We start from the raw sequence: 72089 nt of genomic DNA on the forward strand, positions 1-72089 counted from the left end.
AGACAATATATAGATCACTTTTTCAGTACAAGTTTGCAAAAGATTACAGTTGATCACATCCATAGAGCTTGACCCACTGCTGAATTTGTAACATGAGTGTTAAAGTTAAATAGGTACCGGAACTTAACTTATTTTTAGACTAATCTAATTAATAATATATGTTTAGATGGGGAAAGCCATGGTTTGGCTGCTCACAAGACACTTTTCTCCTTCCTTGCCTTCAGTACAATCTACCTGTCTGGTAACTAGGGATATGCTGACTAACAATCATAGTCTTTTCAAAGAAGAACATGTCCTTAGCAACTGTCTAACATTACACAGGTTTTTGCCTCAAGAGCAATTAACTCACTGAACTGAGGGCAGACAAGAAATAAGGAAGTTGTCAGGTCCTAAACCAAACCATCCCCATTAACAATATTTAATAAAAGAATAACAGAATACAATTAGGTGAGAAACAGTCTACAGTGACCACAGTGCTATAAACTTGGCACATTTCTGTTCTAAATTAAATATTTGTGATGGCACCATTAGGTTACACTCTAGCAAGGTGTAGAGCAAAACTGTGATTTGATATTTTTACAGGTTGCGTACAATTGTTACCATACAGAACCGTTTTAGGTGGAGTACCAAAATGATTTTAACAACAGTATTGGCCAGATATTTATAGGAAGGTAACTCCACAGTGTTACTTGCCACGTTTCTATTCTAAATGATATATTTGTGATGGTACCTTGCTGATACACATGACCACCTTTAACAGTTGTCTCAATTCCATCTTTATCCTTTAGCAAAAAAGCCTAGTATTTTCCTGTCATTTTCTCAAAGCACTTATTCTCACAGTATGTATTTTCTTTATGATCAGTAAGGCATGCACCGGTTTTGTTAGCTTTACAACTCAAAAATAATAGCTAACAATGTGACTGATTGCATTCACTGCAAGAGAAACATCATGGGAACTGAATTATAGCTTTTATTTCCTCTGTTATCTGGAAACCTTTCAGGAATTCGGGATGCAAAATTGTGAGTAGAATGTTTTCTTTTCTGCTTTGAGCGGTGAATGTAGAATTAGAGATAAGCAAATAATCTTGGCATTAAAACAAAGTACTTGCAAATTACTGAAATATCATTTCAACAAGGAATACATTTACGTAGCTATTCAAATTGTTAATTAAAATTTCTCTAAACATGTTTTGGAGTGGGTGAAGGCATGTTGGATGACATTGAGAGAGATTACTTCATTTTTATACACCTTTCATCTTCGAGTTTAACATGTGGGACCATTAGCCCACTATTGACATTCCATGTTTAATAAAAGGAACTAAAAACAATAGATAAATATAAAGTGTGCAGAATCACCTTTATTAAAGTACAGTAAGACATGTATATATTTGATACTTTTAATTTATTTTATTAGAGGAAAGTGGCATCTTCTTCACATTACAGCAGCTTATAATTCTCTGATCCCTCCTTGCAGGCTTAAAAAGATTCAGAAACCTCCTCATTCATTGAACATATGTGTGGTGTAAAACAATTAATAGATGCTAGGGAAGAGGGGGATGCAGCTGCAGCATTTTATGTTCCAAAACTGACTTTCTTATGCTCCTTAAGGTGCATTAAATGTTAGATTTTTGGCACAGTGTCTGAAGTTTTTAGGATACACTGTGCTGAGACCTCATTCTAAAGCCCCTTCAATGTAGAAATGAAAGAAGGCCTGCAGTGTATAATGATTTTGATCTTTCATTTACCCATGTAGCAATGTTTCAGCTCATATGTTGGAACCTCTTTCAAACATTAAAAAGTATAGTCTATGATATTTCATCTCCTATGATCAACATACAACATACAATACTATTAGGATATGCACATCAGTGAGTAATTTCAAGCTTCTGAAAATTAGGTTATTTATGCTTCTTGGTACTCACTTGCAGGCAGCCCACTCAATTTCAATATGAGTAAGAGCCCCTTACTTTTTCGCTGCTGATGTCAGAAAAGTAGAGCTTGAACACTCACAAAACTATTATTGCAAAATTATAAATACATATACACGCTTTATTACCGAAACAAGGAATTGCAAGTAGTATGCATGTCCAGAGGCATAACTTGCAGCTACTGGGTCCCAATGGAAAGCCTGTAACAGGGTCCACATCTACCCTATGCCATTTACAATACTGATGTCTTCAAATGTGGCAAAGGGGTTTTTGGGTTTGCCTGCTCTCCCAGTACCCCTTTTAGCTACCCACATCTGTAAAAGAACCTGCATTCGTAGCTGACCTGTTGTAACTAAAGATGAGAAAATCCATTGTAAACTAATCAAATTTGATACAAATTTCTTAAAACTTTTGGATTCGGCAAAATCTTAAACTTTTGGGATTCGCGCACTAATCGGTATAATTGTAAATACCTATACTTTCCATTACAGTCTGCAGCGGTCACATGGGACAAAACATCGTCACCTCAGGAGGCCGCCAGGGAGGCGCTGCATAAGCTGTCACATGGGACCAAACAACGTCATCTCAGGAAGCTGGCAGCGACGTGTCACTACGTGAAACATGGAGAGGCGAGCATGGTATTTTTTGCCCTGATTTCCCTGTTTGACTTTCTAAAGACTTCTAGGACTATATCCAACTTGGATATAGTCCTTGAAGACATCAGAGAGTCAGCCAGGACAATCGGGGGACTTGCGATTTGCAGTAAATTTATTTTGACTGAATAAAATTGGACAGCAAAATGAATTTCAGAAAATTTACTCATCTCATTCACAATAAAAGCACTTGAAGTTGCCTGGTAAGATCTAGCAGATCAGTAATGTTAAAAATGGATTTGTGGCAAAGGTGGCATCCTATGAGAGTGCCACATTGTCTCTACAACAGCAGGATAATATTAAAAAACACTGCCATGCTTCAGAATCACCAATAAAATCATTAAAGATTAACTTCAGGCAAACGCTAAAAAAGCAGTTGGCCCAGAATAAGTTTCCTCTATTACTTTTCTTGCCCTTACTGTTGAGGTGCCCATTGTCCTATCTCCGTGTGGCTTCCAGCATGGTCATGAGGCCTGAATTCTGCACAAGAAATTATCTTTGAAATATAGAGCAAGGAGTATGCAGATGCCCATGGAGCTCATGACCTCAACACTTGGTAGTTATATTCTGGAGCAATGGGGAGACAATATTTCCACAGTATGGAAATGCAGAAACATAAGACACTTGAGGTGGTGGAAACTGAATTATGTATGTGTGCCAAGAAATACATTTTAAATCTGAAATGCTATATGCAAATATATGCAAATAAATAAATAAACATATGAAATAGACATTTTCTGTATTTTTGCTTTTACTTTTATATTCAGCTTCTATAAACATGTTTCCTGAAAATGAATATATCAGTAGAATTTTGTGGGGGTGGTGTGACTTTTTTTTCATCCTTTACTGCAACTGGAAGAATAAATAAGTTACTGTAAAGGGTTGTGCAGTTTGTAAGATCTGTTATAAAGTTATTAATAATTGTAATAAATCAGTGTCATTCTAATAAAATCCACTGTGATTTAATTGTGTAAAATAATAAAAACCTGAAAATGTCAGCTGAATGTTTTTTAGAGGTTCTCTATTTGAATAGTTGTGTAAAGATATTACTATTATATTACATAAAACAAATTAAAAAACATAGTATTGCCGTTTTTCTCTATTCAAGTGAATGAACGAGATGCAATAACAGAAACAGCCCATGGACAGGAGTGGCGCTGTTTCTATAATTAAATCAGATCATTTTTCCTCATTATGGAGACAGGCTGTTTAATATATTTCTAGAACTGTATTATCTATTTATCAACTGATTTTTCCTTGTTAATACTAATCCATCACAATTTAATAATCCATTTAACTTTATTATCTTGTGTTAAAGAATATATACTAAATGCTTCAGGCACTTAATACATCTTAACTATCAGCTATTGGTAATATATGATGATTAAGCTACAACTTATGATACTTATAGACCATTTTTGTGTTGGATATCTGAAGTGTCATAGCTCTGGAAATATTTTAAATGAACTTCAGAAAATATTTTGGGGCTCAGGTGGAGAAAAATAATAATGATAACCATCTTTTAACCCTTTTAGGACACAGCCTGTTTTGGCCTTGTGGACACAGATGATTTTTTCAAATCTGACATGTGTCACTTTATGTGGTAATAACTCCAAAATGCTTTTACCTATCCAAGCGATTCTGAGATTGTTTTCTCGTGACGTATTGTACTTTATGTTAGTGAAAAAATTTGGTCGATAAATTCAATATTTATTTGTGAAAAATTTAAATTTTTAGCAAAAATTTGCAAAAACTAGCATTTTTCTAAATTTAACTGTATTTGCTTCTAAAACAGATAGTAATACCACCCAAAATAGTTACTAGTTAACATCCCCCATATGTCTGCTTTATGTTTGCATCATTTTTTTCACATACTTTTATTTTTCTAGGACGTTACGAGGCTTAGAACTTTAGCAGCAATTTCTCATATTTTCAAGAAAATTTCAATAGGCCATTTTTTCAGGGACCAGTTCAGTTCTGAAGTGGCTTTGAGGGCCTTCTATATTAGAAAGTCCCCATAAATCACCCCATTTTGAAAACTGCACCCCTCAAGGTATTTAAACCACATTCAGAAAGTATTTTAACCCTTTAGGCGTTTCAAAGGAATTAAGGCAAAGTAGAGGTGAAATTTACAAATTTCATTTTTTTTACCGAAATTCATTTGTAATAAAAAAAATCTGTAACACAGAAGGTTTTACCAGAGAAACGCAACTCAATATTTATTGCCCAGATTCTGCAGATTTTAGAAATATCCAACATGTGGCCCTAGTGTCCTAATGGACTGAAACACAGGCCTCAGAAGCAAAGTAGCACCTAGTGTATTTTGGGGCCTCCTTTTTTTAGGAATATATTTTAGGCACCATGTCAGGTTTGAAGAGGTCTTGTGGTACCTAAACAGTAGAAACCCCCAAAAAGTAACCCCATTTTGGAAACTACACCCCTCAAGGCATTTTTCTAGGGGTATAGCTAGCATTTTAACCCCACAGTTTTTTTTGCAGAATTTAGTGGAATTAGTCTGTGAAGATGAAAATCACCTATTTTTCTGTGGAAACCTAGAATTTTTTCATTTTTACAAGGAATAAAGGAGAAAAAGCACCCCAAAATTTGTAAAGCAATTTCTCCCGATTACGGCAATACCCAATATGTGGTCATAAACTGATGTTTGGACCCACAGCAAGGCTCAGGAGGGAAGGAGCGCCTTTTGGATTTTGGAGCGCGGATTTTGCTGGATTGGTTTTCAGTGTCATGTCGGGTTTGCAATGCCCCGGAGGGACCAAAACAGTGGAAATCCACCAAAAGTGACCCTATTTTGGAATCTACACCCCTCAAGGAATTTTTCTAGGGGTATAGTGAGCATTTTGACCCCACAGGATCTTTTTTAGAGCTAAGGTGACCAAAAAACAGCGATTTTGGCGCTTTAAATTCTTTATTTATTACAGCGTTCACGATGCAATAAATAAAGTTTTACGTTATTCTGCCGGTCGGTACGATTACGCTGATACCATATGTGTATAGTTTTTTTTAAGTTTTGCAGCATTTGCACAATAAAATTACGTTTCTATAAAATAATTTATTTTCTGAGACACGCTATTCTGAGCCGTAACTTTTTAATTTTTTCGTCAAAAAAGCTGTGGGAGGTCTTGTTTTTTGCGGGATGGGTTGTAGTTTTTATTGGTACCATTTTGGGGTAAATGCGACTTTTTGATCACTTTTTATTTTATATCTTGAGAGGGGTGGTGACTAAAAAATAGCGATGCTCACAGTTTTTCGTTTATTTTGTTTGCGGCGTTCACCGTGCGGAAAAATTAACATTATAGTTTCATAGTTTGGGTCGTTACAAACACGGTGATACCAAATATGTGCACTTTTTTTTAACGTTTTCATTTTTTGCCTATAATAAATGACTTATTATAGGAAAACAAAACCTTTTATTTTTACACTTTTATAAAACATTTTTATGAACTTTATTTTACTTTTTACACTTTATTTTTTTGTTTATTAACTTTTTTTTAACTTTTTAAACTTTATTTTTTTCACCTGCAGCTCTGATCGCTGCTAGAATACATTACACTACCTAGGTAGTGTAATGTATTCCAACTGTCAGTGTGACATCACAGTCACTCTGACAGTTAGTCTACGAGGATCAGCAGAGGCTGATCCTCATAGGCTTCCATACGTGGCATTCCCGGAGGCCGTTGCCTGGCCTCCGGATGCCATCACAAGCATCAGCAGCTCCCACAATTGCATGGGGGCTGCTGATGTGCTACAAACCCTGTACATGCGGAGATCGCAATCGAGCCCCGCATGTAACGGGTTAATTGCCAAAATCAGCGGCGATGACCCACTGATCGGCAATACTGGAGTGTCAGCTGTCGGGGACAGCTGATCTCCCAGTTCCTGATGCACACCTTGTCGTCGACAGTGTGCATCGGGAACGACACAGTGACTTCCTGTCACTCTGACAGGAAGCCTATCAGGACCAGCTGAAGGTTGGCAGACACGGAAGCCATTGTTTGGCTTCTGTTTGACAAACTAACTATCGGCAAACCCCGCGATTTCTAACCAGGGTCTGCCGATATGTTAGAAACCCCCAATATTCGGCGATTGCAACCGATCGCTGAATTTAAGGGGTTAATTCACCGAAATCAGCGGCAAAGGACCGCTGGTCGGCAAGAGTGGAGTGTCAGCTGTCGGCGACAGCTGACCTCCCGGTTCCCGGTGCACACTGTCGCCGACAGTGTGCACCGGGAAAAACTCAGTAACTGTACGTTGTCGTGCAGGAAGTAACCTCCCGAGACGAGGTACAGTTACTTACTCGTGCTGATAGGGGTTAAATACACTTCTGGTAAGAAGAAAACCTTGGCACATGAAATTTGTCTTCATTGGTATTAATTACTGTACTTTTAGTCCTCATGCACACGGGCATAGCCATGTGCACGGGCCATGATTACAGGCACGGACGGCCGCGTAGTGTGATCCGTGGGCCGTTCACAATCACTGACCATGCACACAAAAGATGTGCATTCATTTCAATGATGCCGGACCCCAGTTGCGGACCGTAAAATTACTTGTCCTGAGTTTTTGCGGGCCACAATTGCGCCCCCCCCCCCCACGGTCCGTGTAAACCACAGTCGTGTGTATGGGCCCATAGAAATTAATAGGTCTGCAATTCATCGGCACAATTGCGGAAGCAAAAACACGTTCGTGTGAATGAGGCCTTAGGCTACATTCACATGAGCTTGTCCGACTTGCATGCGCAAGAGAAATGCAGTATATTTCCAGCAGTTGATGTCCGTGTGCCATCAGTGTGCTTTGCGTATGGCATGCGTTTTAAACGTCGGTGCAAGCACTTTTTTTTATTGATTTTTTTCTCTGAATTTCTTTGTAACTGATGTGTGAAACACGGATAGCCATGAATGTCGTCTGTGTGCTGTCCGTGTTTTTCACGCACCCATAGAATTCAATGTGCGACAAGGTGTGCAAAAACGCACGTCTGAATAGCCCCATTGAAATGAATGGGTCCGTGTGCTGTTAGTTATTTCAACGGACAGCACATGGGTGAGTATTATGTCTGAATGAGCCCTAAATTCCGCCGCAAATGTTGGTGCAGATTTGGGGCAATTACGCAACAAATCTGCACCAACATTTGCATATTTGACAGGTAATTCAGACGTTGCAGATATCACAGCGGACTTGCCACAAATTTCAGCTTTTTGCATTGCAAAGGCTGAAATATGTGTTGAAATTCCGCTTCTTCTCCACAATGGAAAGTGCATGCTGCGGAGGGGAAAATCTGCACCTCAGCCTGATTTCCACAAAGTAATTTTCTGCAATGTCTAAACTAACTTTTCTAAAAATGTAAAGAAAGAAATTAAAAAAACGGCCGCTGCAGAATTCCACAGCAATTCTAATAGCATCTTCTCTACAAAAAAAGACACAGTCCAAGATATTTTGCTAATTAGCAGTTTGAAAAATTTCAGAAAGTGCATTTGTTTTCATTTTTCTCTGGTTAAAAAAACCCACTTTTTTTAAAACTAAAAGACAAAAAACACATTTGTCTCTAACATAGGCATTGGGAGAATACAATAGGCCTCTTCTGAACATGGTGCCTGACATTGGATCAGAACACTAATCACCTTAACATTTCTGTAACAGAGACCTTCCTTATCTGCACCTCAATTGTATCGATCTGGCTGAAGCTCTCCTCTCTCCCCCCAGTATTTTCTGCTCTTCTCCGTTTTTCTTCATCTCTCTTTTTTTTTTTCACTTCCTTATTCCCTCTATCTATTTATTCTCCGGTGCGTTTGTCCTGAACAGCAAGTGATGGGATCCAAATCAGTTGCAAATAGGGCTGCCTTGTGTTGGAACTTTGGGGCCTATTATTGTATCAGGACCTGGATCCACTGAAGTTTTTTCTGCTGCTCATCTATCTCTGAAAAGCGCTGTTTCTGGCCCTTTAACCAATTAGATACTGCTATCAATCATGATTTCAGCATCTAAGACGGTAAATAGAGGGGGCACCCCCCTCTGACAGCTCATCGACCCGCACGTGCAATTGGGGGTGTCGATGATAGTCATGGCAGCCCAGGGGCCTAATGAAGACCCCCAGGGCTGCCTTTCTTCATCTCCTGTTAAGCCCTGCCTCTGGGCTTAACAGGAGCCTGTAAAAATGACAATATACTGCAATACATAAGATCCAGCGATCGCTGGTTCAAGTCCCCAAGGGGAACTAATAAAACGTGTAAAAAAAAAAGTTTAATAAAGTTTTTAGTAATGTAAAAAAAAAATATTAAAAGTTCAAAATAAAAACATTTTCCCAATGAAAAAAATAAACAAAATTGGTATCGCCACATCCGTAAAAGTCAGAACTATTACAATATATCATTATTTAATCCACAGGGTGAACGCCATAAAAAATGTAAAGTTACAATGCCAAAATAGCTGTTTTTTGGTCACTTCACATCCGACAAAAATTAAATAAAAAAGTGATAAAAAAGTCTAAAAATGGTACCAATATAAACTACAGCTCACCCTGCAAAAAGTAAGCCCTCATACTGCTCAATCGCCAGAAAAATAAAAAAGTTATGGCTCTCAGAATGTGGTGACAGAACACAAATTTTATTTTTAACAATTAGCTTCTTCCTTGTAAAAATAGTAAAACATAAAAAATAAATAAATTTGGTATCGCACAGCTGAAAAAATTCTTCATGGCTGAGTGGGAAAAAGTTTCTCGCAGTTCATGTTAAAAGGGGGCAATACTAGGTATTATAGCCAACGACATTCTTACTTTTTCCATGCAAGGTATTTGCATATATCCAAATTTTTTATTTCAGACATTTTTGCACTTTACACTTCTGCAATTACACTTTACACTTTTGCAGTTAGCTTGTTACTGTTTTTTGCTCATTTACATAACCCTTATCTTTATATATGGTTTAGACTTTAGATAAAGGAGAAATACTGATATGTACTGAATATATATATATATATATATATATATATATATATATATATATATATATATATTTATTTATTTACATATTATTATATGTTTATCAAATTAAAAAAATCATTACCTTGAGTGTGTTTACTCTTTTCACATGACTGTAGATTCATCATGACATTGTGTTTATATTTTTCATGTTTGAATGAAATGTATATCAGTTGACTTGAAAACAAAGATTTATTAAAGTATGACGTGTATTCACTGTAAATGATACAGGATGAAGAATTCCTGGGAACATTGATTTCTGAGAGCCATTTAAATTTTATTACCTTTGCTGTTGTGATTTTTGTCATAATATGTATTTCCTGGTAACCCAGCTGCCTGAACCAAATGCTGCACACCACATTACTCTGCAATAATAAAGGTCATTGCTACCACACTGTAATTCAAGCTCCATCAATAAGTTAAATTCTGCATTTTCTCCACTGCATACCCCTTAGGCAGCACAAAATTGAAATACAGTTCTAATTTTAAACACACCACTAGCGTACATGGTTTCCTGACTTTACATACTGTCTTCCTCTGTCTATTTATTGCCCCCTCCTCCGTTCTTTCTATTAAAGTGAAAAAGCGTAGAGTAATCGGGAGAAACTAAAATGGAAAATCAGTCATTTTTTAGAAACAAACTATTTGTCAAGAAGGTCTGTAGAACAATGTTTGATTGAACTGGCTGCTTCTAGTGATCATAAATAAATGCCATCTTTGGGTAACATGAGCGTCCATCTTTTTACTTTAACCATATCCTCTTTTCAAACACTATTTCCTTTTTCATCTTACAAGCAGCACAAAGTTATGTGAGCAGCAGATATCTGTGTCACAGCCTTTTTATAAAGGATAAAAGCAATACATCTTCCTTTCTACACCTATATTGACAGGATACTTTTAGATCTTTTACTTTCAACCACACTGGCCCCTTTAATTCACTGTTTCCATGACAACGACCGCTGGACAGTATAGTCCATTCCTTTGATGTGATCAGTAGACATTTGATGAGCAAAGGTGCATTTTATTGAGCTTTAAAATATAGGATTTGATGAGAGAATTGACATTTTTTACTATTCATACCGTTTGTTTGTAGGTGAACATTTAAAAAATCACCATATATTATGGTGTCCGTATAAATTCCTGATTTGAAACAGAAGTATGTACTTTGTATACCGCTAGATCTCATAACATGAAAACTAGTTATTCATAAGCTATATATTAATAAAAGAAAATATTCTTAAACATTTATAGGCATTTCTTATCGGCTGTGCCCTCCCTTCAGATGATTGGCAACCCTACCTCCCAGGTTACATGTGGGCTGTAGGCCATACTCGCCTACTTTCACAAATCGTTTTTAGAGAGGCTCGAAAAGTGTTTTTCTTTTTATGTAAACCCCTCTAGCAAGGCTTACACCCTGATAACAGCATTGAATGTGCTTACATTTCATGGCATTAGAGTCACCCAATTAACTACCAGCAGAATGTCCCCAATAAAGAGCAGACCACCCCCATAAGCAGTAATATCAGTAGACGGCCCCAGATAAATAGTGCCAGCAGGCTGCCCCACATAAACAATGTCCCGAGCAGAGTGCCCCCAATAAACATCTCTTTCTGATAGTCACTGAGAGATGAGAGCTGAGAAGGACAGAGGAACAGGGAGAAGGGGAGCATTTTGTATGTTTGTTTGCTGGCTAGGCAAAAGGGTGACTAAAGACATTTCTCTTTAGCTCCATAAATGGCAGACTATGGTTGAAGCCTTCTATCCCCAGTTTGAAAAAGAATAGCAGCAATAAGTAAAATACTGTGGGGACTAAAAGAACAGGACAAATCATGAGCACATGTTAATTGTTTTTATTAAAAATGTTATTTTATTACTATTTTTGTTTTGTTCTCAGCAGAGACATGCTTCAAATCTTAAATTGAATAGATATCTCAGTTTCTATGGGTGAGCCAGTCAATCTTCCATTCCACACTAAAATTTGAAGCTTGCCTGACCTTAAATAAATTTTCTATTTTATAAAGCTACGTCGGTGACCGGTCTATATACAAAAGCTAACCTGTCACCATTGCAGCACCCCCCCCCCCCCCTGCGCCCTCACGTACCTGATCATCAAGGTGGCGTCACTGACTGTCCCGTCACAATGACAGAACACATTACACTATGTAGGTAGTCTAATGTGTTCTAGCAGCGATCAGAGCTGCAAGTCTAAATGTCCCCTAGTGGGACAAGTAAAAAAATAGATTAAAAAAATGTTTTATTTAAAAATGCTTTTTTCCCTATAAGTCTTTTATTATAGGAAAACAATGAACACATCAAAAAAAGTACACATATTTGGTATCACCGTGTTCGTAATGACCCCAACTATAAAACTGTAATATTATTTTTCCCGCATTACGAACACCGCAAAAAAAATAAGTAAAAAGACAATGCTAGAATCACTATTTTTTGGACACCACCCCCTCAAAGCATACAATAAAAAGTGATCAAAAAGTTGCATGTACGCCAAAATAGTACCAATAAAAACTGCAACCCGTCCCTCAAAAAACAAGCCCTTAAACAGCTTTTTTGACTGAAAAATTAAAAATGTATGGCTCTCAGAATATGGGGACACAAAAACGAAATAGTTATATAAACATTTTATTGCGAAAACGCTGCAAAACATAAGAAAACTATATACATATGGTATCGCTGTAATCGTACCGACCCGCCAAATAAAGTAAAATGGTCTTTTATAGCCTAGGGTGAACGTCGTAAAAAAAAAAGAATAAAAAACATTGTCGGAATTGATGGTTTTTGGTCACCCTGCTTGCCAAAAAATGGAATAAAAAGTGATCAAAAAAATCGCATGTACCCCAAAATGATACCAATGAAAACTACAGATTGTCCTGCACGCAAAAAATAAGCCCTGACACAGCTCCGCTGGAGAAAAAATAAAGAAGTTCTGGCTCTCAGAATATGGCCATGCAAAATCTGTAGTGTTCCAAAAGCAGATAAGATCTGCCACCATTTATCAGTGTGACACCGGCCACATATCTATGAATTATTATTTATTTACCCCATTATTATACCCTCTTATTATGCCCTGATATTCTCTGCCCAGATTACATATGCCCCCACATTATAAACTGAAACACCAGCAATACGCCAAACAGAGCTACTACCAAGCTAAATCTACGCTCCAAAAGCCAGATGCTGCCCCCTCCTTCTGAGCCCTACAGCGTGCCCAAACAGGAGAACCCGGTTAATATTTTATGAGGTATTTGTCTTCAGTGGCACAAACTGGGCATACCATATAGTGCACTAAAATGGCATATCAGTGGAAAATTTACATTTTCACTCTGCACCAAACGCTGCACATTAACCACTTCGCGCACCGCAACTTAATAGCATGTAGTGGTGTGGGGGGTGATGTATGGAGTGGGCTCATGCTCCATGCATCACCTGGCTAACAGACAGGAACAGCAATCGCCTGTAAAAATTACAATATACTGCGATACATTAGTATTGCAGTGTATTGCACCAGCTATCTACTGATTGCTGCTTCAAGTCCCCTAGCGGGACTAATAAAATGTGTAAAAACAAAAGTAAATTATTATTAGTGAAAAAATTGTAATAAATAAAGTTACAAAAAAAAAACTTTTCACATTTTTTCTCTAAAGTAATGTCAACATTTTTTTTAAAAATCCACAAAACTGGTATAGCTGTGTCTGTAAAAGTCCAACCTATTACAATTTACCATTATTTAACTCGCACGGTGAACGCCGTGAAAAATATAGAATTTAAAGCAACAAAATCGCTGTTTTGTGGTCACCTTGGCTCTACCAAAAAATGTAATAAAAAGTGCTCAAAAAATGGTAACAATAAAAACGACAGCTCGTTCCGCAAAATATAAGCCCTCACACCACTCTATTAACGGAAAATTAAAAAGTTATGGCTCTTGGAAAGCGGGGAGGGAAAAACTAAAAAGGAAAAGCAAAAATGGATCAGTCCGGAAAGGGTTAATTACTTTCTAATGAAAAAAACCTTTATGACCACATGTGGGGTATTGCCATACTCAGGAGAAATTGCTTTACAAATGTAGGGGTGCTTTTTCCTCCTTTATCCTTTGTGAAATTGAAAAAATTCAACATTTTAGTGGAAATAATGTTCATATTCATTTTCACGGCCTAATTCTAATAGATTCTGCAAAAGACCTGTGGGGTCTAAATGCTGACTATACCCCTAGATAGATTTCTTAAGTGGTGTAGTTTCCAAAATGGGGTCACTTTTGTGTGGTTTCCACTGTTTTGATCTCTCAGGGGCTTTGCAAATTCTACATGGCACCCGTAGACCATTTCAGCCAAATTTGAGCACCAAAAGCCAAATAGCACTCCTTCTCTTTTAAGCCCCGTTGTGGATCCAAACAGCAGTTTATTACCACATATGGCATATTTACGTAATCGGGAGAAGTTGTTTTACAATTATTGGGGTGCTTTTTCTCCTTTATTCCTTGTGAAAAAAAAAAATTCAGCAAAAAAGTAGATTTTTACCTTTACAGACTAATTCCAATGAATTCAGCAAAACAACTGTGGAGTCAAAATGCTAACTTTACCCCTAGAAAAATTCCTTGAGGGTTGTAGTTTCCAAAATAGGGTCACTTTTGGGGGGGTTTCCACTGTTTTGGTCCCTCCAGTGCATTGCAAATGTGACACGGCACTGAAAACTATTCCAGCAAAATCAGAAATCCAAAATCCAACTGGTGCTCCTTCTCTTCTCAGTCCTGCTGTGGGTCCAAACGACATATGGGGTATTTCTTTAATCGGGAGAAATTGCTCTACATATGTTGGGGTGTTTTATCTCCTTTATTCCTTGTAAACATTTTAAAAATGTAAGTTTTTTCAGAAAAAAAAGTAGATTTTCATCTTCACATACTAATTCAAATAAATTTAGCAAAAAAAACTGTGGTTTCAAAATGCTAACTATGCCCCTAGATAAATTCCTGAGGGGTGTAGTTTCCAAAATGCATCACTTTTGGGTGGTCTTTAGTGTTTTGGCACCACAAGACCTCTTCAAACCTGACATGGTGCCTAAAATATATTCTAAAAAAAGGAGGCCCCAAAATCCACTCGGTGCTCCTTTGCTTCTGAGGCCAGTGTTTCAGCACACTAGGGCCACATGTGGGATATTTCTAAAAACTAAAGAATCTGGGCAGTAAATATTAAGTTGCATTTCTCGGGCAAAACCTTCTGTGGTACAGAAAAAAATGTATTACAAATGAATTTTAGCAACAAAAAAAAATAATTTGTAAATTTCACCTCTACTTGGCTTTAATTCCGCTGAAACGCCTAAAGGGTTAAAACACTTTATGAATGCTGTTTTGAATATTTTTAGGTGTGCAGTTTTCAAAATGGGGTGATTTATGGGAACTTTCCAATATATAAGGCCCTCAAAGCCACTTCAGATCTGAACTGGTCCCAAAAAAATAGCATTTTTTAATTTTCTTGAAAATATGAGAAATTGCTGCTAAAGTTCTAAGCCTTGTAACGTCCTAGAAAAATAAAAGAATTTTCAAAAAACTATGCAAACATAAAGTAGACATAATGGAAATGTTAACCAGTAACTATTTTGTGTGGTATTACTATCTGTTTTACACACAGATACGTTTAAATTTTGAAAAGTGCAAATGTTTGTACATTTTCTCCAAATCTTGGTGTTTTTTTACAAATAAATATTGAATTTATCGACCACATTTTTTCATTAACATAAAGTACAATATGTCATGAGAAAACAATCTCAGAATCACTTGGATAGGTAAAAGCATTCCGGAGTTATTACCACATAAAGTGACACATGTCAGATTTGAAAAATCGGCTTCGTCCTGTAGGCCAAAACAGGCTGAGTCCTGAAGGGGTTAAACTATTAACTTTTCTTAATAGTTTTTAATAGCTAATTGTGCTTATGTCACTTTTTACTTTATAGCTGCAGTATCTACTGTATATGCTCTATAAAATGCTAATATTCTTAACATATATATATAAAGACTGTTTAAATGAACATATTTGAATGCAGTATATTTATTATTTACTTTTTGTAGAGATATGCATCAATGCAATTTACAACATACAAATGTACTGTGCCCAACCATAAATCAAGAGGAATTATCCCATACTGTCATAATGATATGAATTCAATACAAAAGATCTGTAATACTGTAGCGTTTTAGAAATGATATCAGTATAATCTACTGTATCTGTTGTACCCGCCAAGAATTACTTAAAAAGTAAATGGTTAGGCAAGCTTTAATCTACTGCACTTTGAGCATTTCTTTTATATTAAATGTTTTTTAGTTAAATGCATCCAAAAATCTAGTTTTCTTTTTGTTACTGGATAGTTTTACCAAAATATATATGGTGAATATACAGATAATTCATTTATGCTACACAGATTACATCACGTGTCCTTTTGTCCCGAAACTAGAAAAAAATCAACATTATGTATCCTCCACCTTTTATCATCATCCCTTTTAGATGTAATATTTGTAACGTATTATTTTATTACTATATTATTAAAGTGCTCAGAGCTTTGTTTTTTTAAACATAGTTATAAATCCCCTGCTTAAACATCGATTTAAAACATAACATGATGGCTGCCTGCATCTGCCATTAGGGGGGATGGGTAGGAGGTTGCTGCATATTTTGTTTATTCTAAATTGTGCCATTTCTCTGTTAGGCTATGTTCACACTGAGTATTTTGGGGGAGGAACATCTGCCTCAAAATTCCATTTGGAACTTTGAGGCAGATATTCCTCTCCCTGCACGCCGATTTTCGCGGCAATTATCGCGCCGTTTTTCGCCCGCGGCCATTGAGCGCCGCGGGCTTAAAACAGCGAGAAATACGCTTTCTCCTGCCTCCCATTGAAGTCAATGGGAGGTCGGAGGCGGAAGCGCCCGAAGATAGGGCATGTTGCTTCTTTTTCCCGCGAGGCAGTTTTACTGCTCGCGGGAAAAAGACGCCGACGCCTCCCATTGAAATCAATGGGAGGCGTTCTCGGGCCGTTTCTGCCGAGTTTTGCGACGCGGTTTCCGCGTCAAAAAACTCGGCAAAATACCCCGTGTGAACATAGCCTTATTCCTCCTAGAAATATACCAAAAAATTGACAACTGGGAATTAAGCATTCCCATTTTGAATGGAGAATGTCTATACATGCTGACACTGCCCAAAAAGGAGGGGCATTGTGGACTGTGCATGGACACACGTTATTAATAAGGAAAATGGAAACACCCATTTGTAAATTTATTCATACATTTAACCCCTTCCCACTTTGGCCACTTATGAGCTTCCTGACAGAGCCTCATTTTTCAAATCTGACATGTTTCACTTTGTGTGGTAATAACTTTGGAATGCTTTCACCTATCCAAGTGATTCTGAGATTGTTTTCTCCTGACACATTGGACTTTATGTTACTGGCAAAATTTGCTTGGAACATTTAGTATTTAATTGTGAAAAACACCAAAATTTAGTGAAAAATTGCAAAGATTTGCATTTTTAGAGATTTTAATGTATCTGCTTGTAAGACAGGCAGTTATACCACACAAAATTGTTGCTAATTAAAGAGGCTCTGTCACCACATTATAAGTGGCCTATATTGTACATGATGTGATCTGTACTGTAATGTAGATTGCAGCAGTGTTTTTTATTTCGAAAAACGATAATTTTTGACCGAGTTATGACCTATATTAACATTATGCTAATGAGTTTATCAATGGACAACTGGGCGTGTTTTACTGTATGGCCAAGTGGGCGTTGTGGAGAGAAGTGTATGACGCTGACCAATCAGCGTCATACACTTCTCTCCATTCATTTATACAGCACATAGCGATATAGCTATATCGCTATGTGCAGCCACATAAACACACTATAACGTTACTGCAGTGTCATGACAATGAATATACATTACCTCTAGCCAGGATGTGATGTGTATTCAAAATCCTGACACTTCGCTAATACAATCCCGACTCTACAGCACTGGAAACGTAATCTCGCGAGATTACGCTGTAAACTGTCATTTCAAACGAGATTACGCTTGCTGTGCTGTAGTGTCGGGATTGTATTAGCGAAGTGTCAGGATTCTGAATACACATCACGTCATGGCTGGAGGTAATGTATATTCATTGTCATGACACTGCAGTAACATTATAGTGTGTTTATGTGTCTGCACATAGCGATATAGCTATGGTCAGCGTCATACACTTCTCTCCACAACGCTCACTTGGCCATATAGTAAAACACGCCCAGTTGTCCATTGAAAAACTCATTAGCATAAAGCTAATATAGGTCATAACTCCGTCGAAAATGATAGTTTTTCGAAATAAAAATCACTGCTGTAATCTACATTACAGCGCCGATCACATCATGTACAATATAGGCCACTTATAATGTGGTGACAGAGTCTCTTTAACATCCCCAATACAGATGTAGCCATCTTTACCTTGACTTTTAGCGCATTAAATAAACAATGGCTAGATATCTTATCTTGACTTTTTAAACGACTTTTCAATGGCTTTTCTTGTGTGATATCACGTTGCAACAAGTTATCAGAATCAAGTTAAAGATGGCTAGATCTGTATGTCTACTTTAGATAGGCATCGTTTTTTGAACATCCTTTTATTTTTCTAGGATGTTACAAGGCTTGGAACTTTAGCAGCAATTTCTCACATTTTCAAGAATATTTCAAAAGGCTATTTTTTCAGGGACCAGATCAGATGTGAAGTGGCTTTTAGGGCCTTATATTTTAGTAACCCCCAATAAGTCACCCCATTTGAAAAACGTCACCCCTCAAAGTATTCAAAACAACATTTAGAAAGTTTCTTAACCCTTTAGACGTTTCACAAAAAATTAAAGCAATGTAGAGGTGAAATTTACAAATTTCATTTTTTGTTTTGCAGAAATTCATTTTGAATCCATTTTTTTTTGTAACACAGAAGGTTTTACCAGAGAAACGCAACTCAATGTTTATTGCGCACATTCTGAAGTATTTATAAATATCCCACATGTGGTCCTAGTGTGCTTATGGACTGAAGCACAGGCCTCAGAAGCAAAGGAGTACCTAGTGGATTTTGGGCCTCCTTTTTATTAGAATATATTTTAGGCACCCTGTCAGGTTTGAAGGGCCCTTGCAGTGCCAAAACAGTAGAAACCCCCCAAAAGTCACCCCATTTGGGAAACTAGACCCCTCAAGGAAATTATCTAGGCATATAGTGAGCATTTTGACCACACAGGTTTATTGCAGAAATTATTGGAATTAGACCGTAAAAATTAAAATCTACATTTTTTCAAAGAAAATGTAGGTTTAGCTAATTTTTTCTAATTTCCACAAGGACAGGAAAAAGGAAAAAAAAGCAAAACAACATTTGTAAAGCAATTTCTCCTGCGTAAAACAATACCCCATATGTGGTCCTAAATGGCTGTTTGGACACACAGAAGGGCTTAGAAGGGAAAGAGCGCCATTTGGCTTTTGGAGCTCAAATTTCGCAGGAATGGTTTGAGGAGGCCATGCTGCATTTGCAAAGGCCCCGAAGGGACAAAACAGTAGAAATCCTCCACAAGGGACCACATTTTGGAAACAACACCCCTTGTGGAAATTATCTAGGGATATAGTGAGCATTTTGACCTCACAGGTTTTTTGCAGAAATTATTGGAAGTAGACCGTGAAAATTAAAATCTACATTCTTTCAAAGAAAATGTAGGTTTAGCTAATTTTTTCTCATTTCCACAAGGACTAAAGGAGAAAAAGCATCACACATCACAACCTTTGTAAAGCAATTTCTCAAGAGTAAAACATTCCCCACATGTGGTCATAATTGGTTGTTTGGACACACAGCAGGGCTAAGAAGGGAAAGAACGCCATTTGGCTTTTGGAGCTCAAATTTAGCAGGAATGCTTTGCGGAGGCCATGTCACATTTACAAAGCACCTGAGGGGACAAAACAAAGAAAAAGGCCAAAAAGTGACTCCATTTAGGAAACTTCACCCCTTGAGGAAATCATATAGGGGTGTAGTGAGTATTTTGACCCCACAGATGTGTCATAGATTTTATTAGAATTGGGCAGTGAAAATAAAAACAATCCTTTTTCTTCAATAAGACGTAGATTTAGCTCAAAATTTTTCATTTTATCAACAAATAAAGGAAATAAAGAACCCCAACATTTGTAAAAGCAACTTCTCTGGAGTACGGAAATACCCCATATGTGGTCATAAACTTCTGTTTGGGCACACAGAATGGCTCAAAAGGGAAGGAGCGCCATATGGCTTTTGGAGTACATATTTTGCTGGATTGGTTTCTGGTCGCTATGTTGCATTTGCAAAGCCCCTGTGGGACCAAAACAGTGGAAACACCCCAGATGTGACCCCATTTTGCAAACTACACCCCTCAAGGTGTTAACCCCACAGGTGTTTTGCAGAAATTAGTGTGCACTCGATGTTGCATAGTGAAAATGGGATTTTTTTCATAGATATGCCAATATGTGGTGCCCAGCTTGTGCCACCATAACAAGACAGCTCTCTAATTATTATGCTGTGTTTCACGGTTTTAGAATCACCCTACAGGTGGCCCTAATCTTTTGCCTGGACATTCGACCAGGTTCAGGAGTAAAAGAGTACCATGCGAAGTTGAGGCCTAATTTGGCGATTTACAAAGTATTGGTTCACAATTGCAGAGGTTCTGATGTGAAATAATAAAAGAAACCCCTGAGAAGTGACACCATTTTGGAAACTACACCCCTCAAGGCATTTATTAAGAGGTGTAGTGAACATTTTCACCCACAGGTCTTTTCCATAAATGAATGCGCTGTGGATGGTGCAAAGTAAAAATGTACATTTTTTTCCCTAGATATGCCATTTCAGTGGCAAATATGTCATGCCCAGCTTGTGCCACTGGAGACAGACACCCCAAAAATTGTTAAAAGGGTTCTCCCGGGTATGGCGATGCCAAATATGTGGAAGTAAACGGCTATTTGGGCACACTGTAGGGTTCAGAATGGTGGGAGCGCCATTTGGCTTTTGGAGCGTGGATTTTGTTTGGCAGTAATTTTGTTTGGAGTTTTACTGGTATTTGAGTATATAATATGAAGGTACATGTAAGCTGGGCAGAGTACATCAGGGGCATAGTCAGGTGGTGTAATAATGGGGTAAAAAAAAGAATAAAATAATCCATAGATGTGTGTTATGCTGTGAAGCAATCCTTTCTGCACAGGCCAGAGTCGCACTGATAAATGGTGTCCTTACTTATCCCTCTTTTGGTCCACACTCTGCACTTTTGCAGTTTGGGGAATTTTGCTGGGAAGCATTGTCCGGGTATAATACGGGCACCCTCGCTTCCAGCAGATATGTTTGGGCCCTACCCTTCCTGGTTCCCTAATTTTAGGGCCCCTATAAATCGCCTCTTGAAACAGAAGAAATGTTCCCCTCGGGCCTTCACAACTGCATATTTTATTATTTCCTGACTTATTGGAGCCTTAACTAATTACATTTTTTCATAGACGTAGTGGTATGAAGGCTGTGTTTTTGCGTGACGAACTATAGTTATTATTGGTACCATTTTGGGGTACAAGCGACTTTTTGATCACTTTTTATCGTATTTTTGTTTTTTGCGAGACGAGCTATAGCTTTTATAGGTACCATTTTTGGATACATGCGACTTTTTGATCACGTTTTATTTAAATTTTTGTAGGGCAAAGTGACCAAAAAACAGACATTCTGGCATTGTTTATTATATTTTTTTCACGCCGTTCACCACGTGGAATAAATAACATAATATTTTTATAGTTCAGGCTGTTACGGTTGCGGCGATACCAAATATTTGTGGTTTATTTATTTTTTTCAATAATAAAGGACTTGATAATGAAAAAGGGCGATAGTGTTTTATTTTATTACTTGAAACTTTTATTATATTTTTTACAACTTTTTTTCACTTTTTTTACACTTTTTTTCCGACTAGGGGACTTGAAGGTCCAACTGTCAGATTTGTTTTCTAATACATTGCTCTATCTATGTAGTGCAATGTATTAAATCTGTCAGTCGTTCACTGACAGCAAGACGATTAGGCTTCGCCTCCGGACTGGGCCTAATCGGCTTCCGTAATGGCAGAGCAGTAGGCCATTGTTAGGCCTCCTGTTGCCATAGCAGCAGTCGGCAGCCCTGCGATTGCAGCGCACAGCTGCCGATCTACTGCCAACCAGTAAGATGCAGCGATCGCTTTTGATTGCTGTATCTAAGGGATTAATGGCAGGGATCGCAGCTAATTCTGGTTCCTGCCTTTACAGGTAGATGTTAGCTGTAAAATACAGACGACAACCACCGCTGATGATGCCGGTTCATCTCCTGAGTCGGCGCCATCCTGCCGACGGCTACGGAAGCCTTTTAGGCCCCGCCTACGGGCGGGGCCTGGAATGTTTCTGTACTAGGCTGACTGGGAGGCCACTATTAGGCCTCTGGTTGCTTTTGCTGCCACTTGCACTCTGGCAATTTCATTCCTGGGGTGCCGATGAGCTGCAAACGCCTTAAATGCAGCGATTGCTTTTGACTGCTGTATTTAAGGGGTTAATGGTGGGGATCGAAGCTAAATTCGGTCCCTGCCATCAAGACTGGCAGCATCCGCTAGTATGAATATTATATATGTTTACATCTACCATAGAAATGTTAAAAGTAATGTAATTTGGCTAATTCCACATCCTGACCAAGATCCTGAATACAGTAATTTCTTGCAAAGTCGGTGAGTGCCTCGATACTTTCTATCTGTTGAGGTTAAAAGTAATGTGCTTTCACATATATGCTTTTTTTTAAAAACCCTCTTGCGATGGATCATTTGACTGATCCTATTCATTTGAATGAAACTCAAACTAATGGTCTTTTACCGATTTTGTCATGATCCATTTTTTTTACAGCATCCTTTTTAATAATTGAGGTCAATGTATGGTGGATTAAATAAAAACTAATACAAACTATTGTCAATTTATCATCAATTTTTCATTCATTTTATACCAGTTGCAGTTACACCAAGTGTGAACCAAGAGCTGTGTGCACGAAGCCTGTACAGCAGCCTACAGTATCTATATGGCTATGTGCTAAAGAGCTGTGGGCTCTCTGTGTGTAACAGCGTGGTCCCTCCGTAAAGCACTATAAAACGGCAGTATTCTTCTTTATTAGCTGTTAGATAGAGCCTGCCACAATTTTTTTTTAATGGCAGAGAAAGGTGAAATGTTTTAATATTGGTGTGTAATGCCATAGAAGTTTATTATGTATTCATTAAAAAAAAAAACATACACTATGCTGCTTCTTGCTCTGCATTTGCCATAACATTTTAGTAAGTAATGATTTAAGATCTATAATATTTTCCAAGCTTATTAACAAAGAATAAAATAGTCACTATTTACCCAATCCACATAAAAAGAAAATATTTGACTTGAAGCAGCAAAACTTGTCTAAACTCCAAGATAAACTTTCCCTGGCACCATCATAACCCAATTTTAATGCTGAAAGTGGTTCCCTATTTTTCAAAAGTTCAGTTTTTAAGAGCCAAGCTGTGAATTATGCTAAGGGCTTTGGTCTTTTGCCGATGAATGCAGAAGCTGAATATGATTCTGAAGTGGAGGGATTATCACAGAAGGTCAGACTAATTAAATCTGAAGAAGTCACCAGAGAGCCCAAAGCTTCCAAACATAATATCTTCAAAGCATAGACACATGCAGGGTTTGATAAGAAAGAAGGTCACCTCAACACTTTCATCAGTCAGTATAATAATAACAGACACAAGGTTATCCTACATTGAAATATGTATTTAGGGTTATAAACTATATTTACAAAGTTTTGAAGTCTCCATAATTTAAGAATGGAAATACTACTAAACATTTTAAAATGCAGTGTTCAAGTGTCTAGTTCTTCTAATATACACTATATGGCTTATTGAGTTCAGGTGTTTCAGACATGCAAACAGGCAGGGGCGTAGCTAGGGGGGGCAAGCGGGGCATGTGCCCCGGTCGCAGTTCAGAGGGGGGCGCCAGCTCCCCCTCCTCCTGCATTATAATTGTACCTGTGTCGCAAGGACACAGGTACAATTAGAAGAAATGAATGACCGGGCACGTTCCGTGCCAGGCCATTCAGCGCGTCTCCACGAATGAAGCGACTGGTACCTTTTGTACCAGTGACGCTTCCATCGATGAAAGGCGCTGACTGACTGGCAGGGAAAGTCATCCTGCCCAGCCAATCAGCAACTTTCATAGACGCCGCGTTCAACCCCCAGGAGACCTGCGCAGAAGAGAGCAGGTCTCCATGGCTGCCGGACGGCGTGGGAGCGGGAATAAGGTGAGTTTGATTTTTTATTTTTTTTAATTGTAATAGAAGTGTGGCTGTATCTGCGGGGGGGGACTTTGTCTACACGGGGGACTTTATCTACGGGGAGGGACTATATCTACAGGGCTGGGCTATATACAGGGGGACTATATCTACAGGGCTGGGCTATATACAGGGGGACTATATCTGCTGGGCTATATACAGGGGGACTATATCTACAGGGGGGCTTTATACAGGGGGACTATATCTACAGGGGGGCTATATCTACAGGGGTGGGCTATATACAGGGGGACTATATATACAGGGCTGGGCTATATACAGGGGGACTATATCTACAGGGCTGGGCTATATACAGTGGGACTATATATACAGGGCTGGGCTATATACAGGGGGACTATATCTACAGGGCTGGGTTATATACAGGGGGACTATATCTGCTGGGCTATATACAGGGGGACTATATCTACAGTGCGGCTATATACAGCGGGACTATATCTACAGGGGGGCTATATAGAGAGGGACTATATCTACAGGGCTGGGCTATATACAGGGGGACTATATCTGCTGGGCTATATACAGGGGGACTATATCTACAGGGGGGCTATATACAGGGGGACTATATCTACAGGGGGGCTATATACAGGGGGACTATATCTACAGGGCTGGGCTATATACAGGGGGACTATATCTACAGGGGTGGGCTATATACAGGGGGACTATATCTACAGGGGGGCTATATACAGGGGGACTATATCTACAGGGCTGGGCTATATACAGGGGGACTATATCTGCTTGGCTATATACAGGGGGACTATATCTACAGGGGGCTATATACAGGGGGACTATATCTACAGGGGGGCTATATACAGGGTGACTATATCTACAGGGCTGGGCTATATACAGGGGGACTATATCTGCTGGGCTATATACAGGGGGACTATATCTACAGGGGGACTATATCTACAGGGGGGCTATATACAGGGGGACTATATCTACAGGGCTGGGCTATATACAGGGGGACTATATCTACAGGGCTGGGCTATATACAGGGGGACTATATCTGCTGGGCTATATACAGGGGGACTATATCTACAGGGGGGCTATATACAGGGTGACTATATCTACAGGGGGCTATATACTGGAGTGGGCTGTCTATAGAGCACCATATACAGGGGTGGGCTATATAGTATATAGCCCCCTGTAGATATAGCCCACCCCTGTATATGGTGCTCCATAGATAGCCCACCCCAGTATATAGCCCCCCTGTAGATATAGTCGCCCTGTATATAGCCCAGCCCTGTAGATATAGCCCCCTGTAGATATCTTTCCCCTGTATATAGCCCACCCCTGTATATAGCCCCCCTATGTATAGCCCACCCCTGTAGATATAGCCCCCCTGTGTATAGCCCACCCCTGTAGATATAGCCCCCCTGTGTATATCCCAGCCCTGTGTATATCCCAGCCCTGTGTATATCCCAGCCCTGTGTATAGCCCAGCCCTGTAGATATGGTCCCCTGTAGATATGGTCCCCCTGTAGATATGGTCCCCCTGTAGATATAGCCCACCCCTGTATATAGTCCCCCTGTAGATATAGCCCACCCCTGTATATAGTATCCCACAAATAGCTCCCCCCTATAGTGCTCCACAGAAAGCCCACCCCTGTATATAGCCCCCTTGTACATATAGTCCACCCCTGTATATAGTGCTCCACAGATAGCCCACCCCTGTATATACTATATACAAGGGTGGGCTATCTGTGGAGCACTATATACAGGGGTGGACTATCTAGTGGAGCACTATATACAGGGGTGGACTATATGTACAAGGAGGGGCTATATACAGGGGTGGTCTATATGGGGGCACTATCTACAGGGGCTCTATGGCAGGCACTATCTACAGGGGGCTCTATGGCAGGCACTATCTACAGGGGGCACAACGTGTGTGTGGGACACGGTGTATGGTGCTATTATAATTAGAGGTGCAGTGTATGGCGCTATTATATTTAGGGGCGTAGTGTGTGGTATAATGATAACTTTATATTTATTTATAGGTGCAGAAATGTTGGAAAAGTGAGAAGCTGAAGACATGTGAGCGGCAAACTGCAGAAATGGTCTGTGACCGGGAGAAGTCATCATAGAGGTCTGGACCAAATGGAGAAAAATAACTAGAATCTGAGACGTCACCGGTGAGTCACTTAATGCAAATGTTTATTCTGCCTCTAATCAGCACTGCAGTCACTGTATGATCTGCAGCGAGATGATGGTGGTATGATTATGATAGGATTTATTTTTTGTGAAACGGCATCTCCCAACATATCCTTACCATTGTTCAGGCCATGCTGGGAGCTGTTGTTTTACGCCGTACACACCTATACGGCAGGGATTGCACTAAATTGAGCTGTATTTGTGCTGGTGTTGTATATATGTACTGAGCTTGGTTCTGGGGCTGTATTTATGCACTGAGCTTGGTTCTGGGGCTGTATTGTACTGAGCTTGGTTCTGGTGTTGTGTATAGAACCATATTGCTTGTGAAATGTACAAATAATTGTATGCTCGTGTTACATAAAAAGAAATGACAAGTCGATTGGTAGAGAAAACAAACACGGCGAGGGGGAAGGAGATGTCGGGAAAGAGGTTGGGGGGGGGGGGCGCCAAACTGAATCTTTGCCCCGGGTGCTGGAGAACCTAGCTACGCCTCTGCAAACAGGTACATAAAATCAAGCACACAGTCATGCAATCTCCATAAGCAAACATTTCTAGAAATACGGGTCGTACTTCTAGAGCTCAGTGACTTTGAAAGTGGCACTTTACCACAGGTCAATCAGTAAAATTTCTGATCTGGTAGATCTGCCCCGTTCAACTGTGAGTCCTATCATTACTAATATTAAGGGGAAGAACGATAGCTCAGGCATGAAGAGGTAGAAGATGTGAAATCACAAAGTGGGGCGTTCTGTTCCGACGGAGCGTTTTTCGCTGTTTTTTTAAGCGTAAAAAAAACGGCCGCGAAAAAGAAGTGCAGGTCGCAGGACATTTTTGGAGCCGTTTTTCATTGACTCTATCGAAAAAAGTTCCAAAAATGGGCATAAAAAAACGCAGCGAAAAACTCAGCGAAAATCGCCAGTGGCTTAAAAAACGTCTGAAAATCAGGAGCTGTTTTCCCTTGAAAACAGCTCTCTATTTTGAGACGTTTTTGAGTTTGCGTGTGAACATACCCTTAGGCTGTATTCAGACGAGCATTGTAAAATGTGTCTGTTTCATCGGGAAAAGCTTAAGATTTTACGTTACAGTTAAATCAGTATTGTGTCAGAGTGCTTTACATGTGTCAGTTTTAAACGTCCGTGTAGCATCAGTGATCATCTGACGGCAGGATACAGCAGCTACAGTATGATACATAGAAGCTGTATCTCAAAAAGTTAAAAAATAAAATAAAAAGCGATTAAAAGTAGATTAAAATCCAATAAAACATTGATTTATTGTTAAAAATGTTGGCGTAAAGAATACTCACCTGTTCAATTCCACGCTGCTCCAGCACAGAGGCTTTGTTGGTTCCCTTGAGTCTTTGTTTACTTTGCTGCAGTGATGACGTGCCATTCATTCACATGACCGCTGCAGCCAATCACTGGCCTCATCGGCGATGCTTGTATGTACGGAACAAGACCTCTGAGGCAAGCGATTTGTAGTTTTATTGCCATTGAAGGTACAGTGGCCTAGGCATACTTTTTGTAAAGGGGCCCACAGTCAGTGCACTTCCCTGGTTTGTGCAACTTCTGTATTTATGTGCAATGTGTGTTCGGATATTTCCAGTTTATGCATATGTATGGTTACTTGTGTATGTATTTTTTTAATCATAATTTATCTAATTCAACACATTTATTACTGTAATTCATGATAACATTTCCCAATTGACATATCTTGCTATTATTACAACTTATTATTCTGGAATATTGTTTTTTAGTATAGTACACAGCACACATACTTAATACACAATACAGTTATGTTTTGCACACTCTATTGCGGGCAGTCACGAGTCCTAAAACAGAACATATAATATTTCCCTATGACTGCAGGATTGACCCCCAAAATCAATTAAACTAGTGGGCCATAGATACCCCAGTCTGACACTACAGTACAGAAGAGGGCTCATGTACTTCTTTGGTCTACATGCTCTGCTATCTCATAAACTTATACAGGCAAGGGGCCATCTCCCTGGCATCACTTGAATTCATGGCCTAAGTGTACTATAACAACAGACAGATGAGTTGGCTTGGACCGGAGGGTAGAGATGAGCTGGAAGCTGGACACAGGAACAGGCAAGAAGTACCACAGGTATCAGACAGCTTAAGGTAGTAGAAATAGAAGTTGTAGAAACATCACTAGCAGCAGGGTGTGACAGAGAGGGATGACTGCAGGTTATAATGATGCTCTTTCAGTGACACAAGCGGCGCACAGATAGCCTGGTGCCACAGCGCAACCGCCACAAGGATGCAAGCGCAGGATGCTGGAGCGCAGAGAGATGAGTAACAATGAGATCAGCACTGTTTGTAAAAAAAACAAATATCAGAATAAGGTATAAATGTGTTGTGAGTTACTTTGAATGTGGAATGCTTGGGGGTGTTTACTCTATGGTGTTAGTATCTAAAACTCTGCTGATCTCGGAGCTCCAATTCTGTGGTTGAAGCTGTCTTGTTCTTGAACAGGTTTCGAGGAGAAAGTCCAGACTGATACAAGCCATAATTATTTGTATGGGCTTCATTAGCAGGTTTAACTCCTGACAGCTAAGAACAGGAAACTGAGACTCCAATTGGATAACTATCCAACTGAATAGTTAAAGATTGTAAAAATGTTGCCTGGCATGAAATATCTTGCAGCAAGGTCCAAATTTTACATGAAATAAGTGAATCAATGGTTCCCTCCTTCCTTTCATCAGAGGTTCGGGCTGGGGGTTATGGTGTTAGAAACATTTTCTTGATACACTTAAGCACTCTTAATACCAAATAAGCATTGTTCAAATACCACATCCTATTAAAGTATTGTTGCTGAACATGTGCATTCCCTCCTAGTTACCATACACCACTCTTCTAATGGCTAGTTCCTGCCAGGGCCGCACCGTCCATGAGGCAAGATGAGCTTCTCGCCTCAGGCGGCAGCCTGCTGCCTCTCTGAGGGGGCGGAGGCACCACTGAAACAAGCCTCCGCCACCCCCTCCTGCACTAATTGTGGCTGCATCTATAGGAAGCAGATACAATTAGATGCATAAGCGACTTTGTGGCCTGGCAAGTTCCGTGCCCGACTATTCAGCGCCTCACAATGATGCTAATTGGCAGGGCAGAATGACTTCCCCCGCCAATCAGCACCTTTCAATGATGTTGAAAGGCACTAATTGGCGGGGCAAGTCATTCTGCCCTTCCAATCTGTGCCTTTCAATGACGTTAGCGACGCGATGACATCATCTCGCCGCTTCCATTGGTGAAAGGCGCTGATTGGTGGGGCATATCATTCTGCCCTGCCAATCAGCTAAACCCCAGCAGACCTGCTCAGAAGAGCACAGGCCTGCATTGGTGAGTATGTAAAGTTTATTTTTCCACTTAAACGTGTGAGTGGCATTATCTACAGGGGGGCTATATGTTGGGCACTATATACAGAGGGAGCTATATGTGGGGCACAACGTACAGGGTGGGGCTATATGTGGGGCACTATAGACAGAGGGAGCTATATGTGGGGCACAATGTACAGGGTGGGGCTATATGTGGGGCACTATATACAGAGGGAGCTATATGTGGGGCACTATCTATAGGGGGCTCTATGGGGGGCACTATCTACAGTGGGCTCAATGGGGGTACTATCTACTGGGAGTACTGTGTGTGTGTGTGGGGGGGACACAGTGTATAGTGATATTATAATCAGGGATACAGTGTATGGTGCTATTATAATCAGGGACATAGTGTATGATGCTATTATATTCAGGGACACCGTGTATGGTTCTATTATAATTAGAGTTGCAGGGTATGGCGCTATTATATTTAGGGGTACAGTGTGTGGTACAATGAGAATTTTATCTTCGTTTATAGGTGCAGAAATGTTTGAAAAGTGGGAAGCTGAAGACAGCTGAGCGGCAAACTGCAGAAATGGGCTGTGGCCGGTAAATATTCATAGAGTTATGAAGAGGAAAAGAGAAAAAGAACAACTAGAATCTAAACCGGTGAGTCACTTAATGTAAATGTTTATTCTGCCTCTAATTAGTACTGTAGTCACTGTATGATCTGCAATAAGATGATGGGTGGTATGATTTTTATTTTGTGAAACAGCGACTCCCAGCATATCCTTACCATTTTTCGGGCCATACTGGGAGCTGTAGTGTTTTACGCTGTACAAACCTATACGACAGGGGTTGCACTAAATTGATCTGTATTTGTGCTGGTGTTGTATTTATGTACTGAGCTTTGTTCTGGTACTATATATATATATATATATATATATATATATATATATATATATGTATATATATACATATATATATATATATATATACATATATACATATATATATATACATATATATATATATATATATATATATATATATATATGTACTGAGCTTGGTATTGTAAATATGTACTAAGCTTGATTCTGGTGCTGTATACACCATACATACATACACCGTGTTCCAAATTACTATGCAAATTATTATGCACATTGGATTTAAGTGTCATAAATATTTAATTATTAGTTTTTCAATGAAACTCATGGATGGTATTGTGTCTTAGGACTCTTTGGATCATTGTAATCAATCTCAGACACCTGTGATAATTAGTTTGCCAGGTGTGCCCAATCAAAGGAAAACTACTTTAGAAGGACGTTCCACATTATTAAGCAGGCCACAAGTTTCAAGCAATATGGGAAAGAAAAAGGATCTCTCTGCTGCCGAAAAGCGTGAAATGGTGCAATACCTTGGACAAGGTATGAAAACATTGGATATTTCAAGAAAACTTAGGCATGATCATCGTAATGTGAAAAGAATTGTGGCTGATTCAGAGCACAGACGGGTTCGTTCAGATAAAGGCATAATGAGGAAGGTTTCTGCTAGACAAATTAATAGGATTAGGAGAGCAGCTGCTAAAATGCCATTGCAAAGCAGCTAACAGGTATTTGAAGCCGCTGGTGCCTCTGGAGTCCCGCAAACCTCAAGGTGTAGGATCCTCCAGAGGTTTGCAAGTGTGCATAAACCTATTATGCGGCCACCCCTAAACAATGCTCACAAGCAGAAATGGTTGCAGTGGGCTCAGAAATACATGAAGACTAATTTTCAAACCATGTTGTTTACTGATGAGTGCTGTGCAACCCTGGATGGTCCAGATGGATAGAGTAGTGGATGGTTGGTGAATGGCCACCATGTCCCAACAAGGCTGTGACGTCAGCAAGGAGGTGGAGGAGTCATGTTTTGGGCTGGAATTATGGGGAGAGAGCTGGTAGGCCCCTTTGGGGTCCCTGACGGTGTAAAAATTACCTTTGAAAAGTACGTAGAGTTTATGACTGACCACTTTCTTCTGTGGTACAAAAAGAAGAACTGTGCCTTCCGTAGCAAAACTATCTTCATGCATGACAATGCACCATCTCATGCTGCAAAGAATACCTGTGTCATTGGCTGCTATGGGCATAAAAGGAGAGAAACTCATGGTGTGGCCCCCATGTTCCCCTGACCTCAACCCTATTGAGAACCTTTGGAGCATCCTCAAGCAAAATATCTATGAAGGTGGGAGGCAGTTCACATCAAAACAGAAGCTCTGGGTGGTTATTCTGACATCCTGCAAAGATATTCAAGCAGAAATTGTCCAAATACTCACAAATTCAATGGATGCAAGAATTGTGAAGGTGATATCAAAGAAGGGGGTCCTATGTTAACATGTAACTTGGCCTGTTAAGTTTTTATTTATTGAAAGAGCTTTTGATTTCTGTAAATATGACCTCCTGATTTTGTAAATTCAACAAATTACCATTTTAGTTCTCTTTACAATCTTTAAAATGTTTTGATCTCTGTTGTGCATAATAATTTGAAGCAGTGCATTTTGAGTTTTTTACTTCTAAAAAAAAATCTGTTATCATTAGGAGATTTGTTCGAAAAAATTTGCATTTTACTCTAACGGTTGATGGCTTGAAGATTATACAGACTGTCATTTGCATCGACTATTTAGGAAAATCAGCGAAAAATAACATTTGCATAATAATTTGGAACGCAGTGCATATGTACTGAGCTTGGTTCTGGTGCTGTATATATGTACTGAGCTTGGTTCTGGAGCTGTATATATGTACTGGGCTTGGTTCTGATGCTGTATTTATGTACTGAGCTTTGTTCTGGAGCTGTATATATGTACTGAACTTTGTTCTGGTGCTGTATATATGTATTGAGCTTGGTTCTTGAGCTGAAATTATGCAATGAGCTTTGTTCTGGTTCTGTATATATGTATTGAGCTTTGTTCTGGTGCTGTAATTATGTACTGAAATTGGTTCTGGTGTTGTATTTATGTACTGAACTTTGTTCTGGTGCTGATTTATGTACTGAGCTTTGTTCTGGTACTGTATTTATGTACTGAACTTTGTTCTGTTGCTGTATATATGTACTGAGCTTGGTTCTGTGCATACGTGTTGAGCTTTGTTCTGGTGGTGTATATATGTACTGAGTTTCATTCTGGTGCTTCATATAAGTATTGAGCTTGCTTCTGGTGCTGTATATACATGTTGAGCTTGGTTCTGGTGCTGTATGTACATACTGAGCTTGATTTTGGTGCTGTATAAATGTACTGAGCTTGGGTCTAGCGTTGTATATATGTACTGAGCTTTGTTCTGGTGCTGTATATATGTATTGAGCTTGGTTCTGGTGTTGTAAATATGTGCTGAGTTTGGTTCTGGTGTTGTATATATGTATGAGCTTGTTTCTGGAGCTATAATTATGTAGGATATATTTATAATAACAAAATTGCAGGGCAGATGGAATTTTTTCAATTCATTGTATATTTAAATGGAACCTGTCAGGTAATTTTAAACCCTTGAACTGCCATCATGCGGTAATACAAATTCCCAATATGGTTTTTTTCAGATGCAGTAAAATCTATAAAATCAACTTTTAAAACGGCGCACACTATATGCTAATTACTCATTAAAGGGACATGGGGCGGTTTGATTGACATCCCCCTGGCTGATATACATCATTACCAGTCTCCTCCAACATTCTCGGATGTTCTTTTGCCTTGTACTACTTGGTCACACATGGTGCAGCGGTCTACTTTGCACGGCTGCACCGCGCATGCCAGTACAAGGCTACGACCCATCCGCAAGAGTTGGAGGAGGCTGCTAGCGATGTAGAACAGCTGGGGGGATGTCAATCCAAATCTGGGGGGCACCATTAAAATTTTTGCCTCAGGCAGCAGAAAAGCTAGAATCGTCCCGGGTTCCTGCATGTACCAAATGTAAAGGAAAATGATACACGGTACCAGAAAGTTGTACCTGATGATGTGACCACAGAGCCTATAGCTAGATTATTTAATTCACTACATTTCTCATAGTGTAAATTCATATTATCAATTTGTGGAAGGTTTAGTAAATTATATGATGATTCTGATAATGATCTTTGTGAATTACTGTAATTTTCTTATGTATCTCTAGCGATGCTTGAATCCAACCTGTTGTAGACAGTGCCTTCCAACAGAGATAAAGTATAGTTTTTATTAATTCCACACTGAGGTGCTGATTTCATGAAAGATGGACAGATAGCTCACTCTTCATGACAAGCTCTCCTCACGGGTGTCACAAAAACGATATTACTTCTTACAATTCTCTAAGGTAAAGTACTTGACTAAGAAGAAATAAATGTAAAGCAGTAATCCTTTCCACTATTGCAGAAATAAAAGACTATAAATTGTAGTCATTCCATTAACTATAAGCTATTAAGTATAAGATATTCAAAATGATCTTACATTATTGTTTTAAAAGATCTTTTTAAATGCTGTTCTTGTAAGTGTACTTGTATATTTTATTATCGCTTAACTCTTTTTGTACTAGTTATCTCATTAAATATTTCATGATAAAGCATCTAAGGCAAGAAGTACAAGGGTACCATGTAGGGATCATGAATATATGGAATTAAAATACATTAAAGGTGTTGTCCAGGTTCGGGGAAGTTTTTTATACTGATGACCTATCCACAGGATAGGCTATCAGTTTCAGATCGGTTGGGGTTCGACACCAAGACCCCGCACTGATCAGCTGTTCTGGTGGCCTCTGGGCACCGAAAGCTATGCAGTGGTCGGTGGCAAAAGCAGATGGCTCCGGTCACAGTATAGCGGCCATGCTGTGGTAATGCAGCTCTGATCCTATTAAAGTGAAAAGGAGCAGTGCTGCAATAAATAAAGCACGGTCACTATACAGTGTACAGAGCTCTCTGCTTCCAGCACTGACTACTACATAGCTTCCAATGCCCGAAGACAGCCGAAACAGCTGAACAGCGCGGGGTCTGGGTGTTGGACCCCCAGTGATCATATACTGATATCCTGTGGATAAGTCATCAGTGTAAAAAACAGCCCCGAACCTGGACAACCCCTTTCATTCGCATTTACTTTAAATGGACACTAACTTTTAAACAACTTATGCTTATCTAATAGTATACCTGTAATAGATCAACTTTATCATTTGCTTACTGTTAAAAATGTGTTGATTTGTCCATGAACATTCGGTGTGAAGTTACTGCCACTAGGTGTCTACCTTCCTCTAATCTGCCGTCCACCACTGTCGTCAAGCAAAATCCGTCCTTAGTTACAGGCTAACTGCAAAACAAGTCTATGGGAAGGGGAGGGGGAGCAGGAGGAACGAGCAGGAGCAGAGTGAGTCAGAGACAGACACGTTGACTATATAAGTCTATGGAAAGGGGAGGAGCAGGAGAAGAGTGATATCCTCCATGATGATGCCCCTTTTATATATATGTGATAGAGATATGAGAGCAGGATTCTCCTATATGTGCAGTGCATAAAAGACATGATAGCAGTTAGGCCCTGTCCTCTAGCTCAGAGACAACTAAGAATTAGAGAGATAGCCTGCAGAGGGAAAAACTGCTAAAAAATGCAGAATACAAGTCATATATGACCAAAAAAAAGTCTTATTCCTCATGTACACACATATGACAGCTTATTCTAAAAAGTCATGTGAAAAGTTATGAACGCTTTAAAGTGATGATATATATTTGCTTGTGTATTTGTCCCGATCACAGGGTATGTGGACGCACTAGGCCGCTCCGCCGTAGCAGAGAGGCAGCTGGCCTAGTCACAGTCTATACAAAAGTCTATAGCAGTTCGTAACACACGGGTACCTGAACTAGTCCAGACAGTGGCTGTGGCTTCAGCACGGATGATGGTAGGTGCAGCAGGTTGCGCCAGACGTGACAGGCAGTACTAGATGTGGCAGACGACACTGGACATGGCAGAAGACACTGGACGTGGCAGAAGACGCTGGACGTGGCAGAAGACACTGGATGTGGCAAACAACACTGGACGTGGCAAACGACAGCAGGTGCAGTAGGGCACGACTCCAACACTAAGAGGCAAGGCCCTTCTTATAGTCCAGGAAATTATGTGTAGTTGATGATGATGATGATTGTTCCCAAGTGCGCACGCTGGCACTTTAAGACTGGGCATGAGCGCGCGCACCCTACGGGACACAGCAGACCGGAGCTCACTGATCCATGGCTGCGGGCGTCGGGAGGTGAGTAAACCCGATGGCCCGCGGCCATGGACTCTACAGTATTAACCAATGCAAGTATGTAGTATAGACTGGGTGACAACTACCTTGAAATGCTTCTTAAAAAGAAATTAGCTGGAGCATTCACTTAGAGCTACTGCTGACAAAACAAAGGAAAGTGGCTTTCAGATGGCAGCTGCTTTGTTCCTTAGCTACTGTTTCTATAGCTATTATTATATCATGTCAGAAGAAGCAAAAATAGAGCAGATCGTGAGTGATTAGACAGTAAATTTAGCCACTGGACAGTAGGGATTAGGACATAAACAACTGAAGAGCAGTTATTAGGGAACCAAAGCACTAAACACGAGGTAGTGTGGTTTACAAGCAACTAGACTTATGGGACCGGAGCACTAAAAAAACTAGACTAGAAAGACTGAGGGAAGGATACACTTGATAATAGTAACTGGAACATGAAACTTCTTTGCATTAGGCAACAAAATGTTCCGAGTGCCCATCAGTACTATAGTATTAAAGATACTGAGCCACAAAAGGCAACAGTCTTGTTAATGCACACCCAAGCCAAATGAGACACTCCAGTAGTTGGTTAAGTACAAATATTTATTGTCTAAGAAATGTTTTTGTTAGACAATAAATTTGCGTGCTTAAAACCACTACCGGATTATGTCGATTCCTACTAGAGGAGAGCGCTTATGAAATTCTGTTATTTTTTTTTCATGCCTCATTTGGCTTGTGTGTTGATTTATTTTATGCTTAGTCCCTGTCCTCCCCCTCTGTGACCGATTGTCAAGCTCTACTCATGTTGTGCCTAAATAATAGCACAGCCATTTAAGGTGAGTGTGTTTCATCAGCATCAACCTTTCACACTAGTTTGAACGTAATTATTCTATGAAATGCAGTGTCTGTATTTTTTAGACCCCTCTGCTACTACAGTCTCATTGGTGTCCATCCCACAAAATTACGATCAGCGGTCATATGATATATTATTGCATTACAATTTCTTCCCTTACGCTTTTTAAATATTAGCAAAATACAACAGCTAAATATTATTTACAGTGTCTTTTGGTTTTGTTTTGCTTCATACAATTGGAATTCGGAGCCACAGCATTGTACTTTTTATTCATCAGAGAATTTCTTCAATAGCCGTTTTTAACATCAGAACATAAATATTTGAGACTAAAAGACCAAGTGTGAACAAAGCCTTACTTTACTTCATTCTCATAAGCATTATGTTTTGTCCTAAGGCTAAAACAAGTTGGTTTATGTGATAAATACTTGGCACCAATTAAAAACTGTTGGATGATTTTATTAGTAGAAAAAAAATAGAAGAAATAAAAAAATTTGTGTTATTACCACAGTTCCTAAAGTGTACATTTCCTAAGTAAAACAAGCTAGTGTTTGATCCTTAAAAGACTAGATTGTATTAAAGATAAGCCTCTTACATGTTTCGGTGGAGGTCAGACTGTTTTGGCAGCTGTGTATGCTCCTCTGCCATACTCATCCATGGTCCTTTCTAAGTTGGTAACGATTATATTCTATAGAGTGAATATTCAAATAATAACTCCTTAACGACCGCCGTATAGTGTTTTTACGGAGGCCGTTCAGGGCAATCCTTCTGAAGCGCCGCCTTTTCACAGCGGCACTTCAGAAGATGTTTCATCCGAATCAGGTGCTCTGCAAGTGAAGCCCAGGCTGTTGCTAACAGCCTCGGGCTTCAGGGCAACGATCGGAGACTTATAGCAGTGGTATCTGATAATTTTTTGCCCCTCAGATGCTCCCTCTCACACTGATGATTTTTATGGCAGCCAGGGAGCCTAACAAAGGCCCCCAGGTCTGCATTTAATAAATGCCTGTTAGGCCATGCCAGAGGCGTGTATTACTGCCTGTCAGGTTTACACTGACATGCACTGACAGAAGTATTGTAGTGTATTATAAAAGTGATCAAATTAAACAAAAACATAGCTTCCTGTTTTGAAGTTTGGAACCAAACCACAAGATAGAGAGATCTAAATTAAAATGGATTTCTCCATGCCTTTTATTCTCAAAATCCAGAATACTGTGTAGAACAGATAAAATCACGCCTCACGCCTCAGATTTGAACATTTGCACCTTGCCTAAATTTTTTTTTACAATGTGAGTGAATCGACTTTGTTAAAACCCCATTCTCTAACATCATACTGTAGTTTGTTACAGAATTTTAGGGTAAAATCCGCAACTGAAAATCTGCAATAAATATGTGATGTGTGAACACAATGTCCAATCAACTATTGATATGGCCTTGGTAAGTCTGGGTGTAAAGGATCTGCCAGACACAGTTTCTGTGTCGACGCCCGTGGGTAATCAGTCTGCACCTGCTCCTATGTCTGTGAGACTGACTCCATCTTCCACCACTCAGGATGGCAGGCTTAGGAGTGGGAGAGCCTATCACAGCCTGGCCAGACGGAGCTAGCTCCCGCCCACTGTCTATTTATACCTGCCTTTCCTGTTCCTCCTTTGCCTGTGATTCTGCTCTGCTTGTTTCTTGGCTCTGCTGCTGCTGCTTGAACTACTGATCCTCTGCTTGTTATTGACCTTGGCTTACTGACCACTTTCCTGCTCAGCGTTTTGTACCTCGTGCACTCCTGGTTTGACTCGGCTCGTTCACTACTCTCGTTGCTCACGGTGTCTCCGTGGGCAGCTGCCCCGTTTCCCTAGCTTCTGTGTACCCTTGTCTGTTTGTCTGTCGTGCACTTACTGAGCATAGGGACCGTCGCCCCAGTTGTACCCCGTCGCCTAGGACGGGTCATTGCAAGTAGGCAGGGACTGAGTGGCGGGTAGATTAGGGCTCACCTGTCTGTCTCCCTACCCCGTCATTACACTGTGTATGCTTTTGCTTATTTCAGACAGTGTATATCAGGCTAGGGGTAGTTATTGTTTAAACCTCAAAAAAAAAGCAGCTTAATTTCCCTCATATCTTATCATTTAAAATAAATCCAAAATAAAGAGTTAACCGGTTAAGGACACAGCCAATTTTGGCCTTGAGGACCGAACAATTTTATTATATTTCCCTCTTTGCATCCCGGCACTCATAATGTTTTCATTTTTTGTCCGACGTAGCTCTATGAGACTTTATTTTTTGCGGGACGAGTTGTACTTTATGTAGGTACCATTTTTTGGTACATTTACATTATCATTTAATTTCTCTAAATTTTTATTTTGGCAAAAACGTAGAAAAAAAAGCAGTTCCGCTGCAGTTTTTCTTTATTTATTTTTTTACACCATATACCGATCATCATAAATAACATTATACATTTATTGTACAGGCTGTTATGGACATGGCGATACCAAATATGCGTATATTATTTTATGCTTTGGGACTTATATTTTGAAAATTTTATTTATTGTATAAAATGTGTATTTCTGTATTTTTTTTTTACAACTTTTTTTTATTTAACAAAAGTTTTTTTTCAATTAATGTAACTTTTTTTTTTTAATCCCATAGAGGTATTTTTCATTTAGATTTTTTTTTTTTACTTTAATGTACTGGCATATATCTATATGCCAGTACATAAGCCTGTGTACTGCTTGTACACAGGCAGTTGTTAGGGCATACCTAAGTATGCCCTAACAGGAAATATGGTCAGAAAGCTCTGGGGTCCTTCAATGGACCCTGGGCTGCCTGCCCATACCAGGTATAGCCATTGATCGCGCCACAGGGCTTTTCTGTGATGCGATGAAAGGGGAGACCCCCTTCTCACTTTAGCTTTGAATGCCGCGATCAGCTTTGATCGCGGCATCCAAGGGGATAACGGCGGAGAGAAGAGGTTTCACTTCTCTTTGCCGATAGAGCGCGGCTGCGGCTGTGTGTTACAGCCGTTGCCCCGCTCATCGTGGCGCGCGGACACTGGCTGTCACACAGGAGGAGAATACTCGTCTTAATGCGCTAAGTACCCGCCGCTCAGGACGAGTATTCTCGTCTTGTGTCGGCAACCAGTTAATTTCCAGATAAATAAAATAATTTCCTTAAGATTTATATTCCTTTGTCAAAAAAAAAAAGTGGTCTGTTATACATTCAAGGCCTTTATTAGAGGTACTTTTTAAGTCTATATGTCAATCAAAAGGTAGTCAAAAACTGAATTAGCATTGTGTAGGTGTATATACAGCAGGGCCAGCGTCAGCACCCGGCGAACACGGGCAAGTGCCGGGCCCACTACCCTATTTGGACAGTGATGCCGGACAGTGTTGTCAGGGGGAGAGAATTAGTCCCAGGCAGAGAGCTAGCAGCTCTGCTCCGGGACTACATCTCTGGGGAAGCCCCTGACATCACTGTCCATATATGGACAGTGATGTCAGAAGGAGAGAAGGAGTCCCAGGCAGAGCACTAGAAGAGGCTCACCTCCAGGACTCTGTCTCTGGGGAAGCCCCTGACATCACTGTCCATATATGGAAAGTGTTGTCAGGAACATAGCAGTGTCCCAGGCAGAGTGCTAGTAGCGCTCTGCCCGGGACATTGGCTCTGGGGTTCGCCTGACATCACTAGCCATACATTGACAGTGACGTCAGGGGTTTCTCCTGAAGCAGAATACACAGGCAGAGCGTTGGCAATGCTCCAACTAGGGATTTCACTCCTAGTGGGAACCCCAAAGGCGCTACCTACAGGGAGGGAGGCTGTGTGGCACTACCAGGGAGGGGGTCTGTGTGGCACTACCAGGGAGAAGGGGGCTGTGAGGCATTACTTGGGAGGAGGGAGCTATGTGCCACTAACTGGGGGGGGCTGTGTCGCACTACCTGGGAGGTGGGGTCTGTGTGGCAGTACCTGGGAGGAGGGGGCTGACTGGCACTACCTGGGAGGGGGCTGTGTGACACTACCTGGGAGGGGGGCTGGGTGGCACTACCAGGGAGGGGGCTGTGTGGCACTACCAGGGAGGAGGGGGCTGTGTGGTACTACCTGGGAGGTGGGCTGTGTGGCACTGCCTGGGATGTGGGGGCTTGTGGCACTACCTGGGAGGTGGGGGCTGTGTGGCACTACCTGGGGGAGTTGCTGAGTGGCACTACCTGGGAGGGGGCTGTGTGGCACTATTTATAGAGGGCACTAAATTTATGGGGGTACAAACTGAGGGCCTAACGTCTATATGGGGACACAAAGTGATGTTTGCCATTTTAATGCCACCGTGAGTTCCCCCGCAAAGGGGACTACTAAGTCTGTGTCGCCCAAGAGCCCACATAAACCTGGAGCCGGCCCTCATATACAGTATATAAAAACCTCTCAAGACAGGGTATCTAAAATTAGATGAATAGCAGTTTAGTTAAAATATGTCAAGTATTTGCTACAGGAAGCTAATGAATAATTTTGTAGCCCAAAAATATTTTTTAGAAGCAGAAAAATCTGGTGAATATTTAGCTTCTCTCGTTAAAAATTAGGGTCCCACTACTTGCATCCCTGTAATGAAATCTATGGATGATAATATTGTTATTAATCCATCACAGATCTTGAATAATTTCCATATATTTTATCCAAATTTGTATTTCTCTAATAATACAAGTCATCTTTAGACTTTGAGAATTATCTGAAGAACTGTCAATTACCTAAATTGACAGACCAGGCTATTAATATTGCAAAAATGCACCAATAACAAAAGCCAAAATAAAATCAGTGATAGCAGAGTCCCCAAATTTGAATTCTCCTTGATTAAATGGGATCCCATTTGAAGTATATAAAAATAAGTATTGATTGACCCCATACTTATGTCTTTTGAGGAAATGTTTTTGGATAGTGCTTCAGCTAAATGAAGGAAGCAGCACTAATTCTCTTATTGAAACCAGGTAAAGACCCCTTGCTGATGTCTTCTTATAATCCCATTTCCCAAATCAATACAGGTATTACATTACTTTTGGTAACACTACTCGGCGCTGTCCTTAGATGCTGCTAAAGCATTCAACAGTGTTGGAACATCCTTTGTACAGTAATGGAGAAATTTGGACTTCCAAGACATTTCATAAAGTGGATACAAATTAGATTCAATAAACCCATGACTAAAATATGGGGAGAGGAGGCAATTTCAGAAATAATCTCCCTTATCCATAGCAAATAACCAGGGTGCCCTCTCTCATTGCAATTGTTTTTATTAGTTATTGAAGTTTTGGTCTTTAAAATTAGACAGAATAATAAGATCAAAGGGTTTAGACAGGCAGAACAAGAGGAAAAATTCATGCCAATTACTACATATATACATCAGTAAATCACATTAAACCATTAAAACACTTGTACAGGCTATAGGGTTGTTTGGTGAGTTTTAAGGTTTTTCAATTAATTGGAATAAGACGGTTCTTATGCCTTTTTGGGGATATGTTCTAATATAATAATTTAAGTCTTCAAGTTTTGGGGAGAATTAAACTTTAAATATTGTGGGCTTTGGGTAAGAGATAGTTTACGATATATTACAGATTTTTATAAAATAAACATAATACCTCTGTTTAACCCCTTAATGACCGGTCCATTTTGCATGTTAATGACCAAGGATTATTTTTTGTTTTTTTCACGGTCGCATTCCAAGAGTCGTAACTTTTTTTTAATTCCGTCTACATAGCCGTATAAGGGCTTGTTTTTTGCGGGACAAGTTGTATTTTGTAATTGTACCATTTTTAGATGCTTATAATATATTGATTAACTTTTATTAACTTTATTTTAGGAGAGAATTGAAAATAAGAAGCTATTCCAGCATTAATTTTCACGTTATAAATTTACGCCGTTTACTATGCAGCGTAAATAACATGTTAACTTTATTCTATGGGTCGGCACGATTATGGGGATACCAAATTTGTAAATGTTTTATATGTTTTCCTACGTTTGCACAATAAAAACCCTTTTAGAAAAAAATTACTTGTTTTTGCATCGCCGCATTCCAAGAGACGTCATTTTTTTATTTTTCCGTCAATGTGGCCGTATGTGGGCTAGATTTTTGCGGGCCAATGTGTAGTTTTCATTAGTACCATTTTGGGGTACATAGAACTTATAGATTAACTTTTATTTAATTTTTTATGGGGGGAATGGGAGAAAAGAGAATTTTGCCGTTGTTTTTTGCGCTTTTTTTGGACGCCGTTCATCCGGCGGTTTAATTAATGTGTTCATTTTAATGTTCAAGTTGTTACGATCGCGGGGATACCATATATGTGTATGTGTTATTTGTTTCGACACTTTTACTAAATAAAACCACTTTTTGGGCAAAAAAAGTAGTTTTATTTGATTTTGACTGTAATTTTTATTTTTTTTCACAAACTTTATTTAACTGATTGACATATTTTTTTTTTAGTCCCACCAGGGGACTTCACTTTGCCATCTGCCGATCGCATATATAATGCATTGGTATACTTAGTATGCCAAAGCATTATTGCCTGTCAGTGTAAATCTGACAGTCAATCTGTTAGGCGATGCCTCAGGCATCGCCTAACAGGCATTTGCTGAAGGCAGACTTGGGGGTCTTTGTTAGGCCCACGGCTGCCATGGAAACCCGACGGCGACCCACGATTTTTTTGTGGGGGCGCCGATGGGGTGACAGAGGGAGCTCCCTCCCTCTGTCAAACACATTAGATGTCGCTGTCACTATTGACAGCGGCATTTAATGGGTTAAACTGCCGGAATCGGAGCGTGCTTCGATTCCGGCAGTTGCAGCAGGAGCCAGGCTGTGTATAACAGCCGTGCTCCTGCCGCTGATCGCGTGGGTACAGTGGCAGTACCTGCGCCATCACAGGACGGATATATCCGTCCTCCTGCGCGAACTAGCAGCTGCAGAGGACGAATATATCCGTCCTTCGGCGTTAAGAGGTTGAGAAACTGTGAGATAAAATTAAAACTTGGAAACAATATCCCTTTAGTTTGGCTTATAGAGTGGCCTTAATAAAAATAATCTTGCTTCCCCAGATGTCACATGTCCTGAACAGTTCTCCAGTCTGGCTTTAAAACTTTAAATCATATTTTCATCCATTGTATTTGGGTAGGAAAAAGGGAAAAGGGTTTGCCTCAAACAGTGCTATTTGCAGTTTCATATTGCTGATGAGTGTTTAGTAATCCCTAATATAAAACTATATTTTCTAGCGGCACAGCTGAAACATCTATTATCTTGGGATTAAATCATTGTAAATAAGTTTATTAAATTCTATGAGTATTTAGGATGAAAAACTTCTTTCAAAGATATGGGTTTATAAAGTTACCTGCGGTGAATTTGATTGGTAGAGTTTAGGGTAAACTGAAAAAGTTATATGCGATACAAGGTAGTTTTTTATTTTCACACTTATGAGATCATTTGAACTTTGAACAATTTTTTCCTTCTGCATAACGTCAAATTCTGGAGGAAGGAAGGTATCAGCTGTATCATGCACTTTTTTGAGAATGGTATTTGATGTGCACTGCAGCAATTAGCGATAGGGCAACTGACTGCTAGGCCAGGGTTAATTGCAACTTAATGTCAGATGGTACAGCCCATTTTGTATTGATAGTTTACATCCCCTAATTAATTGGCCTAATAGTCATCTGCCAATGGGATTTAAGTTCCTCCATCCTCGTGACTAGATAAAAGGTACCTTTTCCTTGTTCTGCCTCTTCCCTGCAGAGACCTGGAGGTGTCACTTGAACTTACTGAGACTAACTTTCTGGGAGTGAAGCCAACTTTGAGCATGTAGCTTCCATACCAGTTTTGTTGCCATTTTGTTACAATTTTACTTTTGCACTAGAGGGAAGCGCTTGTTTCTGATTGGCCAACCTGAAGGATGGGTGCTCATACTTGTATATTGAATATGATAACATGATTCTGCTTATACAATAACCCTTTATTTATAAACAAAATCGTTAGACTGGGGCTTTTCAGAATCTACATGATACACCTAATACTGCGTGTGTCATATTATTCTCCTGCCATACTTAATTGATCTACCAGTGAGAGCAACTCTAACAATATGGAGGCCCCAGCGAGATGCGCCAGCCACGCCTTCAAGGACTGACCGGAGTGGGACTTTCCCTGGTACAGGAACTCTAACCCTGGGTAAATCAGCCTTTGTCTCGCCTCTTTCCCTTTCTGAGGGATAAGTAGCTTGTCAGTCCAGTGAGGAATTGGGGAATCTCAAGGCAGATCTGTATACTTCTGTTTTTGAATATTGCTCTTTTACTAACTCTGCTTGAAATACCCAGATGTATGACGGAGTGATTAATTGTATATGCTTTCTGTGTGCAGTATGGTCATCCCTGTGTAGCCAGATGTCCAATAAATGAGAGGAGATTAAAACCTTTGCTCATCTGAAGTCCGAGGAAATTGTGTATGGTCATCTCACCAGGGGCCATTTGAAGTGATGGGTAACCACGCCCGCCTACGTCTCGGGATATCATCTCTGCAGTTCCCAGGTTGAACCCAGTCCGGGCTTCTTGGGTCAGGGATAAGTGTGTTGTTTGTGCAGTACTGTATTAATGCATGAATAATACATTGTAATAGCAATAGGGATTATTTTACTTTTTCTTGCATTTACCTATGTTTGTAATGATATATACAAGAAAGCTAGGCAGGAACATAAAACATTGCAGTGTCTTATAGCCCAGGAACAGTTTCTGATAATTGATCAGAACTGACAGATTTTACATAGCAGATTGTTTAAGAACAGGTATCACTACCCTTAGTATTTGATCACTATGGGAACTTTGCCTACCAAGTCAGGATTAGAGCACACTGAGGGTTTACAACCCAAGATGTCAGCCAGATACATTATTAGGGAAGAAAATAGGCTGTTAAAGACACTGATTAAATACTGAAGAAGGTAGGAATAACCTCGAAGGGATGCCTAGATGCAGAAAGATGTCACAATTTTAGCTGCCAAAACCATGGGTGGATAAACAAGCAAAAATTAGGAGACCAAGTTGGAGAGTGGATTAACACCTCTGAGAAACATGAAAAACAACAGGGAACAAGCAAACTCAGAGGAGGAATACAGGAAAAGAGGAAGAACAGTGACTTTCCCCAGACCATTCCTAACAGAAGGAATAACTAGTCCCATACCTACCCTGTACTCTTCTTTACCAAGAACCACTGAGCAAAAGAAACAGGGAGGGTGTGGATGGGAGTGTGGCGTGTGTGGACATTGTAACCCCCAGGACGCGTGTATATGTGAAATGTCACAATTCAAGATTCGGGGAGAATCAGATTGTACTTGTCACGATCTAGGGGTATGTGGACCCACTAGGCTGCTCCACCGTAGCGGAGTGGCAGCTGGCCAAATAACAGTCTATATAAAGTCTATGCAATGTCCTTAGCACAAGAGTACCTGTAAGAGTCCAGACAGTAGCAGAGGCTTTGGCTCGGATGGAGCTTGACTTAGCAGATAACGCCAGACGTGGCGGATGATACCAGACGTGGCAGATGACAGCAGACGTGGCAGATGACAGCAGACATGGCAGATGACACCAGAAGTGGCAGATGATACACACAACTCCAACTAAAGGCCTGGGTACAGGAAACAACACAACAACAGGATACAGGAAGCAGGATACTGGAACACTGGGAAGCAGGATAAAACTAAGGTACTGTTTGCAATACGAATATGGGTGGACAACAACAACACTCAGGCAAGGAGTGATCTGGGGATTGGTTAGGGCACTTTATGTCCACACAGTCCATGAGGACGGCCGCGCAAGCTGGCATCTCCGATGAGGGAGACGCTGGCAGAAGACCAGGAGTCTGCAGTCGCGGCCGTCCGACGGTGGGGGCGGCGGAGTTCTGCGACCACAGCCGTTACAGTACTTTAAAGACAGGATTTAGGCAGAGGCCAAGAATAAATGTGGAAGAGTATAGAAACAAAGGACTTTGCTTTGGATGCAGGGGACATATGAAGAGAAACTGTCCTTCCAAGGGACAGATAACCAGACCAGCACCTCAAGGACATTAACCCTTATACTGTCACATTTTCTATCTCTCCATATATTCATTCTTCAGCCTTTGAAGATAGAAATACCTCAGTCCTAGAAACTTAATACACTTTAAAAGCTAACCATTTTTTTTTTACAATGTCTGATTAAATTATTTGTGTTGGTCATGCACATTCCTACTTAGATTAGGTATTGATCTCCAGTTGTTTTCTGGTTCATTAAGGTGAAAGGGAAAATCTAAGCTTTCAGCCTTTTCCTGGCCATATTGATTTGTAAAACATAGATAAATACTGTCCTTGAATGATGGAAATGATCATTCGTTCCTGAAACAAAAAAGTATTTTGTGCTGTTGGCCTGTAAAGATTGTTTTAAATGCAATGTTCCCTGCTGGTTCTGGTTGACCTCTTTAACTATTTGTATGTGGCTTTCAAGTATTTGATTCACAACATGAAGAATTGGTCTCTAGGTAAATAGTCCACATTTTTGCACACATTGGCACATTGTCCGCAGACAAGGTTTTTTGTTTCAAGTTAGTGATTTCTGTAAATAGCCAGATTTGTGTTACCTCTTATAAATTGTTTGCACACATGAGAATAACAGTCTAACTTTATAAAAAAAATACCTTGCAGCAATGTTCTTATTTGCTCTGAGACTCGTCAAGTATCTACTGTATGTTGATTCATTCTAACGTTTATTGTTCACATCAAATCTTTTATAGACTATCAGGAATTGTTGATGGCCATGAAACAGTTTTCATTTTAACATAGATGCAGTTCCCTATGCTAATGAAAAAACATGGAACTTTACACATTCCTAATGAGGACCGGTCAGCTCTCTTGACATGTTTGTTTTAGTAAATACTTGTGTTCCCATGAAAAAGATATGAAACAGCTTTTCATAGAATTCTGCATTGTGCTGTACCTCTGTTATTCTTCCTGGAAACAAATTAATAAATTGACTGAATGCACACTAGGAAGAAGAAGTAAACTGGATCAATCTTCTAATGAGAGATTCACAGCACCACTATTGCTAAGAAAGAGATTTACAGCACCTAAAAAAGCACGTTCTTTTCTATATACGGTAATTAACACCATTTACACATTTATTATTTACATGAACGTCAATATGGGTTCTGCATTGAACTGTATAATGCCATTTTCAGAATCATTGCCTTTAGTTACAGGAGCATTTCAATAATATCATTCAATTCTTTGGGAATTTTAAATTGACCATGGCTTCCATTTCACAGCAGTCTGTCGTTTGGATACCATTGTAAGCTACAGGCAATTCTTAATTTACAAAAGCCCTGCAAACTATTGGATTGCTCTATAATTTTTGTAAAGAAAACTTTCAACAACCTACTGTTAAAAATGTATATACTTAATATTTGCCTCTATATTTTACTTTCAGAATATAATGCACCGTTGGATTTATTTGCTCAATATAACCTCAAAGGGAATGTCTGCCTTTTAACTCAATGTCATTTTTAGATCCAAATTTCTGTGCTGATTAAAGGGGTATTCCCATCTTAGACATTTATGGCATACCCACAAGATAAGCCGTAAATGTCTAAAAGACGCAGGTTCCATTGTAAGGTGGGGGGCCTGGGTGGTATACGGCCCCTGCAGGTGTGCTGGCAAAACATAGTATAAAGCAGGAGATTTGTTGCAAATGCAAACTTTACTATGCCGGAGTTCACAGCACAACCGGCCACAGTAGGAAAACAACAGTTCACTTTGTCTCACTATGAGAGGAAAGTTTTACTATGACTAGTAGGCCAAAATGGACTTATTGCACGCTTGCATGCTGTACACCTGGGAAGGCTCATGCCTGTAACCACCAATGCTCACACAACTCTCGCACAAAATCACAGTAAGGATCCTGCCCATCTCCCACAACTCACTCCAGAAACGCAGACACATGCCCAACAAAGAACCATCACTTCTCCAGCAGCTCCACAGCTCTGTACATCTTTCCACAGCAACTCTCTCTCCTGTAACCTGGTCCAGGATCCAGTTCTTCCAACCGAACACTGAATGTTGGGAACATTGCCATTTTATAGAATAAGCACCCCCCTTAGCATCAAAATGAGGCATAGCAACGTTACATTGCCCTGGCGCTGTTTTAACGTAGCAGTGCAGTCAAAATGACAACTGGACCATACATCCATTCCCTACAATTTAGGTTCCAACAAGCCAACCATCATCTCCTGTAGAAATCAAAATGTAAACATTACAGTGCATTAACACAACAGCAGCATAACAAAATATGCGCAGGCCAGACTGGACACATAAGTGCAATGGGCTGCACAGGCCTCTCTTCTGGTAGAATGCCACCTAGGGAGAACAAAACAGCAAAACAGCCCTTAAAGACACAGTGCACCACTGCACTTTACATATACTATAGCATATACAATAACAATAGTAAATTCCACTTCAATCGTGGGAATTCTACTCCACAATCTAACACCATGACCTTGTCCTGCCTAATAAAGTGGTCGCTGGCTTCTGCATCCAGGTGTAGAATCAGTGGAGTGGTGACCGTGAATTACAGAGAAAGCCAGGCTCACTGTGCTACGCTGTTTCCATAACTCCCATTCCCTTCTACGGGAGTTACAGAAACAGCCAAGCACATTGAGCTTGTCTGTTTCCGTTTAACGCCTTGGATGCAATTGCGGCATATAAGAAGTTTGACAGAGGGAGGGGTCTTCTTCTGTCAGCACATCTGCCATGGGTTTTTATGGCAACCGGTCTGTCATCTTTAAAACCCAAATATGCCCTGCCAGAGACAGGGCCTAATAGAATGCCTGTCAGTAAAATACTGACAGGCAGGCATAATACACTGCACTACAGTACATAAGTAAAAAAACAACAATTTAATAATAAAAAATGCTTTACTATGAAAAAAATTATAAAAAACAATACAAAATTGCTATTTACGCATTTGTAACAACAGATACTATACAAATATTATGTTATTTTGGCGTGCATCATGAGTAGACACAATTCTCTTTTACTCCACACTTTGGCCCTGTTTTCTACTACCTGAGCCACGTCTCCGAGCTCGAACTCCGCCACCATCCTGGGAGGTTCTGATGCTAAATGTGTATCTGTTCTGGCTGGTAACTCTCCTAAGCCTCTCTCATCCTTAGGAGCTTCTGGAGCTGAGGAGGCCCTGAGTGTGTTCTCCCCAATATAAATCTTGAGGCAATCACACCTGAAACCATTATCTCCAGAGTTCCCTATTCCCAAGCTTTCTCATGCCTCCCCAGCAGATGCGACGGGAGATGACTTCATCCTCTATAAGCTGCTGACTATCCTGCCGCCTAAAAGAAATCTGGACTTCCTGGCCCAATGGTTGGAGTCCTACTGGACAATTCACGCTAAGGCTATATTCAAACACAATGTTTTGCTGCGCTTTTATGGCGTTTTTAATGGCATTTTGTAATGGTTTCTTTAGTGCAGCCAGATGTTAGATTAAAGGCTATATAAACCTTTGAAAGTGTTTTATATTCTTTTTATTTAATAAAAATGTTAGTCAGCGTGTTTGGTGCAACTTTCAAATTAGTTTTTTTTTTAATTATTTTTCTTTTTGAGATACAGCTGCTCTGTATCCTGTATACAGAGCAGCTGTATCATTCACTGAATCCTGAACATGTCAGGTCTGCAGGACTGACGGGTTCAGTGTCTCTGACACGCAGGATCCACCTGTAATCTAACGGATCCAGGTCTTAGTAAACAATACAGCTGCTCTGTTTACAGGGCAGCTGTATCTCAAAAAGTAAAAATAATTTTTAAGAAAAATCTCATTTGAAAGTTGCACTAAACACACTGACATTTTTATATACATTTATATATATATATATATATATATATATATATATATATATATATATATATATATAAAAACACTTTTGAAGGTTTCCATAGTCTTTAAAGTCTATAGTAAAATATCAAATACACTAGACACAGCTGCGTTTTGATTTGTGGCATTTTTGAGACAATTTTGTGGTCAGTGGCTTTTTTTTCCAAATGCAGCATGTTCTGGGTATGGCATTTTTTCAGGCAATATGCTTCTCTATAGGACTTCAAAAATGGCAGAAAAAAAAACATGTAGAGAATTGCATTAAAAGAAAAACTTAGGGTCAGTTACGACCTCATCCGAATCAGCGCCAAAAACAGCCGAAATCGCCCCCCAATAATCTCAATGGGAGGCAAAGGTGTTTTTTTCCACGGCGGCAATTAGGCGCTTGCGGGTTAAAAAAACAAAAACGGCATGTCCTTTCTTGCCACGGTTTCTGCCTCTGACCTCCCATTGAAATCAATGGGAGGTAGAAAAACCTGCGGCGCTAGTTTGAGCATTTTGCGCTGCGCTTCAATGGCTGTGGGCAAAAAGCGCAGAAAAAAGCGCAAGCAGTTCAAAATCTGCCTCAAAATTCCTGTTGGAATTCTGAGGCAGAATTTTTCTGCATGCAAATAATTCCGTATGAATAGGGCCTTATAGTAACATCCAGTTATACCTCCATTATCACTTTACAGATAGTAACTGTATATCAAAGTTGTTTCACAAACCATATAGTGAATGTTATGAGAGCTTTAATTCAGCTTTTTTCTTTCTTAATCCATCTTTGGTTATTACTGAGTAAAAATTTGTCTTTTGACACTTCAAATACTGACAGGTATGCAAGTGTATAGCTCAGGGTAAAATAAATCTGCAGTTGTACTACAGCAATGGTGTAAAACTGTATGCAGATGAAAAGTTCACATTTAGACATTTCAGAAGGGATTATTGTAGAAAAGCTACTTCTAAAGACTAGTTTCTCTCTAAGTTGCAAAAAAAATCTAGTTCAGTATATCAGACAACCTTTTCCGCTATATCATAGATAGTAAATTTCTTAGAGAACAGACTGGTAATCACGTTTTTTTTTTCTCTAGGGCATGAATTCAGCAAGCTCTGAATATCCAAGACTGACTTGCTACATAAAATTCTATAACATATTAAAAGAAGAATTTCTAAAAGGGATATATACAGTGAAGGAAATAAGTATTTGATCCCTTACTGATTTTGTAAGTTTGCCCACTGTCAAAGACATGAACAGTCTAGAATTTTTAGGCTAAGTTAATTTTACCAGCGAGAGATAGATTATATTAAAAAAAAAAACAGAAAATCACATTGTCAAAATTCTATATATTTATTTGCATTGTGCACAGAAAAATAAGTATTTGATCCCTTTGGCAAACAAGGCTTAATACTTGGTGGCAAAACCCTTGTTGGCAAGCACAGCAGTCAGACATTTTTTGTAGTTGATGATGAGGTTTGCACAAATGTTAGATGGAATTTTGGCCCACTCCTCTTTGCAGATCATCTGTAAATCATTAAGATTTCGAGGCTGTCGCTTGGCAACTCGGATCTTCAGCTCCCTCCATAAGTTTTCGATGGGATTAAGGTCTGGAGACTGGCTAGGCCACTCCATGACCTTAATGTGCTTCTTTTTGAGCCACTCCTTTGTTGCCTTGGCTGTATGTTTCGGGTCATTGTCGTGCTGGAAGACCCAGTCACGAGCCATTTTTAATGTCCTGGTGGAGGGAAGGAGGTTGTCACTCAGGATTTGACAGTACATGGCTCCATCCATTCTCCCATTGATGCGGTGAGGTAGTCCTGTGCCCTTAGCAGAGAAACACCCCCAAAACATAATGTTTCCACCTCCATGCTTGACAGTGGGGAAGGTGTTCTTTGGGTCATCATAGGCAGCATTTCTCTTCCTCCAAACACGGCGAGTTGAGTTAATGCTAAAGAGCTCAATTTTAGTCTCATCTGACCACAGCACCTTCTCCCAATGACTCTCAGAATCATCCAGATCTTCATTTGCAAACTTCAGACGGGCCTGTACATGTGCCTTCTTGAGCAGGGGGACCTTGCGGGCACTGCAGGATTTTAATCCATTACGGAGTAATGTGTTACCAATGGTTTTCTTGGTGACTGTGGTCCCAGCTGCCTTGAGATCATTAACAAGTTCCCCCTGTGTAGTTTTCAGCTGAGCTCTCACCTTCCTCAGGATCAAGGATACCCCACGAGGTGAGATTTTGCATGGAGCCCCAGATCGATGTCGATTGACAGTCATTTTGTATGTCTTCCATTTTCTTACTATTGCACCAACAGTTGTCTCCTTCTCACCCAGCATCTTACTTATGGTTTTGTAGCCCATTCCAGCCTTGTGCAGGTCTATGATCTTGTCCCTGACATCCTTAGAAAGCTCTTTGGTCTTGCCCATGTTGTAGAGGTTAGAGTCAGACTGATTAATTGAGTCTGTGGACAGGAGTCTTTTATACAGGTGACCATGTAAGACAGCTGTCTTTAATGCAGGCACCAAGTTGATTTGGAGCGTGTAACTGGTCTGGAGGAGGCTGAACTCTTAATGGTTGGTAGGGGATCAAATACTTATTTCTCTGTGCACAATGCAAATAAATATATATAATTTTGACTATGTGATTTTCTTTTTTTTTTTTTATATAATCTATCTCTCACTGGTAAAATTAACCTAGCCTAAAAATTCTAGACTGTTCATGTCTTTGACAGTGGGCAAACTTACAAAATCAGCAAGGGATCAAATACTTATTTCCTTCACTGTATATATATATCCATATGTACATCCATATACACATATATTGATATAGCTTTACTTGTTACTCCGATCGCTCGTCCCCATACATTATTATCATGTTGGCAGCGCATCTCCCTGTTTACACAGGGAGATGTGCTGCCGATAACGATAATTTACACTTTTAAAACGATACAATCAGCAGATGAACAGGGCAATAATCGGGCAGAAGCATTCTTTGAACACTCGTTTGCCGGATAATTGGCTTATGTAAAAGAGATTTACAGTTGGGCTACATTAGCAAACATACACAATACACTAACACACTGTTTCTTTTAACCCCTTCAGGGGTCAAGCTAATTTTGGCCTTCAGGACCAGCCCCATTATTTAAAATCTGACATGGGGTAATAACTTGGGAATGCTTTTACCTATCCAAGCGATTCTGAGATTGTTTTGTCGTGACATATTGTACTTTATGTTAATGGGAAAATGTTGTCGATAAATTCTTTCTTTATTTGTGAAAAACACCAAAATTTTGAGAAAATGTACAAAATTTATGATTTTTCTAATTTTTTATGTATTTGCTTGCAAAACAGATAGTAATACCACACAAAATAATTATTATTTCACATATTCCATATGTCTACTTTATGTTGGCATCATTTTTTTTTAAATTATATCATAATCTCATGTAGGGGTTAAAGGGTTTGTCTTATAACAATATCTCTTTGTGTCTAAATAATACCAAAAAGGTAAATAATTTATATACAGTGCCCACCAAAATTTGCGAAACACCCTCATAACTTTTGAACGGCTCGAGGTAGAGGGTTGAAATTTGGATTTAATGGGGTCATAAAATTTACTAGTTAACACGGAAAAAAAACAACTCCGCCCCCTTGGGGGCGGTGGGGTGGGTGGGGGCACCAAAATCTGAAATGGCACGGGGGGGGGGGTTGAGTGGGGCCTCATTTGAAAGCTCTTTTCAATACAAAAACGATGCTGCAAACGATTTTGAGATAGGATTCTTTTTTCGATGAGATATTTAAAGTTTAATTTATCATCTTCATTATCGGCTACTGCCGGTGTTAGCATTACCCAAAATGTACCGCGCGGAGGTCGAACGATTAGATTTACATCTCATCGGAGTGCAAGATTAATGTGAGTCCCCTTGCCTCTCACTTTTGTGTGTGTGTGTGTGTGCGCGCGTGCGTGTGCGTGTGTGTGTGTGTGTGTACACAGCCCGAGATAAGGACCCCAGGGTTTATCATTCCCCTAGTATTTAATGACTTCAAACCCCCTCTGCGCTGTGTGTGTGTGCGTGCGTGCGTGTTGTCCGGCCAACCAAAGCAAGACCGAGGACATGTATTATGGGTATTAGTACAAACTTCACAATTGCTGTATTAAATCAAATGTTCGAATTGATGTCCTTCAACAACTTGACAGTGTCATAAGTGAACATAAAACGTGTTGATAACGTTATTTATAACATCTGGTGTGATTGAATTCGAAATGTTCACTATTCTTTCCCGCAGCTCGTCTAAGTTTGTGATCCTAGTCTTATAGACTTTACTTTTTAAATAACCCCAGTGAAAAAAGTCTAATGGGGTCAAATCTGGTGATCTCGGTGGCCATCCTATTGGGCCTCTTCTACCAATCTGTTGATCAGGAAAATTATCGTTCAGAAAATTTCGAGCTTGCAGAGAAAAATGAGCTGGAGCTCCATCCTGCTGATGCCAAACATTGCGGAAAGCTTCTCCATCAATATTTTGCATTTATGTTTCCTTCAATGAAAAACGGTCCTACAATATGATTGAGCAATACTCCGGCCCAAACGTTAACCTTCTGAGGATACTGGGTATGACTGTCTCTCATCCAATGTGGATTTTCGTCTGCCCAATACCTCATGTTCTGTCGATTTACAGAACCGTTTAGTTCAAACGAGCTTCATCCGAAAAACAGGTCCAGTTGAAAATCTGATGATTATCATAAAAATGGTGTCATCATTGTTTCGCAAAAATTCAACTCTTCTGTCATAATCATCTACGGATAGCTCCTGAACTAGAAGTATTTTATAAGGATGATAATGGTGCCTCTTCAAAATGTGACGGACTGATGTGGCTCTGATATCATTTTGTTGTGCTCCACTCGAGACAGATGTATGAGGATTATCATGTAGAGTGAGCAGAACATCTAAAGCTTTTTCATCATTACTAGCATATTTGGGTCTTGGTGCATCTTTAATTGAACTGGTTATTTCGAAACGATGAACAGTTCTTTTAACAGTTGACAATGAAATTGGATCACGGATAGGATAAGTGGCATTGAATAAAGCCGCTACTTATGGATCTTATTTTTTCTTCGCCATACCCTCTCATCATGAATAAAGTGATCCTTTCCATTTTGGTCAAATGCATTTTGTGATATGACAATAGAAATGTACAAAAATGAAAAATACTCTCCGAATTAGCGCTCTCTGAAATTCACAAGTGACTACCGAAATGTGTACACATGAAATCATGTTACAATCGTAGACAAGGTCCATTTTGTATCTCCGAGGCCGATTGTAATAATACATAATTTAAAGTCACCTTGATGTGACATTCCCAAGCTCACACACGCACACGCGCCCACACACATTTAGGATTTGACTAGCGCAGGACATTTTGGTTAATGCTAACACCGGCGGTAGCCGATAATGAAGATAATAACTTTAAAGTAAAATTTAAAAAAAAAATATCTCAAAATCGATGGTGGCATTGTTTTCATATTAAAAATAACTTTCAAATGCGCTCCCACTCGACCCCTCCGTGGCGTTTAAGATTTTGCTGCCCCCGTCCACCGCACCGCCCCCAAGGGGGTGGGGGTGATTTTTTAAACTGGTAGATTTTATGACCGCACTAAATCCTACCAAACTTCAACCCTCCACCTCGAGCCGTTCAAAAGTTATGATGGTGTTCTGGAAATTTTGGTGGGCACTGTATATAAATTATTTACCTTTTTGGTATTATTTAGACACAAAGAGATATTGTTATAAGACAACCCCTTTAATCCCTACACAAGATTATGATGATGATAATTAAAAATAATATAGTAATACTATTAATAAAAAATATCATCATCACATAGATTTTAATTAAAGGGGTATTCCTGTGGTAACACATTATCATCTATCTGTGGATAGGTGATAACTGTTAGATTAGTTAAATCACCAAAATGGGTTCCCGTGTCCCCCGTTCCTCCCAGCAGCAAAAACACTTGCCACGAGTTGAGCACAGTACTCAGCAGTTTCCCATCGCTGCCATAGTCTATGAAAAGAACAGCAGTGCACATGCTTGACCACTGCTCCATTCAACTCCTCCTGGCAAGTGGTCTTGCTGCTGGGAGGAACGGTGGGACATGGAACTCCTGTTTTGGTGATTGGTGGGTGTCCCAGAAGTCAGACTCCACCGTTCTAACAGTTATAACCTATCCAGCGCATAGGTGATAACTTGTTACAACCGTAACACCCCTTTAAGGCTCCGTTCACATCTGCGCTAGGGCTCCGTTCTGTCTGAGCTTTCAGACGGAACCAAGCCCTGACAGACGCAAACGGAAACCATAGGTTTCCGTTTCCATCACCATTGACTTCAATGGTGACGGATCCGGTGCCAATGGTTTCCGTTTGTCTCCGTTGTGCTAGGGTTCCGTTGTTTCTACTGAATCAATACCGTAGTCGGTGATGGAAATGGACACCTATGGTTTCTGTTTGTGTCTGTCAGGGCTCCGTTCCGACAGAAAGCTCCAACTGAACATCGGAACGCAGCCCTGACGCAGATGTGAATGAAGCCTAACTCATAATATTGCAACAAATTGTTAATTTTTGAAAAAACTTTTTCAAAGCTTTCTTTGCTGTGTGTATTCATCTAATAAAAAAATAATGTGCAATTTTAACAGCACCATTTTTTTTAACATTAGTGCATTATTGTACCAGTTATACATCAAAACACCCATAATTATTACAGTATTAATTATTAAAAATGTAAATTAGTTCGATTTATAATATAAGAAAGGACTACCAACAATATATTGTGCTGATAAATAAAAGGGTTCTTCGCTTTGAACAATCCTTACTTTTTAGAAGGGTCCCATGACAATAAGAAGATGTTATCTGTGGGGAAATCTAGCAGTAAGTGTTTAATTTCCCAGCAGTGCCACCTAAGGTGAAATTAAGCATTACATAGTGTTGATTCAAAGCAGTGGGCTGTCTGTGTAATACATGGCAGGTCCGCCAAAGTGAGAGCTTCTCTGTATAACCGCTCTCAACTCTGGTCAAGAGATGACCAGAGGACCTCCTACTATTAACTCAGAATTTCAGAATAGGGTGCATGATAATGGGTTTTTCAAACTGGACAACCCCTTTTAATGTTGCCTTAATATTGAAGATTGAAGTTATTGAAGATTAGATGAAGATTAGAATGTATGGAAGTTTTCCAGTATCGTTAAAAGGTCACCTCTGTAGCTTTTTTTTTTTTATTTGCAGTTTTTTTTTTTTGCCTTTTTTTTCTCTCCCATTACTGCACGTTAACTGCTCCATACCCTATTATCTTTGAGTTGTGCTTGGGCTTATTAATGACAAAGAGTTCAAAGAACAATTGCAAGGGAAGCCGACTGCAACTAATCTAGTGTCAGCTAGAAAATGAAAGCACTCCAATGACCCAAGTGGTTAACGTGGGCAGGTGGTCTACTATTCCTTTGCACTATTTGAGACAAATGTGTCTTACCTCTGTTTTAGTTTCACACTTCACTTCGTGCTCTCTGCAGAGACTGACATTTCTTTAATAATCGTGACAATAAACAGAATGGAAACTTATTTTTTATTTTTTTAATTGAGCATTGATTCACTGCTGAAAAATCAAATCTGCAGTTTCATAATGGTAAAAAAATAACAATCTTTAAGTAGGAGGTTGGAAACGCTTATACTTATTTCGATAAATGATCTTCATTACTTCAGCAAAAGAACAATCCTTCTTAATTTAATAACTTGTTGCGCTCTTGCAGTGCATTGTTCTGCAGTGGACAACGTTTATTAAGATCAATATTGATCGCTGCAAAGAAATCTGAAGCACTCATTTTTTGTTTTGCTTAAAATGAGAGTACTATTAACATTATGAAAGGCTCCAAATGGTTTATTCTCATGTGATTTGTACATTATAAGAAACATAGAGATCTAAAAGAGGAATTGTATGTGGCTATCCGTCACCTAGGACCACAATGATATCAGATTCTGAAATCCTAAAATGAATTTAATTGAAATTCAAGCAATGCTCTATATATTTTTTTTTTTCGAGGCAGATATATAAAATGCCAGACAATCTTTTACTTACTGGCAGGGGAATGGAGTAGAGGTGTAGACCCACGGAAAGAACATAACATGCTTTGCAAACTAGTTCAGTGGTTCCACCTAAATCGTGAAAGGAAAGCTATGGATCCACAGAAGTCATGGCTAACAATTAAATAATTCTGTCGACATGACTAACAATTAAATAATTCAAGTGGCCATTAACTGCCAGTGTAATTGCTTTGCAAATAAAATGTCAAGGCTGAATTGAACTATTTAAGCACAGACATTTTATTGATTTATCAATTTTCTCTTCAAAGAAGTAAAATTGTCTTTGAGGGTATGCCCAGATGTGGCGGAGTTCTGCATACACTGTCCGCTTCAATGCCGCACAGAATCTGCGTTGCAGATTCTGTTGCGGCTTTGCCTAAAATGGGCATTAAATTGATGCAGACTAGCCGTTGCGTATGGAGGGGAAGAGGGCTTCCCTTCTCTCTATCAGTGCAGGATAGAGAGAAGGGACAGCCCTTTCCCTAGTAAAAGTAAAATAAATTCATACTTACCCGGCCGTTGTCTTGGTGACGCGTCCCTCTTTCGACATCCAGCCCGACCTCCCTGGATGACGCGGCAGTCCATGTGACCGCTGCAGCCTGTGATTGGCTGCAGCCGTCACTTGGAATGAAACGTCATCCCGGGAGGCCGGACTGGAGGAAGAAGCAGGGAGTTCTCGGTAAGTAGTAACTTCTTTTTTTTTTTACAGGTTGATGTATATTGTGATCGGAAGTCACTGTCCAGGGTGCTGAAACAGTAACTGCCGATTGTTTAACTCTTTCAGCACCCTGGACAGTGACTATTTACTGAAGTCGCCTAGCAACGCTCCCGTAATTACGGGTGCACACATGTAGTCACCCCTAATTACGGGAGCCCCATTGACTTCCTCAGTCTGGCTATAGACCTAAAAATACATAGGTCCAGCCAGAATGAAGAAATGTCATGTTAGTAAAACCAATACGCTCCGCAGCACACATAACATCTGCGGACTTCATTGTGGAATTTTGACTCTCCATTGAAGTCAATGGAGAAATTCCGCAATGAGTCCGCAACAAGTCCGCTACACGTCCGCAACAGTCAGTGTATGCTGCGGACACCAAATTCCACACCGCAGCCTATGCTCCGCAGCGGAATTGTCTGCAACGTGTAAACGAACCCAACTACAAAGCTGTGGAAGGCAATGGAGAAACGTGTACGCTGCGGATTTCCAGCGCAATTCCGCCACATCTGGTCATGCCCTAAGGATGGGAAAACTAGTAAGATAAGCCAACCAAGGAAAATTAACACCTACGCTCCTTCATGGAAACAGATATCAAACAAACCCTATGTAATCTGATCCTGCAGTCCTACTTCCTTCCATCTACCCCTTATATCTTTATAACATACATTTGGTAGGTTAGCAGGAAATATAGGACAGAAATATAGGACAGATTGAAGGGAGTTTGACTGCAGGATCAGACTACACAGTTTCTATGTTGTCTCTTACCATGAGACAACTGTAGACACAAAATCGTAGGACATTTTTAATGAGGACTATGGGCAAAGCTTTTTTATTTTTTATTTCATGCTTTAGGCCCTGTTCAAAAATCTGCCTCAAAATTCCCTCATTACATATGTCTGAGCAAATGTCACATTCAGCATTGGGAAAGTTAAAGGAGTCGTCCAGGCATTGGGCGGTTTTTCATACTGATGACCTATCCATAGGATAAGTCATCAGTATATGATCGGTGTGGGTCCAACACCCTAACCCCGAACCGATCAGCTGCTTCAGTTACCTCCGTGCACCGGATGGCCATGCTAGAAGCCGATGGCTCCAGTCATGGAATATCAGCCAAGCTGTAGTACTGCAGCTCTGCTCTTATTTAAAGAGGCTCTGTCACCAGATTATATGTGGCCTATCTCCTACATAATCAGATCGGCACTGTAATGTAGATAACAGCAGTGTTTTTTATTTTGAAAAACGATCATTTTTGAGCAAGTTATGAGCAATTTAAGATTTATGCTAATTAATTTCTTAATGACCAACTAGGCGTGTTTTTACTTTTGACCAACTGGGCGTTGTACAGAGGAGTGTATGACGCTGACCAATCAGTGACCAATCAGTGACCAATCAGCATCATACACTCCTCATTGTTCCAACCCAGCTTCTTTCACTGCACAATCACACTGTAACAATGGGCTGGAACTATGGGAAGTGTATGACGCTGGTTGGTCGCTGATTGGTCAGCGTCAGACACTTCTCTTCACAACACCCAGTTGGTCAAAAGTAAAAACTCGCCCAGTTGGTGATTAAGAAACTAATTAGCATAAATCTAAAATTGCTCATAACTTGCTCAAAAATGATTGTTTTTCTAAATAAAAACCACTGCTGTTATCTACATTACAGCACCGATCACATTATGCAGGAGATAGGGCACTTATAATCTGGTGACAGAGCCTCTTTAAGTGAATAGGAGCAGAGTTGCTGTTCTGCAACACGGCCGATATGCAGTGGTCGGAGCCATCTGCATACTGCATACTGCATACACTGCATACTGCATACACTGCATAGCAATGTTCGATGTCGGAAGCAGATTGCTACATACACTGTATAGCGGCTGTGCTGCAGTACTGCAGCTCTACTCCTACTCACTTGAATGAGAGCAGAGCTGCAGTACTGCAGCATGGCCACTATACTGATGTGGATAGGTCATCAGTATGGAGAAACGTCCCAAGCCTGGACAACCATTTTAAGTAACACATGCTGTCAGTCTATTTGCTTTTTTCCTGCTTACCATCAAATGACTTCCAGAACTCTCATCATGCAAAGTCCCTAAAAAATAATAGTGTGTTTTTATACACATAATCTTGTAAAGACGTTGTAAATGTTAAAGATACAGTAGCATAATTCTTGGCACATTTTCCATGAAATAATGATGCCACCACAGCAGTAACCTTTTATCTGAGAGTTTCCAAAGATTAAAAACTTATTAAAAACAGATGAAGCTTAATGACACTTCATGATTAATGTATAACAATTTATAAGGCAGACATTGAGTATTGTAGCTTTTTCACACTAACTGATTGCTGGAAGAGATACAAGCACTAAAGGCCAAAAGAGATAACCATTTACATGAATAAGGGATGATCTACAAAGCCATTCACAGGCAGACGATATATACAGAAACTAATAGTGACTAATGTACCTAAGAGTAAGCAGCCAAGAGAGCCCCATTAGAGCCAATAAGACTGTTATAATGTACATATGATATAATACACCAATGTCAACGAAAAGGGATCATAATAATTTTAAAGATTTATGTGTTAGTCGCTGACTCAAAATATTTTATCAATGCATTGATATGTGGTGCTAAGAGAATAAAAATGTACATTAATCTGAAACAAGTTGGTTTCTTTGCTAGTGTAACCATGTAGAGTTGCATTGTAATAGCACACCACCACCTGGTGGCCCAACATTGACATGTTACAGAAACCCTCTATTGGTCACTGATCATGATATAATCTCCAATGGGTATTCATTCATTCATTCATTCATTTGTTCATTCATTTGTTATTTGGATATAAGGCAAGGGCTTCAGCACTAATACCAGTAATTAAAATATATACCAGCTTGACCTGCATGTCTCTTTGGACCCACTTACACCTACTTTACATGGCACGCCTTCCTGGTTCATAAGCAGAATACGGGATAACATATATTACTTAGGCATTATGAAATTATCAGTATTCTTTTGGTAGAATTTTTTGCACAAAAGACACTATTACATATTTAAAACAGTACACAGAAAACTAACCATTTTTTAAAGGTAAGCCACATTTCCTATACTACAAGCAATTGTGCATTTTAAGTATATTTAGGTATTGTCAAACCATTTTGTTAGTTTAATCAATTAAGTATTGCTCATTCATTTTGCTTAAAGCAGTGGAAGGACAAGGAGTCTTACCATAGATATGTTTGGCTGACAGCAATCGTCCCCTGACTCCACCTTTAATCCTGATTAGAAGCATTTACCCAGTTGGTAAAAAGTAAAAAACACCCAGTTGTCTATTAAGAAACTAATTAGCAGAAATCTCAAATTGTTTTTTAACTTGGTCAAAAATGATAATTTTTCAAAATAAAAACCACTACATTACAGCGCCGATCAGATTATGTAGGAGAATTTATAATCTGGCGACAGAGCCTCTTTAAGCAAATTTTGTTAATTTCTTTTACCTTTTTTTTTTATTTTATTGTAAAATATTGTTTATACAAACATTTACCAAGTACAAACAGTAAATAATTATCTGAAGGTACAATACATATGTATGCAAGAAAAGAAACGGGACACAAACAATGTATATATTTCAAGAGTTGTACCATTAGGTCTTTGTGTGATTGAATTAAACTAGTTTTGATGGTAATGCATGCTATGAACAAAGAGAGAGGTACCATATTTTTTGAGTCTACTCCAGGTCTGAAGCACGTTTTTATGGAAAACAAATGAAGGCTAAATTGACACCATACATTGGGAAAGTTTCCCAATGTATCCACCGATGTCTGATGATGAATACCGTATATAACAGCATCCCGCAACCCCAACTGTATCGGAAAGCATAGTTGACTGCACTTTCAATACAACTGCATGCAAAAATAAAAATCATTGAGTGCAGTTTTTTTTCTAATTGCACACAATGGCAGACTTATGCAACTGAATAGGAATACAGTTGCATCTGTTTAGCTATACATTCAGCCTAACGTAATCCCTGAATGCAGTGGGAATTTATCCTTAATTAAACATAGGAGTTTCTTGAGTATACAATAATTAAGTTGATTAGTGTGTTCATCTTCCTTCAACTGTTTAAAGCCGCATGCACATACTGTTTGATGTACCTTCAAGGCACACCGGGGACTTTTCACATAGATTCAGTGAATCGGATTATGTGTCATGTGAAGGAAGGACACACTGTATTGTCTGATACTGATAATCAGTTACTGGTAATAGACTAAATCGAGATGTAGCCATCTTTACCTTGACTTTTGACGCAATAAATACGATGTGAATACAAGAAATAAAAGAAACTTTCATTTGACTTTTGCAGTGGCTTTTGTTGTGGTTTGATATCACACAGCAGCAAGTTATAAGAGTCAAGATAAAGATTGCTACATCTGTACATTGTACTGTAGCTTACTTTTTTTTTTCTTTCCTAAATTCCTTTTAATTGTTTGAACCACTAAAAGTCCTCACGTGTGCAACTCTGCTATGAAATATCTCATTACATTAAAAAATGACCTAACGAAGAAAGAACAATAGATATCAGTGTGCTAAAATGTGTTTTTACTCTCACCAGTATGTCATCCCTGAGGTATCAGTAGACTACAATGGTACGACAAGCAGAATAAGCAGACAAGCAGAATAAGCAGACAAGCAGAATAAGATCACTCGCTTCTTAAGATAAGGGCTTCACTTGTTCCAGTTGTTGGTTATCAAGATTTATCAGTAAGCTTTGTTGGACTGTGTCTAAATAGTTCATTGATTTGGAGCTTATTCCGAGTTGTCATAGTTGCACAAGTAACAGCTTGTTGGTTTGACAATGAAAGGTTTTTTCCTTAATCAATAAAAACAGATTCAGTGAAAGAGCCAAGGTTTTAGGAACTGTGCATTTAGTCAGCAAACTTAGTAAGGCTGCTAAATGAAAGTATAATAGAATACCATGGTCACACAAGTTTATAAATGTGAATTCATTCTCAGATTTTCTTTTGAATCAATGGTAAAAATTGTGTATGTATACACAATTTGTGAAGATGTGTTTGTTTGTATGTATATATATATATATATATATATATATATATATATATATATATATATATATATATCTCAAAGGTGATGCCAGGGAAAAGCTAATTTCACCCAGGAATTCCTCCCTCACTGTGTTACCAGAAGCTCCTTATTACTCAAAATCGCACAACACCAACTTCCACTGGCAGAGACCGCATCCCTAAAACTCCTTACCTTTATGTTTGCCCACACCACTAATGTTAAACAAAGGACACACATAGAAGACACACAGACAGAGGGGCAGAAAGGGGAAACAGATAATGGGCACACAAACCACATCACCACAGACAGCAGGCACACAAGGGGACATTGAAAATGGATGTACTGTACATCATATCTTACATACTAATAATATACAACTTTATAATTATTTCTTTGGCATCAACATGAATACATGGATGGTAAAGTAAAGCTCTAAATTTGCACAACTTTCAGTCAAAATATTGAGGAATGAAAAGGAACATATTTTTCAAAATATGTTTATTACCAAAATGTCTTGCTGCTGTCAGCTCCTAGTCACTTAGTTACTGCTAAGTTAGAGCTCCATGCAGCTATTTTGCCCTGCAGACTACCGTATATGTCGGCGTATAAGACGACTGGGCGTATAAGACGACCCCCAACTTTTACCCTTAAAATATAGAATTTAAGATATACTCACCATTTCGTGCAGGAGCGCTTCACTATGGCCATCGGCGGCAGGACCCAGGACTCTCTGTCTCTTTGAACTCGCGCATGCGCAGATAGGCTGCTTCATCGCGCGAGATCTGAGAGGCAGGGAATGAGAGGAAAGGGCGGGCCAGAGCATCTTACAGAGATGTTCCCTGGCGGCTAATACCGGCTTCCCTCAGATCCGTGGCGGATTCCGTGCATCCCGGGAGCCTGTGTACCGGACTGCAGGCTCACAAGGTAACACACAACCTGTGTGTAGACAATATGTAGACTAGGGATGTCACGATACCAGAATTTGGACTTCGATACCGATACTTCGTTTAGTATTGCGATTTCGATACCAATTTCGATACTTTTGCCAACAGTGATAAAAAAAAAATTCTTCCGTTTTCTGATGTGAGGCGCGACATGTGATGAATTTTGAACGCGCCTCACATTAATAGTAATTAATCCCATCATGTTTCTCAGTCATATTGGGTTAATGTGCGAGGTACATGATGGGGTTAATTACTATTAATGTGAGGAACATGGAGGGTAAATTCATCGCACCTCATGCCTCACATTAATAAGTGAATGAAAGCCGTGTTTATTTCATTTTTTTATTTTAATGTTTATTGTAAAAAAGGTGAAGGTGTATTTTTTTTTACATTTAACAATACTTTGTTTTTACTTTATTTTTAAACTTTAATGTACTGACATATATCAGATATGTGCCAGTACATTAACCTGTGGACGGATAATACACAGGCAGTTGTTAGGACATACTTGGGTATGTCCTAACAACATGAAATATGGTAAGACAGCCCTGGGGTCCGTCAATAGACCCTGGGCTGTCTGCCCATATATGGTATGGCCCTCGATCGCATCACAGGAATTCCCTGTGACGCGATCCAGGGGCATCCCCCCTTCTCACTTTTCCCTGAATGCTGCAGTCAGCTGTGATCGCAGCATTCAGGGGAATAACGGCGGAGATGAGCGGTTTCTCTGATCTCCGCCGTTATAGAGCGGGGCTGCGGCTGTGTAATACAGCCATTGCCCCGCTCCTGACAGGAAGTGCGCGCGCGGTCAGCATGAGGTGATGCGGCCGGCGCTGCACTAATGAGCGGCAGTTCAGGCACTGAAGACAGAACATGGGGGTGTTTTGTAGCGCGCCCGCCATGTTCTGTCTCCAGTGCCGCCGCTCATTAGTGCAGCGCTGGCCGCATTGCATCATCCTGACCCCGCGAACTTATCATGACTCAGGAGCGGGGCTGTGGCTGAATTACACAGCCGCAGCCGCGCTCCCATACATACATGTGTCACTATACTGAGCTGTGCGGCTGCAACGTGCATCCCTAATGTAGACAATATCCGGCATATAAGACGACCCCACACTTTTGACATTTTTTTAAGGGTGTAAAAAGTCGTCTTGTACGCCGATATATACGGTATATTGTTTATATTTTGAAGTGCATATTCTACAGTATACACATCTCACTTAGAGGTTGTCTCATAATACTCATAATAAACATTGGTGACATATTGCTATGGTAGGGCCAACCACTGTGTCCCCATCAATTGCTAGAACGAAGTGGCAGCAGACCTAGAAAAGCACCATGCACTGCAGCTCCTGTTGTCTTAATGGCCATCCATACGGCCACGTAATAAAAATTTAACGGAGCCGTCAGGAGACATAGTTGGATGCCTCTTTTCTAGCGGCACTGCACTTTTATTCTAGTCAGGGTGGACATATCGCCTGTGTAGAAGGTTCAGCTGCACAGGGGCCCAGAGAAGATGATGGTCCATCTGAGCCAGAGAGCAGTAACTGATAGTTTGATAATTTTCCTTGTAGCCACGACGATTGGGATGTGGCTTTGTAGATAAATGGGCGGAGCTTAATTGGGGGTTTCCCATAATCTATATTTATCACCTAAACACAGAATAGGTGATAAATATCTAAACAGTGAGGTTCCGACTGACCCCACCGATCCCAAGAATAAGCTTACCTTGCCGTCCCTGTGCACCCCATATGAAAGCTCGGCCACTGCTTTTAAAGTGGTATTCCAGTTACAACAAGTTACCCCCTATCCGTAGGGTAAGGGGTAACTTGCTGATCGGTGGGTGTCCCACAGTTCAGACCCCCACCGTTTATGAGAACGGGGAGCCGAAGTTGCCCGAACCCAAGTTTGAACCGAGCGGCAGGTCGCTCATGCGCACTGCTGCTCGATTCATTCTCTACGGATAGGGGGTAACTTGTTGTAACCGGAATACCCCTTTAAACTAATGAAAGTAAGCAAGTTTGTAATATACTTGCACTTTTGATAAAGTCCCGATTTTTAGCTCTACCCGCAGGTCACATGAAAGCATACAAAGCTTCTTCCTTCTTCCGCTTATGTAGAGTCCATTGCTACCACCATTCCTTTCCGGCAGATACAATGTCTGAATGAATAGAACATCATCATGTATGTCTGGGACTTCATGTACACTGGGCTGAAATTGCTCTTACTTATACTGAGCATGCACTGTTCGGCACATCAAGAAGGTGTAGGGGCGGAAATATAGCTGGCTGGGATACAATGGTCAATTGAATTTGGTTTAGCTGGTTGATTTAGTAGCTAAAAGGGCAATTACTTTTTCACCTAGGGCCTGTAATGACAGGGTAGGGAGACAGACAGGTGAGCCCTAATCTACCCGCCACTCAGTCCCTGCCTACTTGCAATGACCCGTCCTAAGCGACGAGGTACAACTGGGCAATGGTCCCTACACTCAGTAAGTGCAAGACAGACGAACAGACAAGGGTACACAGAAGCTAGGGAAACGGGGCAGCTGCCCACGGAGACACCGTGAGCAACAAGAGTAGTGAACGAGCCGAGTCAAACCAGGAGAGAACGAGGTACCAAACGCTGAGCAGGAGAGTGGTCAGAAAGCCAAGGTCAATAACAAGCAGATGATGAGTAGTACAAGCAGCAGCAGCAGCAAGCCAGGAAACAAGCATAGAAGAATCACAGGCAAAGGAGGAACAGGAAAGGCAGGTATAAATAGACAGTGGGCGGGAGCTAGCTCCGTCTGGCCAGGCTGTGATAGGCTCTCCCACTCCTAAGCCTGCCATCCTGAGTGGTGGAAGATGGAGTCAGTCTCACAGACATAGGAGCAGGTGCAGACTGATTGCCCACGGGCGTCGACACAGAAGCGGTGTCTGGCAAATCCTTTAGGGTATGTGCACACACACTAATTACGTCCGTAATTGACGGACGTATTTTGGCTGCAAGTACCGGACCGAACACAGTGCAGGGAGCCGGGCTCCTAGCATCATACTTATATACGATGCTAGGAGTCCCTGCCTCTCTGCAGGACAACTGTCCCGTACTGTAATCATGTTTTCAGTACGGGACAGTAGTTCCACGGAGAGGCAGGGACTCCTAGCATCGTACATAACTATGATGCTAGGAGCCCGGCTCCCTGCACTGTGTTCGGTCCGGTACTTGCAGCCGAAATACGTCCGTCAATTACGGGCGTAATTAGTGTGTGTGCACATACCCTTACAGGGCCAGGAATAATTATTTAAAATCAGCATTTTGTGTTTACTTGGGTAATCTTTGTCTAATATTAAAAGTAATTTCATGATCTGAAATATTTAAGTTTGACAAATATGCAAAAATAGAAGAAATTATGAAAGGGCAAAAACTTTTTTACAGCACTGTATATTTGGTACGTTAGCAATAATTAGGGGCTAGCCTTCAGTATGGCCTTTCCCAGTAAGTTTTAACTAAAACTTCTTTTGTATAAAATAAGAATTTTCAAAGTTTTCATGTCTGTTTATTAATGAATGCGCCTAAAAATAAAGCATAAATATTTGATTGTTAGTTCCCACCATGTAGTTATAATAATTTTCTAAACAAATATTGAAAAGTGACATTCTTTGTTCCATAGTCCAGATGCAAGCTTAATTTGGCAACTCTCATTTTGCTACTGTAAAAATTGGCAAATATCTGTTGTAGAGTTTATTTAAACTGGCAAAATGCCTAGACTTAAGTTTAACAACTTGAAAAGTTGTCAAGTGTGGGAAGGAAAATCTTTTGTTATGTCATCTGTGTTCAAAATAAAAACACAAGGCATAGTAACACATTTGTATCACTGAAAAAGAGGCTAAAACAATAAAACACAGATTAAAATGTTAATACAAATGAAATATTATATTATAAAAGGCTACATTTATATTCTAATAGAAAAATTAGCAAACTCTCTAAGATTTCAAGTTCAGTGTGAACCCCTTTACACCCCACAGTTTACAAACAAAGGGTATAGGCACCAACTCAAGTTTCATGTCACTATCCTTTCCTGCAACGGAGCATAATGATGGGAGGTAAACAAGAGACAATTATGCCACCAGGGGCATAATTACAATTTATAGGGCTCCCTAGCAAATTCAGGAATGGGACACCACCTGAACTGAATTATAGTAGTGCAAACAACAGCATAACTGTTTTTCGCTTAGTAGCAGGGATGGAGAGAAGACCCATATATCAGATATTCTGCACAAGGGAGACCCCAATAGTAGTGCTAAATACAAAACCATGTGTTTGATTCTACCCAAAAAAAACAAAAAACAACAATCTTGCACCTGAATAGGCCCCCCCAGCTTTTGTCTTGAGAGTAGCTGCTGTGACTTCCTTGGCTATAGCCACGTTTATGTAGTGCATGCTATTCCGAGAGGTGAAAGTGTGGTGTCATGATCCAAAATTAGGTGAGTGGTGCACTTTGAATTTTGCCCTGTGACTTAATTTCCACTATGTATAATAGCAACGCTTCTGCTCTAAAGGCAGATTTTGGAGAAATGTATAACCCCTTGTACACCGTGATTAATACGGGTCTAATTTAACATAGGAGAGTACAAGGTGGAAGCCTTCTTTGTAAGCATCACATGTATGCCTATGGCATGACCAGTGCCATTCATTATAAAGTCAAAAATTTCTAAAATACCACCTCTTTTGAGAAGACTACCCCTTTATGAAGACCAGGCTTTCTGTGACAGATTTTCAATTGTATTTGATGCATATTGGTCTCTTTTTTTATAGCAACCCCCTTCTAGAAGAACATTTTTCAATGCAGTTTCACTGCATACTGTAGGCAGATAGTCCAGGGTCTAGTGAAGGACCCCGTTTGCTGCCATTTCATATTGCCTGTTGTTAAGGCATACTTGACTGTGTCCTTTAGGTTAATATTAACCCCTTAGGGATGTGACCTTGTTGGGCCTTAATGGCACAGTGATTTTTAAAAAAAATTGTATCTCTGCATTCTTAAAGTAATAACTGTTTTTTGTTTTTTTCATCAATGAAACCATCTGAGGGTTTGACTTTTTATGCGGGACCAGTTGTATTAATTTTGGGGATATACCGTATAATATATTGTATAGCTTTTAGAAAAAAATGGGGGGGATTACAGGTGCAGCGATACCAATTATGTGCAGCTTCTTTCCAATTATAAAGCGTTTTGTAAGGAAAGAGAAGTTGTTATTTTTTTTTGCTTTTTATTCCTTTTTTTTTTTATTCCATTTTATTCCTTTATTGAAATTGTAACTTTTTTTTTTTTAGTCCCTCTATGGAACTTGAACATCCGATCTCCTGATCGCTTTAATAATACATTGCAATACTTCTGTAATTATTATGCATGTCAGTGTTAACACTGACTGGCAACCTATTCGACTTGCCTTAGGCAGTGCCTAATAGGCTCTTATGCATACTTGGGGGCCATGTTAGGCCCTGGCTGCCATAGCAACCCATCGGCACCCCGCAATCACATTGTAGGGATGCCAATGAACTTAAACAGTGGGCATCCTCTCTCTTTCTCTATAAAACCACATAGCTTCCAAGACTGCTATTGACTGTGGCATCTTTAGTGGTTCAAAGGCTGGTATCGGAGTTATCTCATATCCTGACCTTTAGAGCATGGAGTCTGCTCTATAATACAACCATCACTGCTATGTATTATTATGTCAGTTCACTGGAACTTCATAGTTCTGACGTAATAGTATCTCACATGATGGAAATATTAAAGTGATCACAGCTAATTACACATATGTAACAGTGGAAATCTCAAAAGTGTATCAAAAACTTGATACAGTACTAGTATGTGTAAACTTGTATATGTGTTTTTCACAACTAGTTTTTACATTTTTATTAAAAAAACCTTTCCCTTAAAATTTCTTATATGGTAATACAAGTAAAAACATACATGCAGTTCTCACATACCTGTTTGTGGTTTTCCCCCATTATATCTAAAAGGGTTTTACAAGATTAGAAAAAACATGGCTGCTTTGTTCCAGAAAGCATGGGATGTTTCTTGTTTTGCGGTTCTGCTCTTTTGAAGTGAATGAGGCTGAGCGGCAAAACCACACACAACCAAGTCTGCCACTGTTTTGGAAGAAAGCAGCCATGTTTTTGTGATCCTGTACAAGCTCTTTTATATTACAGAAATGCCCAAGTTAAAGCATCCCGTATTTTAAACAAATGCCCCATTGCCGAAAAACATTTAAACGCTGCATATTTGAATAGTCATTCATACATTTCCATTTACTAACATTATGCATCTTGATAATCACTATGCATCTTGATATGATAAATTCCTGAAGTGGAATAAAACGCCACAAAATCACGCTATGTGAACATCAGCCAGAGGGGCTCTAAATTCTAAGTCAATTGTATCCCCAGTGGCTGTGCAGTTGAATGCAGTCGGATGCTAAATGTAAACAGCTATTTGTGTCTGAAAGCTATTTACTGTATATTTTAATGGTAATAACGGCAGGAAGTAAAAAAAATGTATGTGCTAATGATCCCTAGTTCTTTATCCTTCATTTAGTCAGGTCTGGGAACATTTATAACTACGTATTTGCATATATATATATATATATTTCTGATTTATATTTGCAGATCATTTTATAAGCTGCACATTTTTAAAGCAACAGACTTTAGATTTAGTGCTGCTGTAATTATATACATGACTTCACATTCTAGTATATGCATCTGCAAATTGCAGCTTTTTCGACTGTTCCTAGTTCTGTAAAATGAACTAAAATTATAATGATAAATCATGTAGGCACTGTTTACATTACCATTTACCCTGTTCAGCCATAACATTAAAACTAC

This window comes from Rhinoderma darwinii, chromosome 2, assembly GCF_050947455.1.
Source record: "Rhinoderma darwinii isolate aRhiDar2 chromosome 2, aRhiDar2.hap1, whole genome shotgun sequence".
In the NCBI taxonomy this organism is placed as follows: domain Eukaryota; kingdom Metazoa; phylum Chordata; class Amphibia; order Anura; family Rhinodermatidae; genus Rhinoderma; species Rhinoderma darwinii.